Source organism: Rutidosis leptorrhynchoides, chromosome 4 (genome assembly GCF_046630445.1).
Source record: "Rutidosis leptorrhynchoides isolate AG116_Rl617_1_P2 chromosome 4, CSIRO_AGI_Rlap_v1, whole genome shotgun sequence".
Classification (NCBI taxonomy): domain Eukaryota; kingdom Viridiplantae; phylum Streptophyta; class Magnoliopsida; order Asterales; family Asteraceae; genus Rutidosis; species Rutidosis leptorrhynchoides.
In genome coordinates, this window is record NC_092336.1 from 55924340 (window position 1) to 55996428 (window position 72089).

General features: G+C 35.9%; 3 protein-coding genes and 1 non-coding gene across 5 annotated transcripts; 2 read left to right on the top strand and 2 right to left on the bottom strand.

The window, feature by feature from the left end:
• Positions 1-19236: 19236 nt before the first annotated feature.
• Positions 19237-24933, bottom strand: LOC139840645 (uncharacterized). Its single transcript, XM_071830899.1, has 7 exons — positions 24863-24933; positions 23878-24275; positions 20552-20637; positions 20262-20451; positions 19827-19930; positions 19618-19720; positions 19237-19538 (listed from the first exon to the last, which is right to left on the bottom strand). The coding sequence occupies exons 2-7, from the start codon at positions 24257-24259 to the stop codon at positions 19237-19239; spliced, it is 1167 nt and encodes a 388-aa protein (XP_071687000.1). The 5' UTR covers positions 24260-24275; positions 24863-24933.
• A 1139-nt stretch (positions 24934-26072) lies between these two features.
• On the top strand, positions 26073-29743 carry LOC139839573 (uncharacterized). Its single transcript, XM_071829668.1, has 4 exons — positions 26073-26159; positions 26312-29061; positions 29150-29268; positions 29359-29743. The coding sequence occupies exon 2, from the start codon at positions 26368-26370 to the stop codon at positions 29041-29043; it is 2676 nt and encodes an 891-aa protein (XP_071685769.1). The 5' UTR covers positions 26073-26159; positions 26312-26367; the 3' UTR covers positions 29044-29061; positions 29150-29268; positions 29359-29743.
• Positions 29744-30637: 894 nt separating this feature from the next.
• TRNAS-UGA (transfer RNA serine (anticodon UGA)) lies at positions 30638-30719 on the bottom strand. Its single transcript has one exon. It is a non-coding gene; the product is annotated as a tRNA-Ser (tRNA).
• Positions 30720-32759: 2040 nt separating this feature from the next.
• On the top strand, positions 32760-41480 carry LOC139839574 (E3 SUMO-protein ligase SIZ1-like). 2 transcript variants are annotated; one of them, XR_011756985.1, is made up of 18 exons: positions 32760-33146; positions 33731-33811; positions 34283-34325; positions 34512-34587; positions 34794-34941; positions 35045-35175; positions 35950-36021; positions 36310-36397; positions 36488-36563; positions 36770-36843; positions 37111-37218; positions 37368-37529; positions 37773-37877; positions 37975-38055; positions 38162-38681; positions 40543-40681; positions 41137-41198; positions 41291-41480. XR_011756985.1 is itself a non-coding variant. In XM_071829669.1 (17 exons), the coding sequence occupies exons 1-16, from the start codon at positions 33120-33122 to the stop codon at positions 40671-40673; spliced, it is 1923 nt and encodes a 640-aa protein (XP_071685770.1). In that variant the 5' UTR covers positions 32761-33119; the 3' UTR covers positions 40674-40681; positions 41291-41480. The 2 variants fall into 2 exon arrangements, 1 of the variants encoding a protein (XP_071685770.1); XM_071829669.1 differs by lacking the exon at positions 41137-41198 and having other exon boundaries at positions 32761-33146.
• The last annotated feature ends 30609 nt before the right edge of the window (positions 41481-72089 follow it).

Consider the following 72089-nt stretch of genomic DNA (forward strand, 5'->3'; position numbering starts at 1 on the left):
TGGTCCCGGTTCCGGATTTTCGAACGTCCTTGCGAATAATTTAAAATCTTGAACTTTGCGTTTTGAATCTTGTACTCTTGTAATTTTGAGATGTTTCTTATCAATAATTGGAACCTCATTGATTGTATTTTGTACTTTTGAGCTTTTTGGTCGTTTGCGTCTTCAATTCGTCGAATCTATCTTTTGTCTTCACCTTTTATTATTTAAACGAATATCACTTGTAAATAGAACAATTGCAACTAAAAGCTTGTCTTTCTTGAGGAATAATGCTATGAAATATATGTTCGTTTTTAGCACTATCAAATATTCCCACACTTGAGCGTTGCTTGTCCTCAAGCAATATAGTCTTGAAATACAAGAATCACTTCTTTATTCTTCACACTTTGTACATTAGTGATTTCTTTACGGCGGTATAAACAATGGTAGTAACGATGTGGTTTACAGTCCCACATGACTATAAAAATTTAGATCCTTTAAGAAATTGGATCTTTATGAAAACATTTGATCTTTTGAAAATTAAATCTAGTTTTTACCCTAGATAAGTTTTCCGGAATAACCCTTCACCGGTGTTTGCAAATTATTTTTGTGGGTTTGGTGGGTTTCAGATTTGAAAACTTTAGCTCAAAACTTGTGGTTTTGTGTCACCCACTTGCTAACCTTGTATTGGGAAAGCAACACGTCCAGTATATTTGCTCCGAATATTACCTTTTGATAAACTACCGTCCGGTTGTAAAGAAAAGCGTTGAACAAGCAACTGTTAATGCAATGTCCCCTGACATGCTTTTAATTATGGTCTATAACGTGTCGGACGCAATTACCATCCTTTGTAGGAGCAATAGTAAAGCTCACCCTTATAGTTTTCCAGTCTGGCACAAGGTCCTGTTTTCGACCATGCTATGCAACCGCCGTTCTTACGGTTGACACCCGATTTGGTTCAGGTGACCTAATGAATTCCAGGTGAATTCCTAGGATTTTACGTTCAATGGTAATGAACGCATTGAAAATGGGTTTTCAGAAAATAAATCGGTTTATAATTTGATCAAAATATTTTCTCGTTCAAGCTCGAGTTTAGATATCATTGAATTCCATGAGTTTGAATTTCTCAATCTTTAATGTCAATCTCTAGGATTGAGTAATATCAGTCTTAAAAGCTGATTTTTGATCTTTAAGGAGATTATCCTTTCTGGGGATCTGATTCATTAGTCTTATCCAGCTAATTTGCATGGCGCCCTCCCCATTTTACAAGACAGATCCTCTCATGGTTAGGATAAGTCTGACCACTTGGCGACCCTGTTTAATGCTGAGGTCCGTGGATTTCCTGCTGATTTTAGTGATGACTTTTCTAGATTTTTCGTCAACCTACAGCTGGTCTGGACGACAACTTCATGACCTAAATCAAGAAGCGCGTTTCTTTTTCGGAAGACTTTACTTCCTTTTAATGATGGAATTGATTCATCGTGTAGATCCATCTTTCTTACAGTAAATCAGGTAAAACTTTTTAGTTTAGTCCAAAGCAAAAGTATTTTCAGTTATTTGTATAAAAATATGTGACATATGTTTTGAATAACTTGGAGAATTTTCCCACACTTGGCTTTTATTTTTCCTTTTTGTTCTCCTCTATTCAATTCTTAAATGAATTCTAACATTTTGGTTTGTTTCTCAATTTATGTCCTTTCCGAGGTAACAATAATTTCAGTGTTAACACCTAGTTTTATCGTTCATAAATATGTATAAACATGATTTTGAGTTCATTTAGTTGAAAATTTTGAAAATTTTTACTAGAATTAGGTAGTCAGTATATAAGACTAGGGCTGTTCTTTATTATCAGAGAGCACTAGATTCTAATACAACTACTGATTTACTAGTATTTTTAATGGTAACCAAGTGTTTAAGATAAAAATTTTTAAAAATCCGAAAGAATTTAACCCCTTCCCACACTTAAGATCTTGCAATGCCCTCATTTACAAGAAATCAGTAACAATTTAAATTATTGAGGGTGATTAGCGTAGAAATGATTAAATTTTACCAAAGTTTCCAAACATATTTGTGTTTGTGTTGAATGATAAATTGTGCACATCATTTGTTCATTCTGTCTTGTTGTTATTTCACATATATTTTGCATCTTGTCGTCAAAATTAGTTGCTTTTGCTGAACTTAATGTCAGTCTTTGAAAATGCGTTGTTTTACCCTGTTGTGTACATGAGATAAACTACAAACATATATACATATTTTTGAAGTTTGGTATATTACCCCACATTCAAAAATTATTAAAATCTAATAATAAAAGTTAGAAAGTTATAAAAACTATTACAATATTAACATAAGTATTAAATGTATTACAAATAATAAAATAAATAAAACTAAGTAGACTAGGGATGATACTGATACCAGTAGGGGTTCCATGCATAACCGTATGTGTTATAGAATGCTTCGGATGGGTTATACGTAGGATACGGTGGTTGCATCTCTATAGACCAGGGAGGAAATATGGGCGTTGGAGTAGGAATATAGTTTCTACCTATATGTTGGCAATAAGCTATGATTTGGTTTTGATGAACTTGCCAATCTTCAAATGCTCTATGTCTAGCATTTTCATACTCTTTTGAAGCTATAAACCTTTTCATTTCTGTCATTTCATTTCCTCCTCCCACATTACCTGGCTGTTGGTTTCTCTCAACCTGTGGATGTCTACCATTATAACGTACTGCGGCGTTATTTCGCCTCTTCAAAACTTTAGCACCATGGTATAAATTTAAACCAATTGTATCGTGGGGTTCTGGTTCTTCGATTAATAATCCCCCCGACTTATATCCACATCGAGATACTCAGCAATCAAAGTAATAAATATACCACCTCCTATTATGCTATGCGGTCTCATCCCCCTAACCATAGCTGATAAATAATAACCCACACAATAAGGTATACTTACAGCGCTTTGTGGGTCTCGAATACACATGTGGTAAAACAAATCCTGTTCATTTACCTTTTCCTTATTCTTACCTCTTTGTGCAATCGAATTAGCTAAAAACCTATGAATTACTCTTAATTCAGCTCTATCTATATCCAAATAAGAGTACTTTCCCCCTTTGAATCGGTGATGGCTAGTCATTTGACTCCATACACCATGCGTGTCAAAATTTTCGTCTATCTTCCTACCGTTCAATATCAACCCTCTACAATCGGCAGATGCTAGCTCCTCAGGCGTATATATACGTAAGGCCTGAGCCATGTCTAGTAAAGACATGTGGCGCATCGAACCTCCTAACAAAAATCTAATAAAAGATCGATCGGTTAAACTAGCTACCCGATCATTTATTTCTATACTACACAACAATTCTTCACACCATACTTTATATACAGGTCTACGCATGTTGAATAAACGTACCCAATCGTTAAAAGTAGAATTACCATACCTCTGTGTAAGTAATTCCCTAATTGGCTCGGCCAATTCTACAGCTTCTAACGGTCCCCATTCTATGACCCTAGGTACTTCAACAGCTTTAGAATGAAGAGTATGCAAGCCCCTTTGGTATTTTGGATAATCTATCCAACGTCTGTCAAATCTCAAGTTCGGGTGCAAATCTTCCAAGTGCATATCAGAAAATGTCATAACTGGATGAGGTATATCTTGTTTGTAGTAGTTATCCACCTCCTGTTGTTCCGCATTCTCAGCAGGAGCATTGGGAGCTTGGGATGAAGATTCACCCCTTTCAGTCTGCAAAACACATCAAACACAATTTTTGTGCATCCAAATATGCATTAGTGTCAGCAAAATCATCAATCAAAATAATTACAATGACATGATCAATTTATATCAAACTTATGCTCATTTTCATATTTTTATCAAATCTACACTTTTTCAAATAAGCATATACGAAAATGTTCGCCAAGTTCATAAGCATTCAACTCAAATAACATGTCAAAATAATCATTACTAGCAATTAAACAAGTTTCAAATGGCATTATCTCTCAAAAATCAAGTTCATGAATTTTAGACTTGAAAAAGTCCACTTTAATTCTCAAAATCATGTTTAGGCTCAAGGTTTGGATCATTTAACTACCTAAACATATTACACTACTTAATTTAGCAATAATTCATGACAAAAATCGGCCATAACCTGTTAATATCAAAAAGCCCCAAATTTGCTCAAGAACACAAACCCTAGATTACTCAAAATTTGAAGTTTAAGGCTTCTAATCATGTTAAATAGCATCAATCTAGGTTACACAAGCAGAATACACAAGCAATTTAAGCATAATTACACTAAAAAGCATTAAAATCGAATTGGAGAAAAAATTGCTCAAGAACACTAATTTTCGGATTAAATGGTGTTTAGGTGTAGAAATTTACCGTTTTCCTTTAGTAATTCCTTGATAGCATCCTTCTCAACATGATTTTAGTAAAAGATTTGATGAAAAATGGCCAAAAATTGCGAATTTCGTGTGTGTTTTTCGGGTGTTTTTTGCAGTTTGGAGTGTGGTTAGGGGTGGACTGATCAGTTCTTTACGTTTTTATTTTTTTCCTGTAATTTGGTCTCTCCGCGAGTCGCGGCATTTGGCCAATGCAAAATCCGCGAGTCGCGGTGTTTATTTGTTTTTTTTAATAATAAACATTAACTTATAAAACAAATATAAAATAAATTTAAAATTTTGTTTTCCTTTGTTTTAGAATGAGGTCGTTTCGGATCGATGTCCTAGTCCGTCCTTCGACAAAATTTTAAAATTTGTCTTTTTGTAGCGATTGTTTTAAAGGCTAAGATTTTTGGGTTTTTTTTAATATTTTTGGCATACTTTAATTCAATAAGATTAAAAATAATGATAATAAAAGTTCTCGTCCCTCCCTCGGGTAAAGCAATTTCGGTTCAAATACCTAGTCTTCAACTTACGACGAATTTTAAAAATCAAATTTTTAACTTAGCGAAATAAAGTAATTTTTCTGTTTTTAAATTCACACAACTTAAATTTAAAAAAAATGCATAAAATTCAAAATTAATATTAAAAATTCACACCAAACTTAAAATTTAAAATGCATAAAAATAAAATTCACACCAAACTTAAAATTTAAAATGCATAAAAATAAAATTCACACCAAACTTAATTTAAATTTTGTTTTTTTTACATACAAACTTATATTAAAAATATTAATTTTTCAAATATTGACAAACTTAAATATATTGATTTTACAAAGTTTACAATATCAATTTTAGATTTTTATATTAATTTTAAAAACATGGTAAAAATAAAATTAAAAATCTTTTTGGCTTTTATCCCACTTTAATCAATCAAATATTATCAAAAATATGCGCCCCTCTTTTCGGTAAAGTAATTTCGGTTCCATGACCTAATTTAACTCATGACGAATTTTTGAAATATTTTGGGTTGATTGATTAAAAATATTTATACCTTAAGAATAAACGTTAAATTTCGCAGCGATGTAATAAATTTTTGAATAATATCAATAATTTATGTCGCCAAACCTAATTTTATTCAATACCAATTTAATACTTTATAGCGAACAAATTAGCGTTTATTATCAAAAGGTTAAAAAATGAAAAAAAAATAAAATAAATAAAAACTGTACAGACTTACCTGTGAGATAGTATTCTTAGTGATATGATCTATCCCACTCATAAGATAGTCGGTTTAATTGGTTTTCCATAGCTACAAAGGCATAACCTCGAGCATTCAGTGTTTTTTCTTCTAAACATATGAACGGTCCGTCTCTGCATAAAGTAACAAATTCGGTGTTTGAATAGGTTTGATTATTTGAACATTTACCTCCATGTGACCATTTTCCGCATTTGTGACATCTTTCAAGGTGTCGTGCTCTTCTTTTTGCTACGGATTTTGATTTTCCTTTACCAAATTGTAACTTATTACCTTCGCATCTGGATTCTTTTCTTACTCCGTCCAATCTTTCTCTGATTACTGATACTATTTCACTCGGAAGTGTGTCATTATTACATTTAGTGATCAAAGCGTGTAGCATTAGACCATGGTTTAGTTCACAGGCAGTCTTCATTTCGTAAAAACCTAAAAAAATAAAAATTCAGAATGGGAAGAGAAGACTAGTTCTTTAGGGTCTGCTAGGGAAAGACCATTCGGGTTCCATTTTCGAGAACTACATGAAAATAGAAAATCTAACTCTAACAGAAATACATATTATCCTTTAAAAGACTTGATTCTCCCCACACTTAGTTAGCTGTGGTATCGAAATTGTGATTAACTTCATTATCAACTTCCATTGGACTATCTATGTAATGTTTAACTCTGTGACCATTAACCTTAAATTCAATCCCATTTGAATTTATTAATTCTATCGTTCCGTATGGGAAAACTCGTTTGACTATGAATGGTCCAGACCATCTTGATTTCAATTTTCCAGGAAATAGCTTGAATCGTGAATTGAAAAGAAGAACTCTGTCTCCTTCTTTAAATTCTTTTGAACTTCTGATTCTTTTATCATGCCATTTCTTCGTTCTTTCCTTTTAGATTAATGAATTTTCGTATGCTTCATGTCTTAATTCTTCTAATTCGTTTAGTTGACTTAACCGTAGACGTCCAGCTTCATGTAAACCAAGATTACATGTCTTCAAAGCCCAAAATGCGTTGTGTTCAATTTCTACTGGAAGATGACATGCTTTTCCATAAACAAGTCTAAAAGGTGTGGTTCCAATTGGAGTTTTGTAGGCTGTTCTAAAAGCCCAGAGTGCATCCTCCAATTTAATGGACCATTCCTTCGGATTTGATCCTACGGTTTTCTCTAGAATACGTTTTAAAGCTCGGTTGGTATTTTCAACTTGTCCACTTGTTTGTGGATGATATGCGGTGGAGATTTTATGAGTTACTCCATATCTTTTGAGAACTTTCTCAAGTTGATTGTAACAGAAATGAGTTCCCCGATCACTTATTAATGCTTTCGGTGTTCCAAACCTTGCAAAAAGACGTTTTAAAAAGTTGACTACAACTCGTGCATCGTTAGTTGGGAGAGCTTGTGCTTCCGCCCATTTAGATACATAATCAATGGCTACGAGAATATAGAGATTATTATGAGATTTTGGAAATGGACCCATAAAGTCAATACCCCAAATGTCAAATACTTCACATACTTGAATGACATTTTGTGGCATTTCATCACGTTGACTTATTTTTTCGGCCCTTTGACAAGCATCACAGGATTTGCAAAGAAGGTGTGCGTCTTTGTAAATTGTAGGCCAATAGAATCCAACATCATAAACTTTTCTTGCTGTTAGTTGAGGCCCATAATGCCCTCCTGTTGGTCCTGTGTGACAATAGTTTAAAATTTTACTAGCTTCATCTCCGGATACACATCGGCGTATTATTCCATCTGGACAACTTTTAAACAAATGTGGATCTTCCCAGAAATAGTGTTTTATATCACTGAAGAATTTCTTTCGTTTTTGGTACGACAATCCTTTTTCAAGGTATCTACATACTAAGTAGTTTGCATAGTCTACAAACCATGGAATTTCATTATAATCTATCTTCAATAGATATTCATCAGGAAAGTTGTCTTGTATGGCCGATTCATTTAGAACTTTTAATTCGGGATTTTCAAGACGAGGAAGATGATCAGCGGCGAGATTTTCTGCTCCTCTTTTATCTCGGATTTCAATATCGAACTCTTGTAAGAGTAAGATCCAACGGATTAATCTTGGTTTGGCATCTTGTTTTGAAAATAGGTATCTAAGAGCAGAATGGTCAGTATAGACCACCGTTTTTGCTAGAACGAGATATGAATGAAATTTGTCAAAAGCAAAGACAATAGCAAGGAGTTCTTTTTTAGTAGTTGTGTAATTTGTTTGTGCTCCTTGTAACGTCTTACTAGCATAATATATAGGTTGAAATCGTTTTTCAATCCTTTGTCCTAAAACGGCTCCCATTGCAAAATCACTTGCATCGCACATAAGTTCAAACGGTAGATTCCAATTTGGTGTTATCATGATCGGTGCATTAGTAAGTTTCTCTTTAAGAATATTAAAATATTTGATGCATTCATTTGAAAAGATGAATGGAGCATCATTTTCTAGGAGTTTATTCATAGGAGTGGCAATTTTAGAAAAATCTTTTATGAAACGTCGGTAAAAACCGGCATGCCCTAGAAAACTCCTAACTCCTCTAACATTGGTGGGATGTGGAAGTTTAGCAATTACATCTACTTTAGCTCTATCCACTTCAATTCCTTCTTTTGAAATTTTATGACCAAGAACGATGCCTTCTTTAACCATAAAATGGCATTTCTCCCAATTAAGTACTATATTTGATTGTTCGCATCTAATAAGCATTCGTTCCAGATTAGCTAGACATGATTCAAATGTATCACCGAAGACTGAAAAGTCATCCATGAAAACTTCCATGCATTCTTCTATCATGTCGTGAAAAATCGCCATCATACACCTTTGAAAGGTTGCAGGGGCGTTGCAAAGTCCAAATGGCATGCGTTTGTAAGCAAAAGTACCATAAGGGCATGTGAATGTGGTTTTCTCTTGGTCTTCGGGTGCTATTGGAATTTGAAAATATCCGGAAAATCCATCAAGAAAGCAATAGTAACTATTTCCGGCTAATCTTTCCAACATTTGATCAATGAAAGGTAAGGGAAAGTGATCTTTTCTGGTGGCGTCATTTAATTTCCTATAATCAATACAAACACGCCATCCTGTTACAGTCCTAGTAGGAATAAGCTCATTTTTCTCATTTGTAATGACAGTCATGCCACCCTTCTTAGGCACGCATTGAACTGGGCTTACCCATGGACTATCAGAAATTGGATAAATTAAACCTGCGTCTAGTAGTTTAATAATTTCTTTTTTTACTACATCTTGCATATTCGGATTTAGTCTTCGTTGGCGTTGCACATACGTTTTATGACCTTCTTCCATAAGGATTTTATGTGTGCAATATGAAGGACTTATTCCTTTTATATCATGAATCTTCCATGCAATGGCTGGTTTATGAGCTTTCAACACAGAAATGAGTTGTGATTTCTCATTTTCAGTAAGAGAAGACGATATTATTACAGGTAATTCAGATTCACCATGTAAATAAGCGTATTCCAAATGGTTTGGAAGTGGCTTTAACTCTAATGTCGGTGGTTCTTCTATCGATGATTTATATCGATATCTGTCTTCTTCTTTTAGCATTTGAATTTCTTCTGTTGTTGGTTCATATCCATTAGCTATTAGTGTAGCTAACATTTCAGCTTCATCAATTGGTTCAGTTCCTTCTCCTAAAGAACATTATCCTGTTCCTTGTAATTCTGGAAATTCTTCCAACAATTCTGCATGTGAATCTATAGTTTGAATATAATAACATGTATCATCTGCAGATTGCGGTTGTTGCATTGCTCTATCAACTGAAAAGGTAACACTCTCGTCCTCTATACTTAGGGTCAATTTCTTACCAAACAAGTCTATCATTGCTTTAGCCGTGTTTAAGAATGGTCTTCCTAATATGAGAGGAACTTGAGAATCTTCTTCCATGTCCAGAACAACAAAATCTACTGGAAATACTAAAGTACCAACTTTAACTAGCATGTTCTCCATTATCCCTCTAGGATATTTTATTGATCGATCGACTAGTTGTATGCTTATTCTTGTTGGTTTCAATTCTCCAAGGTCTAGTTTAGCGTATAGTGAATACGGCATTAAATTTATACTAGCACCTAAGTCTGCCAATGCTTCTATTGAACTAAGACTACCCAGAAAACATGGAATTGTGAAACTTCCTGGATCAGATAGTTTTTCTGGTATCTTATTCAACAGCACTGCTGAACAATTAGCATTCATAGTAACAGCCGAGAGTTCTTCCATTTTCTTTCTATTTGAGATTAGATCTTTCAAGAATTTAGCATATCTAGGCATTCCTGAAATCACATCAATGAAAGGAAGATTTACATTTATCTGTTTAAACATATCCAAGAATTTGGATTGCTCGGCTTCAAGTTTCTCTTTCTTCATTTTACTTGGGCAAGGAAGTGGTGGTTGGTATGGTTTAACATAAGGTTTAGCCTTAACTGTGTTATCTTCATTAACCTTTTCAACTACCAGTTCTTTTTCCTTATCTTGATCAGGTTGTGGTTCTTGTGGAGTAGGAATAGCTTCATCAGAAGTTACAGGTATTTCAGGTGGTTTAAGTGTTGTACCACTTCTTGTGGTAATGGCTTTAGCTGTTTCATTTCGGGGATTTGCATTTGTATCACTAGGTAAACTTCCCGGTTTTCTTTCACCTATTAACCTTGCTAGGTTACTTACTTCTTGTTCTAAGTTTTGAATAGAAGCTTGTTGATTTCTAAATGCTTGAGCATTTTGTTCATTAGTTTGTTTCTGAGATGTGAAAAACTGCGTTTGAGTTTCAACTAGCTTCGTCATCATATCTTCTAAATTCGGCTTTTTATCATCGGGTTGTGGTTTGTTTTGAAAATTAGGTCTTTGCTGGTTGTAAGTATTATTGGATACTTATTGATTGCTAGGACCTTGTTGGTTGTTGTATGGAATATTTCGGTTATAATTCTGATTTTGATTGTAAATCGGTCTTGGCTGTTGATAATTATTCTGATAATTATTTCCAGGCCTTTGGTTTATATATGAAACATTCTCTCTTTGTTCCATTGTTAATTCAATACTGAGACAATCTTTTGTCAAATGTGGTCGTCTACACTGCTCACAACTAATTCGTATTGAGTGAATATCCTTAGTCATCTTTTCCATTCGTCTCTCGACAGCATCTATCTTTGCGGAAATGGAATCTAAGTCATGGCTAGAATCGGCTCTAGCTACTTTGGATGATCTAACGATATCTTTTTCTTGGTGCCACTCATGTGAGTGGGAAGCAGTGTTATCAATAATTTTGTAAGCATCAGTTTCGGTTTTCTTCATAATAGAACCACCAGCTGCTATATCTATGTCTTTCCTTGTAGTGATGTCGCATCCTTGATAGAATATTTGCACTATTTGACAGGTGTCTAAACCATGTTGCGGACATGCTCTCAATAATTTTACAAATCTTGTCCACGCCTCATATAGAGTTTCATTCAGTTTCTGTGTGAACGTAACAATTTCTGCTTGAAGTCTTACGGCTTTAGATGCCGGAAAGAATTGTTTAAGAAATTTTTCAACTAAAACGTCCCATGTATCGATCGCCCCTTCAGGTAACGATTCCAACCAATCTTTGGCTTCTCCCTTTAAAGTCCAGGGAAATAACATGAGATATATCTGTTCATCTTCCACTTCTCTTATTTTAAATAGTGTGCAGATCCTATTAAAGGTACGTAGATGTTCATTTGGATCTTCCTTCGGCGCACCACTAAATTGGCATTGATTAGTCACCATGTGTAGAATTTTTCCTTTGATTTCATAATCTGGCGCATTAATGTCTGGATGAGTAATTGCGTGACCTTGGCCAGTGCGTTTAGCTCTCATTCGGTCTTCCATACTTAAAGATTCCAGATTCTCCATAATTGAATTTGTTGAATCTGAATCACTGGAGGATTCTAATTTAATGGTTCGTTCCTCAACAATCTCTGTTTGAATGATTGGTGGTTCCGGAGGAAAAATTAATGGTTCAGGATCTATGAATCGTCCCTGATTATTCTCCGGATTCTCAATTGTGAGGTCGGTTTCAAAAAATGGATTATCAACGGCGACAATATTAGCTAGATGTCTTGATCGAGTTACAGGTGGTGAACGTACAAAAGGTGGTGAACGTCTTGCTCGGTGCATTCACTGAATATCCTATTAGTTTTTAAAAGGAAAGAAAAATTATATAAGTTATCCAATTAATAGACTTTTCTGATTTTGCCCACGTTTTGAATAGCCAAAAGATGCAACAGAGGGGCAGGATTCGTTTGGTCTCAATATAATTGAGGACTGTTTGGCTTCAATAACCCGGTCCACGTACAAATCCAACTATTACTACGAATCAGAAAATTTTGATGTCTATCAATTTAACCACTTAAAATAAATTTTCGTAATTTTAAGAAATTTAGATAAGAAGTAGAATAAAAATCTATGTCCTAAAACTAGAATAGCGAGAAATAAGAAAGAAAAAGAGCGCGTCGAAAAAGATCGAAAAAGAGAAGGGTTGAAAAATAAAAGGCGTCGAAAAATAAGAAAGAAAAAAAGAGGTGACTTATAAAACTTAAAAACACTCGACTAACCCAACCTTATTGCTATCACTAACTTAAAATTATAATCGCAAATTGAGATTACTAATTGGAATGATAATTGATACATAGGTAAAAGGCGTCGAAAAATATTAAAGCTTACAAGTAAAACTATATCCCAAATGGCAATAACTTAAAAAGGTACTAAAACTTAAAAAGGCGTCGCAAAATTCTAAAGCACCTAAATCTTAGTCTAAAGAAAAAGCACTTAAGGGATTTTACGGCAAAGCCTAAAAATCTAAAAGTAAAAATAACTATGGCAAAAACTAAGTTTAAAACTAAAAACGAGCGAAAAATACAAAAATTACGCTAAAACAATTAAAAAGGGACAAAATATAAAAATATACTAAAAGTTGTAAAAAGTACAATTTTTATAAAAAATATTATTTTTATATTATTTATTTTATAAAACTATTAATTTTGTAATTTAAATAATCTAAATAAACTAAAATACAAATTAAATAAAAAGTAAAACTAAATAATATTAAAATCTAAACCTATTAAGGGTTTAAAATTAATTATAATTAATAATTATCCGTAATTAATGCGAATTAGGGCTTCTGTGTGGCCCGTGTCAGACGGCTCCGCGAGTCGCGGTGCCTCGTGGCTACAAACGCCGCAAGTCGCGGGGTTTGGAATTTCAGTTGACAGGCTGATTTAAATTCGACGTTTTACTTTTTTTTTTTTTTCTGTTTAAATATTTAAATAAAATATTTATAAAAACTAAATAAAAACTTATGTTTTAAAAACTAAAATAAAAATAGAAATACTTTATAAAAAAAATCTTAAAACTAGATTTATATTTTTTTTTTTTCGGTTTTTAATTTTATGTTCTAAATAAACACAAAATATTTAAATAAAACTTATATTTTTATAAAATAAAAATAAAGAAACTTTATAAAACTTAAATATTTAATAAACTCTTAAAAATATTTATATTTTTGTTTTTCTTTTCTATGTTTTCGAATATTTAAAACGTATTTTTACAAAAACGTATTTTTATAAAAGTAAACTAAAAATAAAAATCCTTTTTTTTATAATTAGCGTTGCACTTCCGGATTTTAAGCTAGATTGTTCCCCGGCAGCGGCGCCAAAAATACTTGATGGTTAAAGCTAAGGGGTATAAAATACTATTAAATTTTAGCACGAAATACTATTAAATATGATACAATTTTACACAAGATATTTATTTATTTATAGAATGGATATACTTAAACCTTGCTACAACACTTATAGGCAGTGTACCTAATCGTACAGTAGTGTAGTTTTTAGTAAGTCCGGTTCGTTCCACAGGGAATCTTTAATTAAAGCTTAACGCTATATTAGTTTAAATTTATAAAAATATAAATATATATATAAGTAATATTATTATTATAAAGGGGGGGTTTTTACCGTTTAATGACCGGTTTGTCGATTTTAAAACTTAGTCGCAGTTAAAACCAAATGTAAAATATGAAATAAATAAAAGACTTAATTTAAAGCGTAAAGTAAATAATGATAATGAAATTGCGATAAATAAAAGTGCGATAAAATAAACTTGCGATAATTAAAAAGTACGATAATTAAAAGTACAATTAAATACAATAACAATAAATAAAAGTGCGATAATTAGAAGTGTAATTAAATATAAAATAAAGGAAATTAAATATGAAATAAAATAATTATGCTTATTTAAACTTCCGTAATCATGATGTTTGACGTTTTGATTTTAGTTTTATGCCCATGGGTTAATTGTTCTTTGTCCTGGATTATTTAATATGTCCGTCTGGTTTTTGTCCATAACAGTCCATCAGTCATAAATATAAAGTGCGAGTATCCTCGTCAAATTATCCTTATACCCGAATTTATATATTCCAACTAATTGGGGACTTAAACTGTAACAAGGTTTTAATACTTTGTTTAATAATTACACCAGGTTATTGACTGCGTGTAACTCAAGGTTTTAATACTTTGTTATCAATTATGCCAAGTGTCGTTGTACATAATTTTGCCCCTGTTTTAATAATTCTAGTGACTATTAATCCATTCCCGTGTCCGGTTAAATGAACGATTATTCGTACATATAAATACCCCGCCCATCGTGTCTGATCGAGTGTATATGGTTATTTATAGGGACGTCCAATTGTAAATCTTTATATTAAAATTAACAAACTATCATTTAGTTAAACAAATATAAAGCCCATTAATAGCCCATAGTCTAATTTCCACAAGTGTCGTTCTTTTTTCCAAACCCCAATTATGGTACAAAGCCCAATTACCCAATTTTAGTAATTAGCCCAACATCATGATTACTTCGTTTTAAATAAGCATAATAATAACTTAGCTACGAGACATTAATGTAAAAAGGTTGAACATAACTTACAATGATTAGAAATAGCGTAGCGTTACACGGACAGAATTTCGACTTACACCCTTACAACATTCGCTAATATACCCTTATTATTAGAATTAAAATTATAATTATAATTAAAATTAATATATATATATATATATATATATATATATATATATATATATATATATATATATATATATATATATATTACGTTTACATATAGAGAAAGAGAGATTTTTTTTGGATCTTTTTACTCGTCGAACTGCGTTGCTTTTATAGGCTGTTTCAAAATTGGGGGCTCCGCGAGTCACGGCCCGTTTGGTCTTCGAACTCCGCAAGTCGCGGAGTTCCATTTTACAGCTCACTCAACTTTGGCTCTTTGTTTGCCGACGATTATATAAATAAATATAATATATAAATAATTTTAGTAATTATTTAAATATTATATTATATTTATGTGCATAGTTGACTTGTAATTTTTAGTCCGTTGCGTCGAGCGTTGAGAGTTGACTCTGGTCCCGGTTCCGGATTTTCGAACGTCCTTGCGAATAATTTAATATCTTGTACTTTGCGTTTTGAATCTTGTACTCTTGTAATTTTGAGACGTTTCTTATCAATAATTGGAACCTCATTGATTGTATTTTGTACTTTTGAGCTTTTTGGTCGTTTGCGTCTTCAATTCGTCGAATCTATCTTTTGTCTTCACCTTTTATTATTTAAACGAATATCACTTGTAAATAGAACAATTGCAACTAAAAGATTGTCTTTCTTGAGGAATAATGCTATGAAATATATGTTCGTTTTTAGCATTATCAGTTCCCGTCGCAAAAGAATTTCCCGATGTATTTCCGAAAGAATTACCGGGATTACCCCCACATCGATCTGTTGAATTTCAAATATATCTTGTATCAGGAGCTGCACCAATAGCTCGTGCTCCTTACAGACTCGCACCCAGCGAGATGAAAGAACTGCAAAGCCAATTACAAGAACTTTTAGAGCGTGGTTTCATTCGACCAAGCACATCGCCGTGGGGAGCTCCTGTTTTGTTTGTCAAGAAGAAAGATGGTACATTCAGGTTGTGTATCGACTACCGAGAGTTGAACAAACTTACCATCAAGAACCGCTACCCACTACCGAGAATCGACGACTTATTTGATCAACTACAAGGCTCGTCTGTTTATTCAAAGATTGACTTACGTTCCGGGTATCATCAAATGCGGGTGAAAGAAGATGATATTCCAAAGACTGCTTTCAGAACACGTTACGGTCATTACGAGTTTATGGTCATGCCGTTTGGTTTAACTAATGCACCAGCTGTGTTCATGGACCTTATGAACCGAGTGTGTGGACCATACCTTGACAAGTTTGTCATTGTTTTCATTGATGACATACTTATTTACTCAAAGAATGACCAAGAACACGGTGAACATTTGAGAAAGGTGTTAGAAGTATTGAGGAAGGAAGAATTGTACGCTAAATTTTCAAAGTGTGCATTTTAGTTGGAAGAAGTTCAATTCCTCGGTCACATAGTGAACAAAAAAGGTATTAAGGTAGATCCGGCAAAGATAGAAACTGTTGAAAAGTGGGAAACCCCGAAAACTCCGAAACACATACGCCAGTTTTTAGGACTAGCTGGTTACTACAGAAGGTTCATCCAAGACTTTTCCATAATAGCAAAACCCTTGACTGCATTAACGCATAAAGGGAAGAAATTTGAATGGAAGGATGAACAAGAGAAAGCGTTTCAGTTATTGAAGAAAAAGCTAACTACGGCACCTATATTGTCATTGCCTGAAGGGAATGATGATTTTGTGATTTATTGTGATGCATCAAAGCAAGGTCTCGGTTGTGTATTAATGCAACGAACGAAGGTGATTGCTTATGCGTCTAGACAATTGAAGATTCACGAACAAAATTATACGACGCATGATTTGGAATTAGGCGCGGTTGTTTTTGCATTAAAGACTTGGAAGCACTACTTATATGGGGTCAAAAGTATTATATATACCGACCACAAAAGTCTTCAGCACATATTTAATCAGAAACAACTGAATATGAGGCAGCGTAGGTGGATTGAATTGTTGAATGATTACAACTTTGAGATTCGTTACCACCCGGGGAAGGCAAATGTGGTAGCCGACGCCTTGAGCAGGAAGGACAGAGAACCATTCGAGTAAAATCTATGAATATAATGATTCACAATAACCTTACTACTCAAATAAAGGAGGCGCAACAAGGAGTTTTAAAAGAGGGAAATTTAAAGGATGAAATACCCAAAGGATCGGAGAAGCATCTTAATATTCGGAAAGACGGAACCCGGTATAGGGCTGAAAGGATTTGGGTACCAAAATTTGGAGATATGAGAGAAATGGTACTTAGAGAAGCTCATAAAACCAGATACTCAATACATCCTGGAACGGGGAAGATGTACAAGGATCTCAAGAAACATTTTTGGTGGCCGGGTATGAAAGCCGATGTTGCTAAATACTTAGGAGAATATTCGACGTGTTCTAAGGTCAAAGCTGAGCATCAGAAACCATCAGGTCTACTTCAACAACCCGAAATCCCGGAATGGAAATGGGAAAACATTACCATGGATTTCATCACTAAATTTCCAAGGACTGCAAGTGGTTTTGATACTATTTGGGTAATAGTTGATTGTCTCACCAAATCAGCGCACTTCCTGCCAATAAGAGAAGATGACAAGATGGAGAAGTTAGCACGACTGTATTTGAAGGAAGTCATCTCCAGACATGGAATACCAATCTCTATTATCTCTGATAAGGATGGCAGATTTATTTCAAGATTCTGGCAGACATTACAGCAAGCATTAGGAACTCGTCTAGACATGAGTACTGCCTATCATCCACAAACTGATGGCCAGAGCGAAAGGACGATACAAACGCTTGAAGACATGCTACGAGCATGTGTTATTGATTTCGGAAACAGTTGGGATCGACATCTACTGTTAGCAGAATTTTCCTACAACAACAGCTACCATTCAAGCATTGAGATGGCGCCGTTTGAAGCACTTTATGGTAGAAAGTGCAGGTCTCCGATTTGTTGGAGTGAAGTGGGGGATAAACAGATTACGGGTCCGGAGATAATACAAGAAACTACTGAGAAGATCATCCAAATTCAACAACGGTTGAAAACCGCCCAAAGTCGACAAAAGAGCTACGCCGACATTAAAAGAAAAGATATAGAATTTAAAATTGGAGAGATGGTCATGCTTAAGGTTGCACCTTGGAAAGGTGTTGTTCGATTTGGTAAACGAGGAAAATTAAATCCAAGGTATATTGGACCATTCAAGATTATTGATCGTGTCAGACCAGTAGCTTACCGACTTGAGTTACCTCAATAACTCGCGGCTGTACATAACACTTTCCACGTCTCGAATTTGATGAAATGTTTTGCTAAAGAAGATCTCACTATTCCGTTGGACGAAATACAAATCAATGAAAAACTTCAATTCATTGAAGAAACCGTTGAAATAATGGATCGTGAGGTTAAGAGACTTAAACAAAACAAGATACTAATTGTTAAGGTTCGATGGAATGCTCGTAGAGGACTCGAGTTCACCTGGGAACGAGAAGATCAGATGAAGAAGAAATACCCGCATTTATTTCCAGAAGATACGTCAACACCTCCAACTGCTTAAAATTTCGGGACGAAATTTATTTAACAGGTAGGTACTGTAGTGACCCGAACTTTTCCATGTTTATATATATATTAAATGAAATTGTTATTTACATGATTAAGTGTTTCCAACATGTTAAGCAATCAAACTTGTTAAGACTTGATTAATTGAAATAGGTTTCATATAGACAATTGACCACCCAAGTTGACCGGTGATTCACGAACGTTAAAACTTGTAAAAACTATATGATGACATATATATGGATATATATATATAGTTAACATGGTATTATGATAAGTAAACATATCATTAAGTATATTAACAATGAACTACATATGTAAAAACAAGACTACTAACTTAATGATTTTGAAACGAGACATATATGTAACGATTATCGTTGTAACGACATTTAATGTATATATATCATATTAAGAGATATTTGTACATCATAATATCATGATAATATAATAATTTAAAATCTCATTTGATATTATAAACATTGGATTAACAACATTCAACAAGATCGTTAACCTAAAGGTTTCAAAACAACATTTACATGTAACGACTAACGATGACTTAACGACTCAATTAAAATGTATATACATGTAGTGTTTTAATATGTATTCATACACTTTTGAAAGACTTCAAGACACTTATCAAAATACTTCTACTTAACAAAAATTGCTTACAATTACATCCTCGTTCAGTTTCATCAACAATTATACTCGTATGCACCCGTATTCGTACTCGTACAATACACAGCTTTTAGATGTATGTACTATTGGTATATACACTCCAATGATCAGCTCTTAGCAGCCCATGTGAGTCACCTAATACATGTGGGAACCATCATTTGGCAACTAGCATGAAATATCTCATAAAATTACAAAAATATGAGTAATCATTCATGACTTATTTACATGAAAACAAAATTACATATCCTTTATATCTAATCCATACACCAACGACTAAAAACACCTACAAACACTTTCATTCTTCAATTTTCTTCATCTAATTGATCTCTCTCAAGTTCTATCTTCAAGTTCTAAGTGTTCTTCATAAATTCCAAAAGTTCTAGTTTCATAAAATCAAGAATACTTCCAAGATTGCAAGTTTATGGTCCGCTTCTTCAAAATCCAGACTATTCATAATCGTCAGGTATATGGTCCGCCTGAGATTAACTATATTTGTTTCCGTTTCATCTCGAATCCTCATTTTCTCCTCATCATCTCCTTCTTCTTGCGATGACTCATCGTCCACATCATCGGAATCGTCACTACCCTTTTCTTCATCTTCTGAAGATTCATCACCGAGAATGGTTTTCTTCACATCTTCATAGCGTTTTTCGTTCTTAATGAAATTGGAATCCAACTTGAAAATATCTGAGATACAAATTAACAATAGTTATACTCACGTATTAAAGAACAAACTATTTAAAGCATTATAGGAATTTTTATATACCTAGGGTAATCTCTGGATCGAACTTATCAAGAAGAGAAACTTCGTGGGTTAACTGGTCTTCTGGCTTAACGAGATCCAAATCCGGATGAACAGCCGGATATCCATGTATAATAAAGACAGTAATAAGCAAAATAAATAAATACTGTAAATTAATAAAAATAGAAGTTCAAATATTAGGTAACATGACTACACAATAATAAGATTTTAACCTGGAACTTGGCCTTTCTTAGCGCAAAGAGACCTTCAATCAAAAACTGCACCCTTTTGTCGATTTCTCCATCGTGAAGAATCCCACGAAAACGCTCAAAGATACCTGAATAAGGTTAGGGCAAGAATCTTCAGATAACATCGATTGGAGAATGATATTAAACGATAGAAAGCATGATACTTTATAAGAATTTATAAAGCTAAATAGTCATAAAAGTGAAGCCAGAGCTTTAATGCAAAAGGAATAGGCAACATTTTAGAAACAAAACCCCCCCAACACATTTAAAATGCATATTTCAATACACTAAATTGTTAACTGTGCCTGTTTCACTACATACGTCACTACATTAACGTCATACAGTCCTTAATAGATGTTAATCACATCTAAAACAAAATTATAGTCAACTGAAAAGTAGAATTCAATAAGTTTTACTCACCATGCAAGCCTTTGGGAGACAGATCTTGAAGTATCGAGCCACATTCGGTCACAAAACCAACCGCAACTTCCACACTATCATCAGTTAGATTCTCTAAAAGAGTTGTCAGTATTTCAAGAGCAATTAACTCATAAACTACCTGCTGGTTCACCAAATGGGCGATAAACTTTACAGCAGCTAGCAATTGATGCTGTAAAACACACAGTAATAAACTAATCACGACCAAGTTCCATAATATATGTCGATTACAAAATGGATATGTTACACTGTTACAGATATGTTATATGTACCTTGTCATTTCGCTTATAAGCTCTTTGTAGTTGTAGAATAATCCTTCTCAGCAAAAGGCCTCCCACTCCAGGGAACTTCGTATTCACTGTAGTGACCCGAACTTTTCCATGTTTATAAATATTAATTGAGATTGATATTTACATGATTAAATGTTTCCAACATGTTAAGCAATCAAACTTATTAAGACTTGATTAATTGAAATATGTTTCATATAGACAATTGACCACCCAAGTTGACCGGTGATTCACGAACGTTAAAACTTGTAAAAACTATATGATGACATATATATGGATATATATATAGTTAACATGATATTATGATAAGTAAACATATCATTAAGTATATTAACAATGAACTACATATGTAAAAACAAGACTACTAACTTAATGATTTTTAAACGAGACATATATGTAACGATTATCGTTGTAAAGACATTTAATGTATATATATCATATTAAGAGATATTCATACATGATAATATCATGATAATATAATAATTTAAAATCTCATTTGACATTATAAACATTGGGTTAACAACATTTAACAAGATCGTTAACCTAAAGGTTTCAAAACAACACTTACATGTAACGACTAACGATGACTTAACGACTCAGTTAAAATGTATATACATGTAGTGTTTTAATATGTATTTATACAATTTTGAAAGACTTCAATACACTTATCAAAATACTTCTACTTAACAAAAATGCTTACAATTACATCCTCGTTCAGTTTCATCAACAATTCTACTCGTATGCACCCGTATTCATACTCGTACAATACACAACTTTTAGATGTATGTACTATTGGTATATACACTCCAATGATCAGCTCTTAGCAGCCCATGTGAGTCACCTAACACATGTGGGAACCATCATTTGGAAACTAGCATGAAATATCTCATAAAATTACAAAAATATGAGTAATCATTCATGACTTATTTACATGAAAACAAAATTACATATCCTTTATATCTAATCCATACACCAACGACCAAAAACACCTACAAACACTTTCATTCTTCAATTTTCTTCATCTAATTGATCTCTCTCAAGTTCTATCTTCAAGTTCTAAGTGTTCTTCATATATTCTACAAGTTCTAGTTACATAAAATCAAGAATACTTTCAAGTTTGCTAGCTCACTTCCAATCTTGTAAGGTGATCATCCAACCTCAAGAAATCTTTGCTTCTTACAGTAGGTTATCATTCTAATACAAGGTAATAATCATATTCAAACTTTGGTTCAATTTCTATAACTATAACTATCTTATTTCAAGTGATGATCTTACTTGAACTTGTTTTCGTGTCATGATTCTGCTTCAAGAACTTCGAGCCATCCAAGGATCCGTTGAAGCTAGATCCATTTTTCTATTTTCCAGTAGGTTTATCTAAGGAACTTAAGGTAGTAATGATGTTCATAACATCATTCGATTCATACATATAAAGCTATCTTATTCGAAGGTTTAAACTTGTAATCACTAGAACATAGTTTAGTTAATTCTAAACTTGTTCGCAAACAAAAGTTAATCCTTCTAACTTGACTTTTAAAATCAACTAAACACATGTTCTATATCTATATGATATGCTAACTTAACGATTTAAAACCTGGAGACACGAAAAACACCGTAAAACCGGATTTACGCCGCCGTAGTAACACCGCGGGCTGTTTTGGGTTAGTTAATTAAAAACTATGATAAACTTTGATTTAAAAGTTGTTATTCTGAGAAAATGATTTTTATTATGAACATGAAACTATATCCAAAAATTATGGTTAAACTCAAAGTGGAAGTATGTTTTCTAAAATGGTCATCTAGACGTCGTTCTTTCGACTGAAATGGCTACCTTTACAAAAACGACTTGTAACTTATTTTTCCGACTATAAACCTATACTTTTTCTGTTTAGATTCATAAAATAGAGTTCAATATGAAACCATAGCAATTTGATTCACTCAAAACGGATTTAAAATGAAGAAGTTATGGGTAAAACAAGATTGGATAATTTTTCTCATTTTAGCTACGTGAAAATTGGTAACAAATCTATTCCAACCATAACTTAATCAACTTGTATTGTATATTATGTAATCTTGAGATACCATAGACACGTATACAATGTTTCGACCTATCATGTCGACACATCTATATATATTTCGGAACAACCATAGACACTATATATGTGAATGTTGGAGTTAGCTATACAGGGTTGAGGTTGATTCCAAAATATATATAGTTTGAGTTGTGATCAATACTGAGATACGTATACACTGGGTCGTGGATTGATTCAAGATAATATTTATCAATTTATTTCTGTACATCTAACTGTGGACAACTAGTTGTAGGTTACTAACGAGGACAACTGACTTAATAAACTTAAAACATCAAAATATATTAAAAGTGTTGTAAATATATTTTGAACATACTTTGATATATATGTATATATTGTTATAGGTTCGTGAATCAACCAGTGGCCAAGTCTTACTTTCCGACGAAGTAAAAATCTGTGAAAGTGAGTTATAGTCCCACTTTTAAAATCTAATATTTTTGGGATGAGAATACATGCAGGTTTTATAAATGATTTACAAAATAGACACAAGTACGTGAAACTACATTCTATGGTTGAATTATCGAAATCGAATATGCCTCTTTTTATTAAGTCTGGTAATCTAAGAATTAGGGAACAGACACCCTAATTGACGCGAATCCTAAAGATAGATCTATTGGGCTTAACAAACCCCATCCAAAGTACCGGATGCTTTAGTACTTCGAAATTTATATCATATCCGAAGGGTGTCCCGGAATGATGGGGATATTCTTATATATGCATCTTGTTAATGTCGGTTACCAGGTGTTCACCATATGAATGATTTTTATCTCTATGTATGAGATGTGTATTGAAATATGAAATCTTGTGGTTTATTATTATGATTTGATATATATAGGTTAAACCTATAACTCACCAACATTTTTGTTGACGTTTTAAGCATGTTTATTCTCAGGTGATTATTAAGAGCTTCCGCTGTCGCATACTTAAATAAAGACGAGATTTGGAGTCCATGCTTGTATGATATTGTGTAAAAACTGCATTCAAGAAACTTATTTTGTTGTAACATATTTGTATTGTAAACCATTATGTAATGGTCGTGTGTAAGCAGGATATTTTAGATTATCATTATTTGATAATCTACGTAAAGCTTTTTAAACCTTTATTGATGAAATAAAGGTTATGGTTTGTTTTAAAATGAATGCAGTCTTTGAAAAACGTCTCATATAGAGGTCAAAACCTCGCAACGAAATCAATTAATATGGAACGTTTTTAATCAATAAGAACGGGACATTTCATTCACTACAGCAACGAGCGCTGCAAAAACGTTCGTAAAACCAGGAGAGGCCATTTGTGACTTCATACAAGATCGACAAAATAGTCCTCTTCCTCTGATTAAATTTTCAGCAACCAATTCTGGGATAATGTTCTTGATATTTGTGGAATTGACCTTGTTGACTAACCCATTTATACTCTTCCTTAATGCGTCCCATGTCATCCTTTGATATTCCATGCTGTTTTTATCTTGAACCTCGCTCATCAAACGAGATAACGTAAACGGTGGAATATAAACACCTCCGCTCTTCCCTAAATTAGTCATTCCTTCTTGCATTTCAGCCAACTTTTTGAACCTTGGACCTTCATCTACGTTCTTCCTTTGTCGTTTCATTATTTTTTCAATGTCCCTGCACTCGAATAAGTGAACAACCATATAATTTCAATCAATAAAAAAACTCAATTCATTCATGTACTTTACACTATAACTAAAAGCAAGTCCCAAAAATAGAGCATTGTAAAGCTGTTTATGCTCACAATTCCAAACCCTAACTTCATTATATTACAAATACAGAAAGCATACATTCTTAATCATGAATATATACATATACATATATAAACTTAAACTATATTAATCAATTAAATTTAATCGAAGAAAATATTGAAACAATAATACTAAAATCTTGTAGCTGATCCATAAAAAGGAATAACAAAACCCTAGAATCAGATACATTGTATCAAGTCCCGAAAATAGAGCATTGTAAAGCTGAATATGCTCATAATTCCAAAACCTAACTTCATTATATTAAAAATACAGAAAGCATACATTCTTTATCATGAATTATATACATATACATATACATATACATATAGACAATATTAATCAATTAAAATAAAATCGAATAAAATACTGAAACAATAGTCCTATAACTACAGCAATAACAAAATTATAATGATAAACAGAACCACGATAGAGTTGAGGTTTCGAAAAACTTACCAGCGAAGGGTTGAAATTCAAGCGTGGGGATATATATACGATTTGATTACTGAGCGAAAAAACAATAAAATTAAAGATATTGAGAACGAGGGAATACAGGTATTACGAATTTTTATCCTGTTCTGGTGGTTTCGAGTTTCGACTATCGCGAGATCTGTATGAAGGAATTCGGCCCAATTCCAAAACAATTTGAAGATGAAAGAAGTTTCTAAACCGGCCCAATTCCAAAACAATTTGAAGATAAAAAAGTGGAAGTATCGTTAATTTTTTTGACGGTGTTCTAACTTAAAAGTAACGATACTTCTCTTTTTGATTAACATTTAATAAACAAAATTTAAACGTCAAAATAAATATATATTACCTAAAATAGAAAATTGAGGTAAAAAGATTACCTTTTAATGAAATTTGTCCTAATCTTAAATCCAACTAGTTAATTGAACTTAAATTTTAAAATTGACTTTTTTAAATTCGCTTCCTATATATAATAAAAAATTATTGGTGTCAATTACTGAATAAAAAAAACCCCAAAAGCTCATCGTCTCTCTCTCTCTCTCTCTCTCTCTCTCTCTCTCTCTGAGACTCATTCCAGCTCAAATAAAAGGACTTCATCTTTGAGTTGATCTTGGCGAAGCCAACATTCCAAATCGTTGATGTCACAAAACAGTTATGTTTTTGAGCTTCACCTTTTTTTAAAAGTAAATTACCACGTAACCTGCAAGACGTTCTTTATAAATAAAGTTTCCACATATTCACTTTAATCAGATTAATAGTCCAATATTTTCTTACATAAATTTTGCTAACGTTTGAGATGTCGTTAATACGCTTTAATTAATGTATTATACACACCGGTTACTTATTATTTTTAAAAGGCGGTTATCAAATTGTACAACACATTAATAGATGTTAACAACAACTCTTAAGACTACCGTTAAAAAAAAAATTATTTGTGAAATGATTTATATAAATAGGTCATCTAAAAGCATTTAAATATTAACATCCTTTCACGATAAATATTCTTTCTACAAATTTTCAAAAATATTCATAATAATGTTGAGAATTTAGTTGTTAAATTAAATTAAATAAATCTTGCTAGTGCTTGTTATTGCTGTAAATAAACACCAAAAACAGATTATATACTCACGTGACCTACAAACTCCTACTGTAATAAATAGTCAGGTGACCTGGAAGCATACACATTTTACAACTTCATTTCAAGAATTCATATTATCAGTGAAAGTTGGTTGGGGTCAATTGCCCCCATAAACCTAAACGTTGCTCCGCCACTTAACAAAATACGGTACGCAATATCGTAGCTATTACTCCGCTATTAATTATTATCGTTCTCAATTTCATCCTTTTCGTTTTGTTCGTATTCACTGTACATGCTTCACTTCTGCTACAAAATTAGGGTTTTGAATTTATTTGATTTTTATAATAATTCTGCATCAGGTATAGTTAATTAAAGATTCAATTGTGTCCTTAGTTGATCCGCTAACTGTAAAAACATGAAAAAAGGTAGAAAACATGTTGTGTTGTTGAAAGCTGATAAAAAAGGTAAAATTGTAAGTAAGAAAGCTGAAAGTGAGGATATGGTGGTCGATTTAGGGTTTAATGGTGTTGTGAAACAGAGTTCCGATACTTGCGATCAGGTTATGGAAGATGTAACTTTAGACAAATCTGGGAATGGTCCAGTAGTGGAAGGTTCTAGAAAACCGTCCAACGAGGCGACTAAAGCTGAGGTGGTGGGACCAAATGTAGAGCGAAGAACCCCAAAGTGGTCAAAGTCGTTAATCAGGAAAGAGAGAGATAAATTGAAAAAACTGGTCAAAGTGGGAACAGGTGAAGGTAATGTTGATGAGAGCATTAAATATGAGGAACATGGAAACACGAGGAACAAGAGTTTTCAGTCAATAATCGAGGTTACAATGAATGATGCTCAAAATTCAAAAAGAAGTTCGACTGTGGAGACAGTTAAACGGGCTACAGATTCTGTTAAAGAAGGTACTGATGCAGGTTTGGATTCCACAAAGGTTTTAGACTCTGTGATAAAAGTTGATGAATTGGTTGCAGTGGAGAATTTAGCTGCTAAAGATGAAGCTCACGAGGATGAGAACTCTGAAATTGGCAAAGAAGAAAGATCAGAGTCAACAATAGAAGCTGATACAGATATTGTTCGCAAGATAAATGATGAATTAAAGAAAGAACCTCAAATTATTGAAGAGGAAATTGATGTAGCAGATAAAAAAAAAGAACTTGAAATAGGTTTGACCAAAGAAGTGGCTGATGCAGACCATGTGATAGATGAAACAACTGAAAAAAAAGATGAAGTTTCAGAGTCATTAACTGTGGCCAATGTTGGCTCAGAAGAAGATGATGTGGAGGTTGTTGAAGAAGGTTTAGAAGAAAAAGATGAAGTTCATGAGGTTGTTAATTCAGGAACAGAGGAAATTTTGACAACTGAAAGATCTGAACTTGGCATCACTGAACTTGATGACGTGGCAGCTACTGATGATGATGATGCTGGAATGGACATTGATGAAGTACTCGGTTGGAAAGATGAATTAGATGAGCAAAAAGTGGACCCCACAAATCTCTCAACGATGGACGAGAATGTAGAGGTTGAAGAGAAAGAAATAGATACGTTGGAGGCTAAACAGTTGTACGAAACAGCAGTTTCGTTTCACCAATCACGTTATTTTCTCGCACCAGAAAACGAAGGTGAATTCTCGGTTTTTGATTTAGTTTGGGGTAAAATTAGGAGCTATCCGTGGTGGCCGGGTCAAATATTTGACCCGTCTGATGCATCAGAAAAAGCAATGAAACATCACAAAAAGGATTGCTTTTTAGTAGCATATTTTGGTGACCGAACGTGTGCGTGGAACGAGTCAACTGCCTTGAAACCTTTTCGGTCAACTTTTTCCCAAATAGCAAACCGTACAAATTCGGAAGCTTTTAATAATGCCGTCCACTGTGCTTTACAAGAAGTGTCTAGACGGGTTGAATTAGGGCTTGCATGCTCATGCATTCCTCGTGAAATTTACGAGAACATTAAATGTCAAATTGTAGAAAATGCAGGAATTAAACAAGAATCGAGTAAAAGACAAGGTATAGATAAATCTGCTAGTGTTAACTCATTTGAACCTGATAAACTCGTTGACTATGTGAGACTACTTGCGAAATTCCCGTACGGTGAAAGTGATAAAATGGAGCTCACAATGGCAATAGCTCAACTATCGTCCTATGGTCGTTATAAAAGGTATTGCCAGCTGGCAGAGTTTCAGTTATGTGGTGACATATCGGAAGCTGATCAAGTTATGAACGATGCAACATTTATTGATGATGGTTCTAAAAAACGAAAGGCTCTCGATTCCATTTCTGATGAACCAGTAGAAACGGCTAAACCCTCTTTTAAAGTTGGTGCATGCAGTCAAAAAGTAGAAAGTCAACAGACTGGACCACTTTTAAAGGGTAAACCGGTTGACCAAGTAGTTTCAGATCAAGCTCAGTTGTTATCACAACTTTACTTGGCTGCTCGGGACCCGATTAAAGGACACGACTTTTTGAATACCATCGTCCCGTTTTTCAATTCCCACCGAGCAGCTATTTTGAACAAGATTAGACAAGATTCAGTTAATACTAAAAAGAGAAAAGCATCAAATGAAAATGATCTAGAAGAGTTTGGATTTGATGATTATTGGACGGATAGGATCGTTCAGAACAATCCAAATGAACAACTATCGCAAGAACATCAAAATGGTGACAGAGTACATCAAACTGTAAAACCGACCCGCAGATCGAATAAAAAGCGTTTTTTTAGTAGCAATTATGAAATAGAGGCCAAGGAACAATTGGAGCTTATAGAAAGGAGACGGTTGAATTTGGAAACTGAACTTTTGATGAAGTTTACTGAAGGTATTTATTTCCCTTCAGAAGTTCATCTGAATAAAATTTTTAAACGGTTCGGGCCTTTAATGGAATCAGAAACTAAAGTAGATAGACAAAATGGGCGAGCTCGAGTGGTATTTAAAAAATGTTCAGACGCCGAAGTTGCTCATAATAGCGCTGGAAAGTTCAACATCTTTGGCTCCATTTTAGTAAACTTTGAACTGAATTATACACCGTTGATCTCGTACAAGCCTTGTCCTCTTCCACCGGCTCAAGATACAACAGATGCATGCTAAGTTGTATCTTTTCTGCTGGTAATTTACTGTTTTTAGTTTAATTGATATGATTTCTTGTGTTAATGATGTGCAAATTATGTATAACATGAATTGATTTTAATTTCAGTTGTATTCAAAGAGACATGTTCGTGAACTTGGACTGTAATTGTGCATTAGGCGCTAATCGTATCTAAAAATATCTAATTTTCGAGGAGAGTTATCATGTCTATGTGTTGTTTTTGGCTTGTGAGTAACTGCTACTTTTTCGAAACTTCTCTGATTTTTAGAGTTTTATGTATAAGGTATCTGACAAGTCTGGATCACTAAATGTTGCAGGTAATATGGATTAGTGGTAAGGATGGTTTGAAGCTTCTGGAGCCACAGTTAGCTTTGTACCAATGTAACCCCTGTTGTCTATTGTCCATTTTGAAAGATAAGTAAGAATGCAGGCTTATTTGTTTTCAGTTAAAATAGGTAGCCAAAACTTTTTCTAGATTAGTTCTTAGCATGAGTTATATTTATTACTATTTCGAGTGCAAGTCTGTTACATTTAATGCGATCATTGTTAAATTGTATCATCTGCAAGACTGCAATAGTAGCTTTGTTTGTGTTGGCTTCTAGTCTAGGAAATAAACCTTGAACATAAAAACAATGGCACAGGTCAAAATAGGTAAATACAGTCTGAGTATTAAAGACCATATTATGGAAGTAAGAATCTAATCCTTCAACAAGTTTTTTAGGATTTTGGTCTGTATCGATAAGAGTATCCATTGTTTAGGTATCTTTTTACTTATAAACATCTATAGTCCTATAGATGATACATACTTAATTATACTTGTATTTTGATCTGGATTACTAATACATTCTAAATATCTATACTCAATGCATTACAGATACTAAAATGTTGTGAACAACGTACGCATCAAGAAATAAGGTCGAGTGAAACCGTCTAGTTTGATTTAAAAATATTTGCTCTTTCACAGTTGTGTATCAAATTGGTTTCATCGTAATCATGACGACGACAACAACAACAACAACAACAAAAAAAAAGGACCTTGTAAAGGATGTATATTTCAGACTTCATCTATGTTAAAATGATTCATTCTAAGTCATGGAGATTTGCAGCATAATTTGTACTCTGTGAAACGATAATATATACAATTTGCGTTATTAATTCTATTCAACTTATATGTTTATCTTTTATTGTCCTGTATCTACAATGATAAATTATAATTTGTGAGTAGTAATATTCTATTTATAATTGTCCTGTATCTACAATGATAAATTATAATTTGTGAGTAGTAATATTCTATTTATAATTAGTTAATTACCTCCATTTTGAAAAGTGAAAAAATCCACAGATGCGGGTGATGGATGTACGCGACTCGTGTGTGACATCCCTTATTTGAAAAGTGATACCATGATAAATACGTAGTTCAGGTTTTGGCCTTTAATTCATAAATGAAAATGATAATTAGTACTGGTAAGTTTTACAAACCTCATGTAATGTGTAATGTGTTAAATAAAATAAATTATGAAGATAGTTCATCATTTGCTGTAAAATAGATACAAGCAAGTTTTATACTTGAGGTAATATATTGAACAAAAAAAGTTTCGTCGACAGCAGGGTTCGAACCTGCGCGGGCGAAGCCCAACAGATTTCAAGTCTGTCTCCTTAACCACTCGGACATATCGACTTTATTGATAGTTTACTAGTTTTGAAATATAAGATGTTTCCTGCTATTAGCATATACATCACAAATGAGACTTTATTTAAGTTTGAAAATAATAAATCAGTTACTTTAACAGCATTATCACTTTTACACTATCACTAATGATACGACCATAACAACACCATTAAAACCACTAAAATCACGTATTCGCCATTACAACCCAAGCACAACCACCTCATTAGCAAACTTAATGAAAACCATTGACGCTTCAAATTCGAATACCAACCAGCCGCGACCACCCCTAACACTAATGTTACCATAAAAAGCTAAACAAAGACTCATGACTTCCCTTAATCAACCTTTAACCCAATATAAATTGTAAAATCGAACACACTACCACAAAACCACTTACCAACCCGAACATGGAATCGCCCGTATTACTCTCAAACAACAAGATAACATCCACCGACTAGCCAATAACCGAAACAAAATGTCCAGCGGGAAGACCCGACTCTACTTAATGCCGCCACCAGGGAAAATGAAACATACATCCTTGAACCCTCACGAAATAAGAAAAGTATCAGGAAAAGGGCACAAGTAGTAGAAACAGGCCTAAAACTTAGCGACATATATGGTGGTCCAGCGAAGGCCGAAAATGACAGTGAAGGTTGAAGCTTGAAACTCTTGTGAAACCTACAATAAAAGAGATTATAGAAATGTGAAACGTCTTGAAAACGGGAGAACCAAACCCCTCTATCCTTGAAGACCCGACCAAACTCCTTTTTCGATTGAAGAATTAAATTCTTGCGAGCACAGAAATCGATGGTTGACACACTAGATGCTAACTCTAACTCGATCAAGCCCCAAACCGCCCAAACAAACATCTCACCACTAGATCTACAAACTACCGGAGTAACCACAATAGTCGCCACATGTGAAAGTCGACGAGAAAGAAAAAAGGTTCATCGAGAAACTAAACAAAGTTGGAGAAAAGATCACGATAATAGTTATCGGCGATGTTAATGATTTATAAAACCTTGATTAGATCCCATGAAACCTTAGAGCAAGGGGAGTGGTACCCCGTCTCCACCTCGTCCCACTCAAGGTGACTAAGCCACCCACTCTCCACCCTAGTCACTTGTGCCTTTTTCCCCCTTGTCAGTCGCAATGGCGACGGAAGTATACCCCATTTTTTTTTCTTTTTGCTTTTTTTTTCTAAAGGAATAAATTATTAAATATAATAAAATATTATTTTAACACACTAACTAACACACTAACTGACATAGGTCACCACTCCCCACTTTTTTGACTCAGCAAATCACGTCTGACATGTTATAAACATAAAGGTTAATCACGTTATACCCCTTACCTATTCACCTATATGATTTGGAGTCTAGTCACATATAATATAATATATATAAATACATACATATGACCTTTATTTGAATTTTGAAATTGCATAAGATTAGTACTCATCAATAAACAATGACCCACATGATCTCGAACTTATAAATTCCACTAACATGTAGGTGACCGACCCACTTTGAAATGACTTATCTCAAGGCTACCTTCTGCTTTGTGGATCAAGCTAGATTCAGATATATGTGTTTGTCGTTATAACGCTCCCTTCTCGAATTTTATTATAAGGCTTGTTCCCGAATTATATTTTGGGATTGAAAGAAAACGGGAAAGAAATGTAAATGAAACGGTGTTCTAAAGTTTTTATTTCGGAAGAAAGAAAAGGAAGAAGATTGAGAATTTGATCTAATTTTCTCTGAGAACTCTCACTTCATTTTGAAAGAATTTCATTTCTTTACACTCCATTCCTCTTTTATCTCTTTCATTTAAAAAAAAAAAAAACTCTAAAGGAAAGGAGGGAGAAGAATAAAAAATGTAATTGATAGAGAAGTAAATGAAATCTTTCTAATTCGGAAGAAAAATTGTATGAAAAATTAGATAAATTCTCTCATCCTTTTTTTTTTTCCTTCTTCAAAATAAAGATCTGAATATTCCTTTTCTATCATTTACTTTTTTTTTTCAAAGTTTTAAACACGGTAACAATGTGTAAAATAAAATATACGGAGTAATAAATATATAAAATAATTAAAAAATAAGAAAAATAAATAAAAGATCTTGTTTCCGCAAAACCCTCATTTGACATGCGGCCCTTTCCCGCGAGCTGCCGTAGCGTTGCCCTCACCAGTCATGTTCTACTATATATATACTACTTACGCTCACTATAACGCATTATGATTTTTACTATACAATTCTCTTAAACCCTTAATAATACGCTATTTGCGATCCCTAATTTAATTTCGCCTTATTCCAAATCAAATTTTCCAATCACAATCAAGTTACTGTTCGATTGAATCGTTCAGTTACGTGCATTTGTATTGTTTGTTTGAAACTGAAATCGGCGAGAGAATGGGTGATTTGGTGCTTGAATGCAAGGTAATTGTTCAATCGCTTATAAAATTCTACGATGTTTGTGATTTTTGTATGATCGTTGCTGTTCTAATCACTGTTTTTACTGGTTAATTTTAATTTTGATTATGAATGTTGTGCCCTATTGTTTGTTAACGAGTAATTTATATCTTTCCTAGTTAGTTCAATTACAACACAAACGTGTCACAGTAATTTACATTCAGTGACATGATTTGGTTTTGCCTTACTCTCGGTATTTGTGAATATTTTGAAGCGAATAGGATATTTTGTCTATAATATATTATCCGATGGCGTATCAATATATATTATGAAGTACTGGTATTAATTTTTTTATGGGGCTTCAGGTACTATAAAAGCCTGGCTATGCTTGTAAAAAAACCATGGTTAAATATTTTTGAAAAATTGAAAATGTTTATACATATATATGTACCTCTGTTCATTTGTTATCTATGTTTTCACATGAATACGTGATTCTATACTTCTTGATTCCTATCTTTGCATCATCACCACTTTGTTATTGATTCCTATCTTTACATTATGTGGTACTGTATGCAACTGTGATCCTAATAATCGTGTTTCAAAACATTTAGAGAAAAATGGCACGTTTTAGAGTTCAAGAGCTTAAAGATGTTCTCAGCCAGCTTGGCCTTTCAAAGACCGGGAGAAAGCAGGTATGTTCTGTTTTTGCATAAATACAATTCTCCCAATAGGGAATATGCATCTTGGTATTTGCCTTTTGTGGACATTCGAATTTTTGAATTTGTTTTATACATGTTTTCCTCAAATCTTCATTTGGCTCTGTAATTGGAAGACCAAATGATGAACATGTTTAATGATACTAAGCTAAAACGTTGAGAACTACTACTATTAACGTCACAACCTCATTAATATCCAGTATAATGTAGTTACCTGTTATAAGGATAGTAGACGAGAGAAAGTGAATCTGTGCTTTTTACTAGACATAAATTTCCTTGAAAATGTTTCATAATGTTTATCCGTTTGTATCATATACTCTTTATTCTGCTAAAGTACAATTTTATTTGTATATGAATCATTATTGATGGCCTTTCCCCACATGTATTTGAGTGTATGAATTTCACTTTAATGTTTATCTTTGAATCCTTGATCCTTAATTTGTATAGGAACTGATGGAGCGGATACTGGCATTGTTTTCCGTGGAAGAAGGTAAGCCATTGGCATCACATACCTTTTTTAGGTCTACTGTCTTCAACAAACCATCGAATACATATATGTAATATGTAATCTTTTTCAGTATCCATGTTTTTCTTATGTTGGTTGAGTCGACTACATGTGAATTTTTATATCTAATTCTTTCTCATTAATATAGTTTCCACCTAATCTTGTTTGTAGCATCAGATACACATATTTCACTAAAAAGATTTATTCCGAAGGAAGATGTGGCAATGATAATCGATGAAACTTACAGGTACTTGTTTATTAGTTTACCTTCAGATGGACATGGTGGTAAATCATGTTTTCTTTAATAACCTATGTAATCATTTAAATTGAGTTCACATAACAAATTAATGAAAATAATATATTTTTTTATTTTTAATTCTATGTCATACTGTCATCTAAACTTTCCTCTCATATCACCCATTTTTGCATTTATCTAAATACATGTTGTTTCAGCAAACTACAGATTATAGGGGCAAATGATACAGTAGCTGGTGGTCATAATGTGTTTGACCGTAGCAGGATTACACTGAAAGAGGAGAATGTGGATCAAAAAATTCGTTGTCTATGTGGCAGTCCACTGAAAACAGAATCAATGATTCAGGTTCTTATAAACATTGCATTATTGCTCTTCAAATTCAAGGACAAAATTAATACTTTCTATTTGGAATCATGCCTTTGCTAATGTAGACAGTCTTTGTCTTCAGTGTGTAGATCCACAATGTCATGTTTTGCAGCACATTTCATGTGTCAAAATCCCAATGAAGTACACTGAGGAAGCTCTTCCTGCATCTTCTCAACATTATTGTGAAACTTGTCGAATCGATCGCTGTGACCCGTATGTATTGTTTGTCCACTTATTTATCTGAAGCGTATGGTGATATTATTATTTATGTTATTTATGGAAGATTTAACTTCATTAATGCACCTTAAGTGGCGCCCTCATGGCACAAGTTAGATCATCCTATATACTCGTATATACGCATATATGTATGTATGTTTGTTTATGCTATGAAGTTCTGGTATTCATTCAGACCTTTTTAGTATGAAGTCCTAGTAAAATATAATTCTATATATATAATTGTATATATTATGAAGTTCTGATAAAAGAAGCATGCAAATTTTATATAATTGTAATTGTTCTATTTATATTGAAGTCCTGGTATAATAATGACATCTCTGTATAGGGTTTCCTTCAGACCTATTCTAGTATGAATGAACTCTTCTTGAACATGTTAATATTTTATCATATATTAAATGGCAGGATTCACTTTTTCAATCTTTCTTATAATTAAGATTAGTTCATTATACAAAATAATCCCTAAGTTTCAAATCTCTTCATTCGAATGTGTATCTTTTGTGGAATTTAGGCGAAAATCCTTTAAACTTTTGACGATAGATGTAGAGGTATGTATGAAGAGGGGTTTCTTAATAGACTTATTTGGTGAAGTGATTGGTTTGACCTAATTTCTTTTTCATTACCTTTCAATAGTTGCCTATTTATTTATTTATTTTAAATATGCAAGTGCTAGCTCTGCAGTTTCTTTATTGCTTTTTTATGTTAAGGTGGACCAGCTGATGTGGTTTTTATTTTGCAACTTAATTTGGTCAGTTTTTGGAAGACTCTGTCATACCCTCTATCTCCAGTAAAGCTCAATCGTGGGTCAAGTATCACGGATGATGGGTAAGTTGAATGGTTTTGATCTTCATTATGTAACTACTAATCACGTTTTCATTCATCTAACTTACGTTTATAATATATATAATGCTAAAATCTTATCTCGTGTGTGTGGTACTTGCAATGATAACTTGATTATATGATATTTCCTCAACACCACGCTACATTATGCAAGTTGTTTTCTATTATACTATAGTTATTGTTATAGTTATAGTTATGCTTGATTTTATATTTTAAACATAAAGTTTGAATTTTTACACCATACTACTGTAATTTCAAATTTGTGTTTCTTAGTTTACAGCCAATACAAACTGTGGAAACAAGCTTTCAAATTACCAAACCAATTGTAAATATGCTGGAGAATGCAGGATACGGTGTACAGGTGGGGTGTTATTTTATTACCATTTAAAAATTAAGGTTTACTTATTGGTTGGATGGATCGTTTTTAGTTTTTATTCCTTCTCTCGAGCAGGCGTGGTGCATTCTTCTTAATGATAACGTTCCATTCAGGATGCATTGGCCACAATATCCAGATCTAAAAGTTAATGGTATGTTATCTTTGTCATTATCGACTAAACTTTTCTCGATTCTTGTCTTCTTGGTCGAGTTTCATGATGACAATGTCACATAATTTTTTTATGATTACTTTATTCAAACCCTAAATGCAATACATTAACATACACCTTTAGGACTGTATGAAGTATGAACTTTAGTTTCTATATATTAACTTTCTATGAAACCAATTATTTTCCAGGCATCCCTGTTAAAACAATTGATAGACCGGTATCGAAGATGCTTGGAGCTAATGGTCGTGATGATGGTCCATCAGTACGTTATCTTATTCTGAACTTAATTTTGGATGAAAATTAAAATCTGCGCTGTTTTTCTACTCTAGAAGACAAATTCTCACCTCATTTTTGATCTATTTATTCCGAAGCTCTTCTTGGATCCTCGACTTCCTTAAAATTCCATATAAGAAATTATCTGTAAACAGGAATATCTGGAACTCGAGGAAACTTATAACTCCATACGGAGTTCATATCAATGACTTAGTTTTATAAATCACTGCATGTAAATTTTTTTTTTTCATTTCAGATCTCAATGTATCTAGTGGATGGAATTAACAAGGTCTCTTTATGTGGTTCTGATGCTCGAACTTTTTGTTTGGGTGTCAGGCTAGTGAGACAACGGACCTTTCAACAGGTACATTCATTTCTTCTGATGTCAGTTCATATTGTTCTTTGTTGAAAACCGTGGAATTACATAATTGAAACCTTACTTTATAATTTTTTTTAATATCCTAATGTCCATATATCTCACCCTGTTAGTGTTTTTTTTCACTTGCTTTCTAGGTTATCAGCATGATCCCTAGTGAAAAGGAAGGTGAATCTTTTAATGAAGCTGTTGCTCGTGTTTGTCGTTGCATTGGTGGTGGAGTAGTTGCTGCTAATGATGATAGTGACAGTGATTTGGAAGTTATTGCTGATAATGTCACAATTAATCTCCGTTGCCCTGTAAGTTTCCTGATTTTGATGATAGTTTTTGCACTTACGCATAACGATATGTGTATTGAAGTAATCTCTTCATATTTATAGTTTTTTTTTTTAAATCATTTTTTTATATATTACCATATGTTTATAGCTTTCATCATTATCTTGTTTTAGTGCTGTTAGTATACTGATAAAACCAAGAAGTAATTGATGTAAGTTGAATGTGTGTGGTTTATAATATTATTGTCTTGTTTATAACAATGATAGATGAGCGGGCGTAGAATGAACACTGCTGCTAGATTTAGACGATGCATTCACCTGGGATGTTTTGATCTCGATACTTTTGTTCAAATCAACCAAAGATCTAAAAAGGTAAAGTACTATACATTCCTTGAATGGTTGACTCTCGTATTTTTACAACTCATTTTCCTTGCATTTGCGTAAGATTTTTTTTACTTTACTAATGCAGTGGCAATGCCCAATTTGTCTAAAGAATTATGCGCTTGAGGATATTATTATTGATCCCTATTTAAATCGTATTGTGAAGATGGTATTTGCATTCTTCTTTATATATTTCTGAATGTTTTTATTTTAAAGTTGAATCCACCTGACTCTCTTATGTATTTATTAATTAATAATTAATTACTCGTTGAAAGATGCAATCATGTGATGAAGATGTTACTGAGATCGAAGTGAAGTTTAACGGTTCATGGCGAGCCAAAATTGGACATCCGTTTAAGGATCTTGAACGATGGCATCTTTCAGATGGATCATTATCTGTTTCAGAAGCTCTGGATGATTCAAATTGGGAAGTTTCTGGTGTAGAAAGTGCAAATGGCAACGCGAATCAATCAGAAGAATATATTACCAACAACAACAACAACAACCAGGAAGTTATATTAATGAGTAGTGGCTCTTCAGAAAACATGAATGAAGATGAGTTACAAAGTATCAATCATCATAATATGATGGATTATAAGCCGCCATACAGCCATAAGCAGTCATCTGGAATCACCAACAAAAGTTGTTCCTCATCAGTGGCTAATCCTAGTGTCATTGTTATAAGTGATTCGGAAGATGAGGATTGCGATACCGTTTCTGTGACAGGCGTCTCAATAATTGGACCACCTAATACTAGTTTTCGCCCGCTCACTGCTAATCATGAAATTCCAGCTGGTACGCATTTATTTAGGCCTCTTTAAACATCATCAACAACAACAACAACAACAATACCCAATCCCACAGAAGTAGGGTATGGGGAAGGTAGGGTGTAGACAATCATTCCTCGTACCCTAGATTAGAAGGAAGTCACTACTCCACCCTCGGGTATAGAACCCGCGACTAGATCAGGTCTTCCTAACTAGATCAGGTCTTCCCTCCCTCTACTCTAGAAGCAAAAGAGATTGCTTCCTAAAGGACCTCCGGCCAGAAATGCTCATACAAACAAAAAGTGAGGGCAAATGATACGTACCTGTAAGAGTTAAGTGCGCCTAGGAAGATGCAACCATACAAAGTAGCCATAAAAAGAGGACACATATAGCAAGTAAAGCATAACAATAGGACAAATAGCATGGATGATATAGTGCGCAGAGCCATGTAATTTTAAACATCATGACCTAAAAAAATAAAAAAATAAAAAAAAAACCTAATTTGGATTGCAGCCTTTGTTGATAGCATCTTTTAAGACTGGTAATGGGCATACAATCGATATTGTTCAAAGTTTGACGGTTTCTTTGGATGGAAACAACCTAAAATTAGGAATTTAGACCCAAGGTAGTTACTTATTTATGCAAATAACCCTATAGTAATGCAATATGCAATCATAAAATTCTTCTTTTGGGGTAGTCCCACTAAGTTTCACGTGTAGAATGCATCTGTGCAGTAAAAATTTACACGTCCCACGACTTAAGCTACGCTGGTCAGGATCCTTTCGAACGCATTGAAATATTTTAAACATATGGGCCAGTGTCATAGTGGTAAATGAAAGAAACCATAAGTTTTTTTGTGGCTTTAAGCCCTTTGGTTCTTTTAATTCTTGCTGAACATAAACTGCTTTTAATTTTTTTTTTTTTTAATTTTTTTTTTTTTTTTCAATGTGTAGTATATATTTTTTTTACCACCACTTATATATTTATGTCTATATATTATATAGCTTCAATATATATTATGTATAAGTGTATATGCCTCTGTATCTATATGTTTTTATTCAGGTTATATATAGGTTCTATGTATATGTTTGTATCCGTATATGTATGAATGTATGTATCTAAGTGCATGTATCTAAGTTTATATTTGTATGCTTGTACCTGTACCTAGGTATATATACCTATGAATGGCTCTATATGTATACATGTTTAGGTATAGTTATTTATACATGCTTATGTGTGGGTGGGAAAATGGGTTGGGTGGCTGTGTATTTTGATTGTTTGCATGTCTACTTGGTTTTACATATTTTTGCGCATTATATTATCCATGCTTTTTGTCCTACTGTTGTGCATGACTGCTATATGTGTTTTCTTTTATGGATACTTTGTATGGTTGCTATTTCTGCACATAACTCTTACAGGTACGTATGCCCGCACTATTCCGTTTGGAGGAGCATTCATGGCCGGAGGTCCTTTAGGAAGCGATCTCTTGGCTCTTCGAGAAGAGGGAGGGACGATCTTATCTAGCCACGGGTTCTATACCCGCGGGTGGAGTAGGGACTTTCTTCTAATCTAGGGTTCGAGGAATGATTGTTTACACCCCACCTCCCCCATACCCTACATTCGTGGGATTGGGTATTGTTGTTGTTGTTGCTCTTGTTTTATTTTAAAGTGGTAACCCGTCTCTCCTATTGAGGCGCGATAAACCCATACTAGATAGTACGTCAAGCATAGTAATCCCTACTTTAAAATCTGTATTTATAGTGCTATCTAATTATGCGATTGTTGTTGTCCTGTGCGGGATTAACATCAGGGTGTTGCAGTGACTAAACTTCACTTAAAATAGGAACGTCTTTCAGATAATCAATATGAATTTGATTACTGTCTTGCAGCTTCACCCCATCCTAACGAGGAAGCTGAATCTAGTCAGACGGGTAATGGCAAACAGTTTGCTCTCCCATTCAGATTCCCTCGTCAGCCGAGGACAGTAAGGAAGCATCATGGAACAAAGGTTATCAAGTGACTAAATTGGTACGAGTGTTAACCTTTTTAAATTAGGTTGTTGTATTTATTTATGTACCATTCAAAATAAGCAATTTTATACACAACAACAACAATATCCAATTCCACCAATCTAACTATTTTAGATAAGCAATTTCTTAAATATATGGACTATAAGGTTATATAAGCAACAAGCCACGGCCAACGCTATTACTTGACTACCATGTTGCTTAATTCGCTGAGGAATTTTAATCGAACTCCCACCAAAGAATTTGTTGCAAATGAGGCGTGATATAGATTCCCTCTAGGTTTAGATTATGGGCAGTCTTAACTTATACACTCAACAGTTTGTAGAAGCCTTCTAATATTTTACACATCTCCATTTCTATATTATAATCAAATATTATAAAGGTTCTCTTAGAGAAACTGCATTTACATCCTACAACATTTCATGGCTGAGGTTTGACTTATTTTTTTTTTTGTAGTGATCTACTATTTGTGCTCCTTTATCATTTCTTTTAAAGCTTCTATCTGATGATGTTTGAAGGTCATTAACCTTTAAATTATCAACTTGATTTCATGTTGCGTTCTGTTTTCTATAAATGGGTTTGCGTTCATCTAATTATGTTCCATTTGCAGGTGTCTCCTGTTCAAGTAAATGCGGTGCAATGTAATTTTAGTCGAGCTGCAGTGTCTGGAGGATATGATAGCATGTTATACATGGATTACAATATGTATAGATTTGCCTTTTTTTTTTGTGTACATCGAAGATGCCCTTCTTGAACAAATTTTTTTTATTTTATTCTTATGATCGCGTGGGTGGTTTGGTCCTGGGTGATCTCAAACTGTTATTCAGAAAGAAAAAAAAAAAAAAAAAAAAAAAAAAAAAAAAAAAAAAAAAAAAAGATCAAATATATTGTACATTGAGTTTAGTCTACCTTGCTGGCTTATTATTTTTGATTGGCTGCTTGCATGCATGCACATTTACATCACTTCCCTTGATGTTCTTCAGGGGTCTCCATTAGGTTTTTTAGAGGTTTTATGTTTTTATTTCCATCCTTAAATTCAATTCAATAAATTATTATTTAACAGTATGGGAGGGAACAGAGGGTAGTTTCGGATCTGTGGGCTGGAATTGAGTGTGGTGTTAGGGTTAGGAATGTGAAATATTTGTATGATGACGGAAAATATGAGGAGGTAGGGGGTGAGATTAGTTGTTAAAATGGCACAAATATAAAAAAAATGATTTTACCCTCACGTACATAGTACATAGCATGTGAGGGGATTAAGTAACAAAGTTGTTCACACAAGATCTGTAAAATAACTTTATTTGCTACTCCGTAGTTAATATTTTGAAATTCGTATCTACGTTAAATATGTCATAATTTGTACATTCACATAGAAAACCACTCGTGCATATTATAATTGATTGTTTGCATTGGAACACTTTATTTGCTAGTTCATAGATATTTTTCAAAAGCTTAGGATTACTTTGTATCTGTGATGATCCATGCACCACTAATATTATTCGTACATTACTAAACATGCATTATACTCCATAATGTTTTACTGTACAATTGACATGAATACAGACATGAATACAGCTGTCACAACAACAACTAATACTTGCTTATACGCTCAATCAACAGACAATCTTAAGTGGTTATGACACAAGAGACTCTTACATTTCAACTTTAAAGATCTTCATAAACTTTAAAGAAGAAGTTTAGTCTGAGATCCTCTAAAGAATTTTTGATAGTGTACGGATCAATGCCTAAATTGTACATCAAAACAAGAACTTTTTTCTCTCAAGCAAGCGTAACACATATGTTTAAAGTTAATATTAAATCAGAATCTGATTTTAAAGATTACTCTTATATTGTATAATGTGTTTAATGATACCGCAACCCGCATGCGCACCTAATATGCATGCGAGCGCTTAATAGTGTGCGTATGCGTGTGCTTGTGTGCGCTATGCGGTATGCGGATTGTATCTGATTCCTTTGTTCCCGGTACGGCGGTTGCTTAGCTGTCAAGTAAATATCTTTTCCATAATTATATCCGTGATTCGGGGGAGGCAGTTATGGATGAGATTAACGTGATCTGGGACGGTTCTAGAATTAGGGTTTGCCTATAAATACAAACCCTAATCATCATTTACCGGACACAGCACATTACGTAACCATCGCATACGATACACATTACGCAAAACAGCATCATTCAGCATCTTTTCAAGGTTAACAGGTTAGTCTTTTGTAAGCTAGTACCTACGACCTTATTTGGGGCTTCCGATCAGCGACCGCTATCGAAGGTGGACTTAATCACTTGGCCACCCCGCCGACATCATCATGTCGGCCAGGGTTATTCACGGTAGCCGGACCGGAGAGCCACGTTCTAAGATCCTTAAACCCCTCTTTACGTATTGAGCAGGCATATTAAACCCCTCGGTTAAAATATGCATGATCAAGTGGTGCTTTCATTGAGAGTCGAATTAATTCAAGACTGTTTAATTGCTTTTTCTTTTAAGGTTTTGAATTGTATGACTCGTTATTTACAAAATTTTTGAATTTTTTCTTTAACAGTATCATGACTTCCGAGGAATCATCGGAACATACCCAAACAGATGTTCAGAACGCACCGTCTGGTAGTCAACATACACCGGTTATGACTACGGAGGCCGCTACTCAGGCGGGATACACGATTTACCCTCCACCTATATCCGGCGAACCCTTTCAGAGGTACAAGCCGATATATTCAGACGGGGTCACACCGCCAAGAGCAAACTCACCAGTCACAACCACGCGGCTGGACTTTTCGTCGGTGGATCCAAGGGTCATCTTTGCAGGCGTTGGCGGTGGAACAACGGGGCCGCATGTGGTTTGCTGCGGCCAGGTACCTATTTACAGTACCACTGTTTCAATACCTCTGCATACGCAGAGCATTCAGCAGAATTCGTCATTTACACCGTTGCAACCTTGGCAACCACCGCGCCCAGTTTCACAATTTTTAACTCCTGCGGATGCGCAGGCGTTACTTAATAGTTGGGGATTTGGGGTCATCCCAGATGCGAACTCTCATTGGGCGCCGATAACAGCGCAGCAGCAAAGCACAGCGCATACAGTTGGGCTTTTAAGTGTGTATCCTCAAGTTTCGCAGATATCTGCGCCACAGGTTTCGCTTCCTTTACAGCCACCTGTGTACTCTGCGTCTTCAAGTTATCCCTCTTTTCCAGCGCAGCAGCCTTGGTCATATCCGCGGACGCAGGGTCAACCTTGGCAAAATGTTCAAGGGCAGGCAAATCTTGCAAGTCAATTCATGCAGGCCGCACCTCCCGATATGGTTCACTTATTTTCACAACCTGACTTTGTTCAGGACATGATGAAGCGTTTCTTTGCAAATTTGAAAGGGGATCCTGTTAAACCACCCTTCGAGCTACCGACTACCTTTGACAAGTTTCCTCCGCATATATCCGCGTACCCGTTTCCATCAGCACCAAAGATACCTAGCACGTTGGGTACTTACAATGGCCTGACCGATCCAGATGATTTTTTACAGCGCTTCGAAGGCGCAATGCGCACTCAAGGCTGGGTGGATCCGGTTGCGTGTCAGATATTTCATATGACACTACAGGGTATTGCTCGTGAGTGGTTTAATAAGTTGCCGGCGGGTAGTATTGCCGGGTTTATGGATCTGCGGACGAAGTTTTTACTGCAATATCAGAATCAGAGACCACGCAAGCGCACTCACATTGAATGCCATGACATCGTGCAGAAGCCCAAGGAATCTTTGGGCGAATTTCTCACAAGGTATACTAATGAGTGCCTGCGTATACCAGATCTCAAACCAGAGCAACAGATTTCCGGACTCATACATGGTATAAACTCAGAACGTCATCCAACACTGGTAAGGCGTCTGCGCCATACAGTCCCAACAACTTATGCCGAGGCGCTTAATGAATGCCACGACTATATGCGGAGTGGCGAAGATAATGACATTCCAACAGCTAGCTCACGCAACGAGAGGAAGGACGATGATGATCGTTCGCGCGATCAAAATCGTGGTAACAACTCTCGTGGAAGGTATCCTAGCGGTGGTCCCATCAGGAATGATAAAGGGAAATCAAGTGGCAATTATCGAAACAATAATCAGCGCGGCATCAATAATCAGAACTATGCGCTGCTTAAAAGTTTGTCCAAAACGCCAAAAGAAATTTTGGCAACCGAACCGGTGTGCGCGACCTTTGCGGTCCCAACTCCGCTCACGGAATTTGGTAAGCGGGACAAAACAAAGTATTGTGAATTTCATGACGATTATGGTCACGACACCAATCGGTGTAAAAACTTGATGGAACGGGTTCTGGAGGCGCTTCGCGCGGGCAAATTGGATCATCTAAAACCACCTAAAAAGGACAAGGGAAAGGCCGCAGAAGAGGCTCCGAAGTCTAAGACTTTCGCGTGGCAGAAAGTTGACAAAGCGAAAAATGCCGACTTAACCATTAACATGGTTGACGCAGAGAAAATCAGCCAGCAGAGAAAGTACAACGATCATCAGGATTGGGAGCTTCTCCCGATCACTTTCCCTCCTGTAATGTCAATTGATTCTATTAATGAGCCCATTATCATCAAGTGTCGCATCCCCGATTGCGGAATCCAGGTTAAGCGCATGCATGTTGACACTGGCAGCGGTGTCGATATTATGTATGAGCATTGTTATCGTTTCCTTCCGGCAGAAGTCAAAGCGCAGTTACGTCAGCCTGATATTACGCTATCAGGGTTCTCTGGAGAAAACTCGTGGCCGCTAGGCCGAATAGAATTAATGGTAGAGCTTGCGGATGACAGGAACCCGCAGATGATCAGGCATGAATTGGTCGATTTTTATGTGGTTCGTTCAACTTCACGATATAACGCACTGCTAGGGAGAAACTTCATACGGCGTTTCAACATCATACCATCGGTAGTGCATGGTTTGATCAAGTTTCCCACAGTAGGAGGCGTTGCCACGGTGGCGTCACATCACACAACCGAGTTGTGTGGCTCAGTTGCGCCCATAAGCACTCCTAGCGTGGGAGAGCAACTGGCAAATTGTGCAGTCATAGCAAATCGCTTGTATCCGGATAAGCGAATTAAAATCGGCGCAGGCTTGTCAGCCGAAACAAAGGCCAAATTGCATGGAATTTTGTCCGCAAACGCAGATGTTTTCGCGTGGCGTGAGTCAGACATGACTGGGGTTCCGCGTGATATTGTGGAATATAAGTTAAATGTTAATCCATCATTGACACCAGTTAGGCAAAAGAAGCGGCATATGGCTCTAGACCGCAGTGATTGGTTGTGCGCAGAGGTGGACAACCTTGTCAAAGCAGGCATTCTGCGGGAAGTGCGTTATCAGACATGGGTTGCAAATCCTGTATTGGTAAAAAAGGCTGACGGTAACTGGAGGATGTGCGTTGATTTCAAAGATATTAATAAAGCATGTCCCAAGGACAATTACCCTCTCCCGGAGATAGACTGGAAGGTAGAATCACTATCGGGATTTAGGTACAAGTGTTTTCTGGACGCATACAAGGGTTATCACCAAATCTTAATGGCTGCGGAAGATGAGGAGAAGACTGCTTTTCATACGCCGCAGGGTATTTATTGTTACACGAAGATGCCATTCGGTTTAAAGAATGCTGGCGCGACCTATCAGCGTGTAATTGACGCAGCATTCAAGCACCAAATCGGTAGAAATCTTGAAGCGTACGTCGACGACTTGGTAATTAAAAGTAACACCGAAGAAGACATGCTCACCGACACCCTAGAAACGTTTGCATCTCTGCGCAGGATCAACATGAAGCTTAACCCGCTTAAATGTAGTTTTGGGGAAGAGGAAGGCAAGTTTTTAGGTCATGTGGTGACAGCGCGGGGTATCAAGGCCAATCCCAAAAAGATTGAAGCCATTGATAATTTGCCATCTCCGAAGACAAAGAAAGATGTGCAGAGTCTAACGGGGAAGCTTGCGGCTATCACGCGGTTTCTGTCGAAAGCCGCAGAACGACAGTTACCATTCTTCAATACTTTGAAAAATTGTTTGAAGAAAAAAAGACTTCGTATGGACTCAGGAAGCAGAATCAGCCTTTCAGGAGATGAAAAAGGTGCTTGCAGAATTACCAACACTTACTGCGCCAGTATCAGGAGAAACGCTAACACTGTACCTCGCGGCATCGAAGGAAGCTGTCAGCTCAGTCCTCATCGCGGATCGCGGAAAGGTAATCCATTAATTTACATGCTTTATTTATATCGCAGAAACTTAACAACTGAGGTTTTTCTCAGACGCAAATGCCGGTCTACTTCGTAAGCAAGACGCTGACATCAAGCGAAGTAAACTACTCACCAATAGAAAAGCTTGTATATGCGCTGGTCCATACGGCGCGGCGTTTGCGCCGATATTTTCAAGCACATCCAATCGTGGTTCTAACTGATCGACCAATCAAACAGGTTGGTAAACGCCTACTTTGAGCAATGATCGGGGTTACCGCATTGACTAACGCAATCATTTTTCTTTCAGGTGTTGTACAAGCCTGAGATTTCTGGCCGAATGGCTAAGTGGGCAGTTGAATTAGGTGAACATGAAATAAATTTTTCTTCGCGCAGTGCGGTTAAGGGTCAAATACTTGCTGATTACCTAGCAGAATTACCTGCGGAGGTCGAGGCATCAGTAGAACATCAGGATCCACCTGCACCAACTTTGTCACCATGGGAATTGTACACCGATGGTGCATGCAGCGCATCTGGTGCAGGTGCCGGTGTAATTTTAACAGGCCCGGATGGCGAAGAGCATACATACGCACTGCGGTTTAATTTTGCTGTTACAAACAACGAAGCAGAGTATGAGGCTCTGTTAGCAGGTATGCGCATTGCGCATAGGTTAAATGTTAAAATTTTGCACGCTTATGTGGATTCAAAGCTAGTATGCAGTCAAGTCAGCGGAGATTTCGAAGCGCATGACATAGCCATGCAGCAATATCTATCGCTTGTTCACAACCTCGCTGACCAGTTTGAAGCTTTTCAAATCTCCCACGTAATGCGGGGGCAAAATAAGAAAGCGGATGCGTTAAGCAAACTGCCTGCCTTGGCTTTTGATCATATGGGGAAGAAAGTTCTAATAGAAGAACTCAATGCGAAATCCATTGTTATGATGCCTTTAGTGGCACCAGTCGAGGAATCAAGCTCAACATGGATGACGCCCATCGTGGCTTTTCTGCGGGATGGCACTTCTCCTGCAGATTCCGCTGATGCAAAGAAAGTCCGCGTTAAGGCACCGCTGTATGCCCTTGAGGGTAACATCCTATATCGAAAGAATTATTTGGGACCGCACTTAAGGTGCATTGGCCCGAAAGAGGCGGAGGAAGTTGTACGCGAGGTGCATGAGGGTGCATGCGCACTCCATTCGGGGCACAGGTCCATTGTGTCAAAAATAATGCGGCTAGGATATTATTGGCCCACCATGTACGCGGATACTGCGCGCATAGTTAAGCAATGTGAATCATGCCAAATACATGCACCTATTAGCAGAGCACCTGCGCATCCAATGATACCAGTCTCCTCACCGTGGCCATTCTGCAAATGGGCAATCGACATAGTCGGACCATTCCCAAAAGGCCGAGGAAACATCAAATTCTTGATTGTTGCAATCGACTACTTCACAAAGTGGGTCGAAGCGAGACCGCTGGCAGCAATCTCAGGAAAAAGGGTTCGAAATTTTGTATGGGAAGACATCGTCTGTCGATTTGGTATACCAAACGAAATTGTTAGCGATAACGGTACGCAGTTCGCGGGTGACCCTTTCCGCAGTTGGTGCGCGGAGCTTAATATTAAGCAAACTTTTACATCTGTCGCGCATCCGCAGGCGAATGGCCAGTGCGAAGTCACCAACCAGGATATAGTAGCTGGAATCAAAGCTAGGTTGGGTCATGGTCGCGTTGGTTGGGTGGATGAACTACCGAAGGTTTTATGGGCGCATAGAACAACACCCAAAGCAAGCACTGGTGAGACCCCGTTCAGTTTGGTCTATGGATCAGAAGCTGTTGTACCCGCAGAAATTGGGGTACCAACGTTCCGCATACAAAATTTTGATGAGCAAAATAACTCTGAAGCTTTGCGGGAAAATCTTAATTTACTGGAGGAGCGCAGACTCTCTGCGGCTGTCAACGAAGCAAATAACAAGCAAAAAATCGCAAAGTACTATAATCAGCGTGTGCGTTCGCGCTCTTACAAGTGCGGTGACTTGGTTTGGCATCAAAACGACGCAAGTCATGCGGAGGATACTGGGAAGCTGGGCCCCCGTTGGGAAGGTCCATACAGGGTAGCGAAGGCAAACAATACCGGGGCGTACCATCTCGAGACACTAGATGGAAAACCTGTTAAACGCACTTGGCATGCGACGTTATTGAAAAAATGTTATATGTAGCTAGGTGGACCTGATCACTCCAGTTTATTGTAGCACATTATTTTTTCTATGTATTTTTCGTCCGTTTGGATGTGTCGCGGTTGTAATTGTGATTAATGCCAATTAAATATTTACTCGCTCATACTTTTGTTGTTTAAATCTTTTTTGTATGCGGTTCCTGCCTACTTAAGGGGTGTCCTCTAGCCCCCGTGCGGCAGAAGCCTGTTTGGTTACAAGGCTAGACGTTAACGGCAGGCAAAGGGAATTGGTTTTCCCCTAGCCAAGCGCCACGCAGACTAGATGGCTGCAAAGTCGACTTAAAAAATTACAAGCATTGGTTTGCTTGTGTGTAATTACTCTCGCATTGGTTTGCTTGAGGAACTCTTAAGCATAAAGACATTGGCTTGTTTTTAGTTGCGTTGCTTACCATACAGCTACCGTGCACCTCTAGTACATGACAAAGCAAAAACGCAGTAGCTTCTGAGTCTAAATTGTTAAAGGTAAATTGTTAAAATATTGGTTTATTTTACGCAGTACCATCCGCATACGCATTAGTTTTGATTAACTATGTGCATGGGCATGCGGTTCACCTTTTGTTTTGATTCGCGATATATAAACAAATAAACACACTACGCATGCATAACAGAAATATGTATACATCAAATTTTGTTACACAAATGGTAATTGTTTTAAACGCCTGCCCATCACGGGACCTATGGCTCAAAAATTGTATTTACAATTGCCTGCCTAAGCATAGGACTTACGGCGCAAACTATTGCAACAAACTAAAATTCCTCCTTGAGGAACCCATCAATCGACATATTAGGGTCCGTGGAAAACGCATTAATTAGGGGGATCGGGATGGCAGTAATGGCTTCTTCCGCTTCCATGAGCACCGCAGCCGTACCCTCCTTCAATTTTTTCTGCACGACGTCGGGGTACGGCGGTGTGATTCCGCAGGCTTGGATCACTTCTAGCACTGCCTTGTTGATTTCGTGGTCTTTAACCGCGTCAACATAGGCGTTAAACTTGTCGGACACAGGCTCGGAATCCATTACTTTCTGCGCAATGGTGGGAAGAGCGGTGCGGAGTTTTGTCAAGTCCGCCTCCGCTAGCTCGCGACCTGTAACTGCGTCATCCTTTTCCCTCGTCACCCTTTCCAGCTCCACCCGCAGACGCTCCGCCTCCCCCTTGGACTGGTCAACCGCACCAACCAGCTCGCGGTTTTTCTTTCTCTCTTCAATCAGTGCAGTTTTGGTTTCTGCTGCGGTTAACTCCACCGCCTTGCGCGCTTCTTCTGCGGCGTCCCTGTCTTTCTTCACCTGATCAACCCCCGCTTGCAGCAGCCCTAGCTCTGTTTCTTTCCGCAAGGCCACTTGATACAAGTTAGTCGAACGGCGGGCTTGATCTGCAACCATGCCAAAAAAGACAAGGCCGTTTTGGACGAAGGCGTTGAGCGCCTGATTAAAAGGCAGTGCGGCTAGTTGGTTGCGGAACTCAGCCGGGAAGATTTGTTGGAGGAAGGCGTACTGCTCTGCGGCGTTTTCCGCCGATAACTGGGTGAGCTGCGCCAGGTTTGCCATTCGGAAGTTACCGTGTGGCGGGGTTGGTGTGGACTCGGAGTCCAGGTGTATCGTCTTATCCTTTGACTCGGCAGTAGCTTCGAGGTCCGGATTGACCCGCGGTGGGGTGTGATGAGTTTCTTCCGCATGCCCTGCGTGTTAATAAGTTGTTATATAAATGCAAATGTGCGGTATGCGCGAAAGCTGAACTCTTACCAGCGGATGGGGGAGGTAGATCCGCAGAACGGGGTTCGATGAGAACGAAGTTATCGTTCCGCTTGTCCTCCCTCTGTTTGGGAGTGAGTTTCTTCTTCTTCTGTTGGGATTGGGAGGCTTCGGCGGCCTTGCGCTTATTACCGGAGGTGGCAGGTGCATTCTCGCCAGTCTTCTCCTGCTCTAACGGCTGGTTCACATTCTGTTTGCGGAAGGCGATGCCCGCAATCTCCTCCGCAGTCAGTACTCTCTTCATCTTCATCTCTGCAAACATGCACGCATGCGTTAGAACACATAAATAGCAAACTGTTAGTACGTGATTATACTATTCCTACCCTTTCCATCCGGTCCGACTATGGCTGGACGCACATCCTCCCATGGCCAGTGTGCGGATATCTTCCCTAGCCGCAACATCACGTTCCCGTATGACCGGTGCACCAGCTGTGCGTTAGCGCACTCCGCTAACAGCTTTGTTTCCTCGTCATCAAGGACCGGGGTTTTGTTCACATTCTTTTCCACCTTCTCGCACCATATAAGCGTTTGCGGAAAAGCGGTACCAACTACAGTTTGGTCAATGAAAAAGAAAGTTTCTTTCCAGTTACCCGCATTCGACTTTGGGGTTTTGGTGAAATTTTGTCGGGCGAAGAAGGTGAACCAGGATTTGTGGTGATTGGCTAGGCGGTATAGATGACAGAAAACTTTAACCAACGGTACCCTGTCGATTGCGGCGCACCACATTTCAAACAGAACTATTTTTCATATGGCGTACGGGTGTAGTTGCCCTAATCCCACTCTGAAGTGATCTAATACGCCTAAGAAGAAGTCAGATGGAGGAACCCTAAAGTTACCATGCTTGAACGCATGTTCATAGATGGCCACTTTCTTCTCCGGTGGCTCGTGAGCACGCTGATGGGGTAGGGGTGGCACCGGATTGTACTTGGCTAAGGGAGGATACTGTTTCACTAAGTAATCTATGTGCTTCTGCTCTATAACAGACTCTACGCTATCTACATATGTCTCGTTAGCTTTAGTCATTTTCTAGGAGTAATCGGATGAATACTAACCTTTAAATGGTGGCCGGAATGTTTGATTTTTGATCGGAATTCAAATTGGCAGCGTAACGAGGAAGCTTGAGGCAGGAAAGTGGAAATGAGCTGCAAAATGGGGTATTTATAGGGAAGATTGGGAGTCATGGGATGGAGTGGTGTGATTGTGGCTGTACACGTGTTACGCAATCGACGGCCAGCACTTTATTGATGCGCGTGGATGCCAGTTGGGTATGATTACATGTACGCGCGTGGTTGGCACGCGCCTGACACACTGCCACTTTATGTCATGTCCGCCGAATGGGCTTCTGCGATTGTGACAGGCATTTAATGGCATCGAGGCGCACGCGGAATATTAAATGCTAGCCGTTTTCTTGTTTTTTCCGCTTAATAGTTTGATGTCATGTGTCTTGCGTCATATAACATCAAACTGGGGGGACATAATGATACCGCAACCCGCATGCGCACCTAATATGCATGCGAGCGCTTAATAGTGTGCGTATGCGTGTGCTTGTGTGCGCTATGCGGTATGCGGATTGTATCTGATTCCTTTGTTCCCGGTACGGCGGTTGCTTAGCTGTCAAGTAAATATCTTTTCCATAATTATATCCGTGATTCGGGGGAGGCAGTTATGGATGAGATTAACGTGATCTGGGACGGTTCTAGAATTAGGGTTTGCCTATAAATACAAACCCTAATCATCATTTACCGGACACAGCACATTACGTAACCATCGCATACGATACACATTACGTAAAACAGCATCATTCAGCATCTTTTCAAGGTTAACAGGTTAGTCTTTTGTAAGCTAGTACCTACGACCTTATTTGGGGCCTTCCGATCAGCGACCGCTATCGAAGGTGGACTTAATCACTTGGCCACCCCGCCGACATCATCATGTCGGCCAGAGTTATTCACGGTAGCCGGACCGGAGAGCCACGTTCTAAGATTCTTAAACCCCTCTTTACGTATTGAGCAGGCATATTAAACCCCTCGGTTAAAATATGCATGATCAGTGTTGACGTTCGTTTTAAACAATAGATGGCAGCACATTATCAATAAGAATACACCAAATAAATCGCCCTTTTATATTCTTACATATGGAATATGGATGGACGAATGGATACACAAATTTTAATCCGATCGATCAAGCATATTTCTCTAGATCTTTATTTGTTTAATTGTTGTCTTTATTATCGAGAAGTACATGGACTAGGTTTAAAGACATATTCCATGATCCTTATAACTTTTAATGAGTTACAAGTGTCATTATGTAATTATCATGGTGTTTAAGAGATTAAGCAACCAACCTCTCAATTAATCGCAAACATTTTGAGATCGGTCATATTTGATATTTAAACCTGATGATCTTTGTGATGGATTTAATTAATATCGTGTTGCTTATAATTTAATCAAAGTAATTGTAGTTGTAGCTATTTATAACTAGTTAGCACATATTAACTTCCATACGTACCTTGATTATATGAGTGAAATGAAAGTAACTATAACTGAATATTATCTATACCAGTTAAGCACAAACCTATCATATTTCTTTGTTTGCTAATGTATACTGAGTATTACGATATTCATTTAGACTATTTAAACAAATGCGTGTAATAATTAATAAATTTAAGTAATTAATAGGAGTAATTAAATAATGAAATTTGAATATGATTCCCAGTGAAAGCAACATTAATTTAAGTAATTAATAGGAGTAATTAAATAATGAAATTTGAATATGATTCCCAGTGAAAGCAACATTAGTGGAGCCGAAGGGCATCAAGAAAGGCAAGCATATTGATCACAAGATAAGAAGTAATATATTCCACATTCCATATTGTACGTACTTCCATAATCTACCAACTTCTTTATCTTTATGTTAAATATTCGTAAAACCTTAATCAAATATCAAATATATTTTTCAAATAAAGCATACGGGTCAAATGGATGGACACGGGTATGGGTCGGATCTAGATGTTCGGTACAACTCATATCTCACATCAGACAGACAAAAGAACCAAACTTATATAATATGAGTTCATGAACTGCTACAATTATTATCAACTGATTTTTAGAGTGAATCCCATCATATTTGGGCTTATATGACGAGTTGTGGACGAGTTGAGCTGATAAAAAGTTAGTTAAAAATTTTTGATATCAGTGAAACTGTATCAAAATTTTTTTTCAAAATATACTACTCGTAGTATATACACCGGAGAAAATAATTAAACAGTTAAAATTGCATTTAACTTAAACATAATACAGAGTAGTTAGTTATTAGACTAGTTATTATTAAAGAAAAATAATAGGTCGTATTAGTGGAAAAAAGAACAGTTATTTGACAACCCTTTATCGCCAAAGTTTAAATGGGCTTCGAAATATTCGTTTCTTGAGGTATTCAACTTTGAACTTATACCATTGTAGATTAATTATTGGTTTGATGATGAGAGCTAGGTGGGGTATGTATGTAAAGAATATATATTATCAGCATATAAGAAGGGCCAATAGCCTAGTTGGTGAATGACTCACTCTCCCTTAGGGGAGGTGAGGGTTCGATTCCCACTAGGTGAGGATTTTCCAAATAATTGGATCAAAAACCATTCTTACCGGGCCATATGATCCCTTCGTTTCACGCATGCGAAGATTGCAACAATAACAATGGAGGTTCGAATTTCGGGCCTGGCATGCTGTGGGGTAATTGGTGATGGTGTTTCGCCAGGCTCCAGTGGGCTACCGGGGACCGCTGGATGGGTTGACAAAGTCAACACAGGGCTAACATGTCCCTGCCGATACACATGTTTTTTGCAACAATCAGCATATATGCTTGTTAGTACGATTTTCCGTATAGCGGCTGTAAGGTACTAGTACAGAAAAGTAGCTGCTCAGCGTGTGGCGTATAATGTTGATTGTTGTTTGCCCTCGAGAAATTATCTCTGCAGACCCGGAACACGGATGGATGATCCGTGGGGTGGCCTCAATCAATCTGGGGATCAATCTGGAATTGATCCGTATAGCGTATTGCTGCTAAGCGGCTAATGTATGTTTAGAGTGAGAAAGAACTGTGTGAGAGAGAAAGTGTACTTCTGATGTATGTACGGATGATGGGCCTAACCCAATAACTATTGCAACTTGTTTAGATGATGTGGGCTTTGGATCAAAGAAACGGACTATGTTGTTGGGTCGAGGGAAACACATGATTTTTGATACGGGCTAGCATGTTACCGTATTCATGAAGTAACAACATGTGCATTTGGAAGTCTTTGGTTCCACGCAAGTGGATATAATTTGTTGAGTTATTTTAATTTCATGTTTTCTTTTAAACAAGAAAAAGAAAGAGTCAAACGAATGGGAAAATACAAAGGCGATAGTCACGTGAATTGGATGAAGACTAGATGTGCATGTGCATTCAATTTAAATATTTTATGTTTATCTTAATGTTATCCGTATCCACATATCTTATTAGTTAGCTACTAGTATTTAAAGAGTTTATTTGTATTGGAAAAGTTAGTTTTTGTTTATTGATATTTAGTGAAATTAAAAGAATAGACGTGAAGTCTTCTTTGATTCATGCGCAAAGCAAAGGCGTAAAGCTTTTGGCTTATCTTTTCGCATTCATAAATTGTTAGTTTCTGTTTGGCCAAGATTTCTACGCATTATTTGGTATCCAGAGCTCAGGTTTTGGCCAAACAATGTTTCGTGGAGGTTATCGAGGAGACTATTGCAGAACCGCCGATCGAGGCAGCGATGGGGATAATCGTAGACTCGCCGAAAGAGGCAACGAAGACCCTCGAGACGCAGAAATTGAACGATTATATAAGCGAATCGCCGAGTTGGAACTGAACCAACAACGATTCCCTGCGCGCTACGATTCGGAAAGAATCGATTCAGAATCCATTTATGATATTGAACCCATCTATGATACAGATGGTGAAGATGGAGAATCCATCTATGATACCGAACCCATCTATGATACTGAAGGTGAGGTATCTTTTTCTTTTTTTGAATCTGATTATGAAAGTGAGTTTGAAGTAGTTACTAATAAAAACACCAACATGTACAATGTTGATGTTGATTTGAAGAACAATTTCGTTAAAGATTTTGATTTTGGTGTCAAAGACCATCTTTATGCTCTTGTTGCAATATTTGATACATCCAATGATGAAAATATTATTCGTGTAGTTCTTGAGGATCAATTACATGTTTCAGTCCTTGAAGTTGTAGACTCGAGGACGAGTCTTTTCGAAGAAAGGGAGGATGATGTATGTACGGATGATGGGCCTAACCCAATAACTATTGCAACTTTTTTGGATGATGTGGGCTTTGGATCAAAGAAACGGACTATGTTGTTGGGTCGAGGGAAACACATGATTTTTGATACGGGCTAGCATGTTACCGTATTCATGAAGTAACAACATGTGCATTTGGAAGTCTTTGGTTCCACGCAAGTGGATATAATTTGTTGAGTTATTTTAATTTCATGTTTTCTTTTAAACAAGAAAAAGAAAGAGTCAAACGAATGGGAAAATACAAAGGCGATAGTCACGTGAATTGGATGAAGACTAGATGTGCATGTGCATTCAATTTAAATATTTTATGTTTATCTTAATGTTATCCGTATCCACATATCTTATTAGTTAACTACTAGTATTTAAAGAGTTTATTTGTATTGGAAAAGTTATTTTTGTTTATTGATATTTAGTGAAATTAAAAGAATAGACGTGAAGTCTTCTTTGATTCATGCGCAAAGCAAAGGCGTGAAGCTTTTGGCTTATCTTTTCGCATTCATAAATTGTTAGTTTCTGTTTGGCCACGATTTCTACGCATTAACTTCTCTCTGACTGAAGTTCAAATCAGAATGATGATGAAATGTGGTGACCCAGGGGGTCTATTTATAGGCGCAGAATGTCTGAAATTCACGGGATACACGTGTCAATCACTGAGTGGTTCTGTTACGTGAAGCATCTGGAATGTCGATGGCGTGTGCTGACGTGGCTGCGTGCCGTTCACGCGCTGAGTTAAAGGGCTTATGCATAGAAGCTGCCCGCAGGGCTTACGCGTGACGCTGAGCGGCCTGCTGAACGCTGGACGGCAAACACTTAGAACTGCCAAATTTCGTTATGTTTTGTGTTGCTTGATCCATTTTCTGTATAAAAAGACAAAATTTCATTCCTCGTCCCTGAACTTTACATCAATTTTGACTCCCTGTCCTTTTTCTTTTTTTTGTGCATCCGTCGTCCCTAATGTATCAGAAATCTACATCTCTCGTCCTCCCGTCTACTTTCTGTCTATTTCAACCGTTAAGTCAAACATGTGCAAAAACATGTGAGGGTATTTTAGTCTTTCTTCCTCTTTCATCTCTTTACCCCTTCATCATCAACCTAAGTACTCCCTAATTCACCCTAGATTTCTCTATCTAACTTTCTCACTCTTATTTTCTCACTCTGAAAATCAACAACGATTCACCAACGACAATACGGTTCTCCTTCCATCTCTTCCCCAATTTTAGTTTCCGTTTTCTTTCTTTAAATTTCACACACTCAATACACATTCAAAAACACACGCATAATTTTTTCACAACTTCTTTCATAATCATCATATTAAATTCAGCATACTCATCATATTAAATTAACAATAACACCTTCTTTTTCTTTCTGTTTCTCTTGCTTCAATTGATTAAGAGCTTGTTGTTCACGATCTTTTCTACCTTGCAATATTTCAGTATAGTGATCTCGATTAGCTTCCATACACTTCATATAAGCTAATGTAGCTTCATAACATTTATCCACGTGATCTTCATTATTATTTTCAAAATCTTCAGCACATTTCTCCAAATTAACAAATGCTTTTTTACACGCATCCATTTTTATAAACAAACAAAGCCCAAATTCGCCTTCCTCTTCTTCCTCTTCTTTAATCTGTGTTTCTTGTTCTTGATTTTGGGTTTCTGTTCTTGATTTTGGGTTTTCATCTTGATTTTGGGTTTCTTGTTCCTGATAGAGGTTTTGGGTTTCTTGTTCTTGATTAAGGATTTGAGTTTCTAGGGTTTCAGGGGCTGATGACGTGATGGCGGTTGAGGTGGTTTTAGGGTTTTGTTGTTGGGGTGAAGTTAGGGGAGATGGTGATTATAAAAGTATAAATTTAGGGTTTTTAATTTGGGGATGATTATCATGAGATGATAAGGAAAAGGGTGAAAGGATATAAATAATAAAGAATAGAAATAAAATAAAAAGACTAAAGTACCCTCACATGCTTTGCACATGACTGAACAAACGGCTGGTTTTGATAGAAAGTAGACGGGAGGACGAGGGATGTAGATTTCTGATACATTAGGGACGAGGGATGCACAAAAAAAAAGAAAAAGGACAGGGAGTCAAATTGATGTAAAGCTCAGGGACGAGGAATGAAATTTTGTAGTATAAAAATGATATTTTTATGCGTGTATCTCCTAGGATACACCATTAAGTCCCCCCAGTTTAATGTCTTTATTTTTGTAAAAAAATAAAGTCATTAAACTAAAAATAAAAGATGCCTTTTTCCTCGAAGACACAAAACTGCTGTAGTCGTCTGATTTTCTGTTCTGACGTCACATTTCCAATTATGAAATTGCCCCCGAAATCTTTTTGATTTATTTTCAAAATTTAAATTATTTGCTCTATTGATCTGCCCCATACACGTGTCACAATCTCATCCCTTTATTATCCATTTGCTTGACTATAAATAGCCCGACCTTTTACCTTTTTTCTTTTCCGAAAACTGATTATTTGCCGTGAAGATATCTTGCAATTTATTCAATTTAGCAATCCGTGAAGTGCAAGGTCAGTGATTGTTCATCTTTTCTTCTGTTTGAATTTTCATTTTTCGTACTACCATGGCCGAATCCAGCAGCACGTCTTCTCAGAGAAACAATCGTGACGTCAGCACCATCCCTTCCAGTATCACTGAAGCCGATATAGAACAGTTATGTAAGAAGCACATACATCTTAGATTGTTGAATCCTATTGTGCCTTTGCCTAGCGATAGGGCCAATAAACCTCCAAAGAAGATGATTACCCTCTATAAATTGCAATTAACTGTAGGAAACCTCTGTATTCCTCTTTCTTCCTTTCTTCAACAAATTCTTGCCCATTATGGGATAGGGCTTAGTAAAATTCATCCATTAGGTTTACAAAAAATTATTCTTTTTGAAATGTACTGTAATGCTGTAGAAGAAATCCCCAATGTGAATATTTTCCATGAATTATTTAGAACTAGATTAGTTAGTAAATGTTGGTATACATTCGACTGTAAGCCGAATAAGGCTTTTACTGGGGTGAAGGAAAGTTCTTTAAAGAACTGGAAAGATCCCTATTTCTTTGTCAATGAAAGGGTTGTTCAGGATGCCTGGGCATGCGTTCGTGGTTGGAGAAAAACTACCATAGGAGTTAGCAAGTCCACCACATTATCTGAGGATGAAAGTTTTATTCTTGATACCTTGAAGACATTCAAATTTCCACAACGGTCATATAATGATTATGAAGCCATCTTGGTTCTCTGTAAAATGAGTAATAATTGGCGGTCTGAATTTACACCGGTGCTGCGCTGGGAAGGTCGTGGTAGGCACCTTTATTGACATATTATGTTCTTTCTTATGTTGTCATGAGTTATATATGTTTTCTTATATATGTTTCTGTTTGCTTGGTATGTTGCTTGTTTGCAGAAGGAGAGATGCAGGTTTACAGGACCTTTAAGAAGACCAATCTAGATCCCCTAATTGTTTATGAACGGCCCAAAAATCCTGCTGAAATTGAGGCTGATAAAGCCAAAGATGCTGCCTTTGAGCAACAACTGAAGAGCCCAAAGCGGCATGTTGAGGGTGGAGATGGTGGTACTGCTCAACCATCTCCTGATGTGGAGATTATTGAAAGTACTCCTGAACCGTCCAGCACCAAGAGTTCAAAACGTGTTGGGAAGCGCCCAATGAGTGAGGCTACTGAAAATCCAAAGAAGAGAAGTATGCTTCATATTTATATTGTTTGTTTATTTCACTTTTAAAGTTCACAGTATACTTATTTGTCTTTATTTATCACAAGATTGATTCTTCAGAGGGAGCATGATGATGAAACCACTGCTGGTGGTAATATTACTGAGTTTGCTGAGATTGAAGAAGATGATAATGATGATGACAATGATGAAACTGATGATATTGATTCTTTTGAGACTCCTCCTTTTAACACTCAGCGTACCCTCAGAGGTACTGACACAACATAATCTTCTGCATCTACCCAACCACCATCTGTACCGCTGGGCGGTTTGCAGGCTTTTCTTGACGATCCTGCTAATAAATTTGATAGTTTTGCTGAGTTTTTGAAGGTAATCCTTATAAGATTTATAATCTAAGAGCACCATTTCACTAATAATTATTTTCTTATCAGAATTACTGTATTCATTGTAGGCAAGCACCATTACTGATTTGTCTTCCTCCCTGTCTACCATGACTCATAAACAAAGCTATCAATCTACTGTTGCAGCATTAGTGCTTCTGAATCAACACGTGATTCATGGCCTTAAGATGCAAAAAGCTCAAGACACTATTGTTGCCAATGCTGTACATACTGCCAACAAGGTAAAAAGGCTTGAAGTTGACTTGAGAGATGCGAATTTAAAGTTGAAGGCTGCAGAGGATGCTGTAAAGAAGAAGGAGGAGTTGTTGCATGTGACGACCCGCCCAAATCCATCTGGACGAACACGTCATTCATTGATTTCATTGCGATTTATTTGACCTCTATATGATACGTTTTGTAAACATTGCATTCTTTTCAAAAGGTACACAATAAATGAATATCAATTTCTAATGTTTTCAATGTTTGATGATTTCTACATATAGACAATCACCATAAATAATAGTTTACCATAATACATCCGTTGACAATGAAGTCAAAATAAGATACACGGTGATGATTTTGTGAATGCAAAGTTTTCTTGAATAAAGCATGTATGACTCCATGCACATAGCTTGTATCATATATAAGCAAACAGCGGAAGACTTCCAGAAACCTGAGAATAAACATGCTTAAAAGTGTCAACACAAAGGTTGGTGAGTTCATAGTTTTAATGTTACGCATAATCTGTATATAAAGGTGGATCACAAGATTTTAGTTGTTTCATCCGAAACGTTTATCAAAATATTCTATGAAATTGAGCACCCTGGTAACTAAACTTAACGTATATATAATTTATACCCTTTGTATAATCATCTTAATAATACACGCAAACCAACGTGTACGCTTCTCAAATAGCATACGTCCGTTAAAAGGCTAGTGCTCTAGCTCGGACGGGGATATCAAGCCCTATGGATCCATATACTACTACTCGCGCCCACCAGTTCTTATAACCGGCAGTTACTAGTTACCAAAGCTAAGGGATTTTCGGTTCAAACTCAATGTAAAATTTAGTATGTACTTGTATCCATTGTGTTTAAAATAAAGTGCATGTATTCTCAGTCCAAAAATATAGATTGCAAAAGCAATTAAAAAGGGTGCAAATGAAACTCACCTTAGCAGCATATAAAGTCGTTCACCAAAATGTGACCGAAACTCGGATTACCAAATAACCGTAGATCTCAACCTAGAGATCATATGTTGGTCAATAAATGTCTATCAAGCTAGGTCATGTCATAGTGTATCACAATCCTAATGCTCGAGATCGACATACAAAAGTTATCCAAAGTCGTTTCAAAAAGTCAATTTTGACAATAGTTTAACAAAACGAAACGTGCCTTATATAAGGATTCATTTACTCGGTTGGTAATATTCAAAAATCTAATTTATCAATCTTACAAACAAGTTGTTTAAATATTAATTGCAGATTCAAAAGCAATTCCAATTAACGTCAATCATAATTCAGTTGATCATATCTTTTGATTCGTTCACCGAAATTACGCGATTTCTAAATGAAAAATTATTGATTTTTCGTCAGCTTTCCAAAAACATGCATATCATATACCTTTTATCAGTAATATATGTATTTAATTCGTGATTCACCATAAACTGTTTAACGATGAAATTTAGCATACAAGCATGCATAAACATATATACTCAAGCACTAGACATGGATACATTATTAATATATAAAAGATAAGATATGAGTGCTTACGTATCAATATTGAGATTCAATATTGTAGGAAAGTACGTAGACGTAACAGAGATGATAAACACTAGTTTGACTCACGAGCAAAACCCTCAAATCATACCCATAACCTCCATGGCTATAACCTATAATTTCCTTAGCTTTATCCCTCTCGAAAACCCATTTTGAAATTGTTTGGCCATAACCTCGTCGTAATATTTTATGTAAAATACTAATAATAACGGTAACGATATCTGATAATACTAATACTAATAATAATAAGATTAATATTATTAATCTTAATAATAATAATAATAATAATAATAATAATAATAATAATAATAATAATAATAATAATAATAATAATAATACACAGAGAGTAGATGGAAAGATATATGTTCGATCAAAATAGAAAACGAATTAATTTATAGGACCTGGCCTGAAAAAGTACCCCATGCGATCGCATGGGGTTTGCACTGGTTTGCCATGCGATCGCATGGCTGAAAAATCCAGCTCACATCTGTTTTGTCCTACGCTTGTCGACATATTTATTAATTATATTTATAATATATAATTTATATAATTAATTATATATTATATTAAATTCACGTGCATAGTTGACTTGTAATTTTTGTTCCGATAAGTCGTACGTCATCACGCGACTTATGTCCCGGTTCCGATTTTTCGAGTGTCCCTTCGTATGCTGTGAAAACTTGTAATTTACATTTTGGGACACGTACCTTTGTTAAAATATAGCCTTAAATTATCCCTAAATTAGATCACTCAAAATATAATTTATACATTTGAGTGTTTTGGTCATTTACTTCTTTAAATCATCGTCTCGCTATTTGTTAATATATATTTAATATCAAATCGTTTTTAAGATTAAGTTAATATTTTATTTTATCACCTTGTAAAATATATATATACATTTTCATTTTGAAATAGTGTTTTGTCCTAGCAAATAGTGATTTTCGAAAATACTGTAGCATTTTTGGGTACTGTAGCAATTCGAAAATACTGTAGCAAATTAGTGTTTTATTTGTTCATCTTAAACGTTTTAGTTCACTTATCTAAATATCAATCGAATTAACAAATGAATGTTACTATCGTTTACTAAATAACTTGTAATCATATATATATATATATATATATATATATATATATATATATATATATATATATATATATATATATATATATATATATATATATATATTGTTCGTGAATCATCGAGAACAGTCAAAGAATAATTGATTATATGAATATAGTTCCAAAACTTTCGTGACTCAACATTACAGACTTTGCTTATCGTGTCGGAAACGTTAATCATACAAAGATTAAGTTTAAATTTGGTCAGAAATTTCCGGGTCATCACATTGCAGGAGGTGGAAACAAAATGTGTTGCAGAAAGGGTGAAGAAGGAGAATTTTATGAAGGAGAAAGATAAGCTAGTGAAGAGTAATGAAGAGCTAAATAAGGTGTTGGAGGAGAAGAATCAGTTGTTGGAGGAAAAGATTGTTGCTGCTGCTAATGCTGAAAAGAATTTTACTGATTTAAAAGTTGGTGTCCCTGGTCTTGTGCATAGGGTGTTGGGCTCTTCACTTGTGGGTCAGACTTTTGATAGGTATCTGGTGGCATCTACAGAAAGTGACCTTTCAGATGCAATGGAGGAGGTTTCAAATGCTTTACCTGTGAGGCCTGATCCTTTACCAGTTGAAATAGAAAAACATATGAAACCAGATGCTGGTGCTAAACTGCAGGTGGCCATAGGTGAAGTAACTTCTTTGAAAATTAACTCCTTGGAAGAAATATGTGCTAAGGATGATGTGTCTGTTAAAGACATTCTAGAGGTACCTATTTGAAGAGACCACTAATCTGTAATAACAATTTGTAACATCTTTATACTGATAGTATATATATATATGTATTCAGTTCTTTTGGTTAATGTTGGTATTTTTTGCTACTTTCCATGATTGACGTATCACTGCCATATGTGTTTAACCATTACAAGCTTGTTAAAAAGCTTAGATTTGCATATATCACATCATATGAAATGATTTTTGTCTTAAACTGATTTTTAAATTTGTACATGAATTGAACTGTCATCCGTCATCCGCTGTCCGTAATGCATAATTCCTCTTTATGAATCAGAGGTGTACTGCTACATAAATGATATTATGTATATAGGCTATTAAAATTGTATGTCTGTTTTGTATTTCCATTTAGTCAAAACAAGTTATGTATAACTTTGTTATTGCTGTAATGAATATATCGAACAATTTATCCATTCTCCATTCTGTATCAGATCATATGTTTTGTAAAGAAGTTTTTGAGAATTCTCAAACTACTTGTGAAGTAGGATATGAATGAATCATAAAGCTGTTATGCTATGTTATAAAAATTGATAAATCTGTTAAAAAAATTTCTGTTTATGAAATTAACTGTGTTCCGTTTAGCGTGTTGCGCTTAGGTGTTGTGCGACTTACAAAATACACTCGTATTTCAATTTTTTCTGTTTTCAAGATATAAATGGATTTATGCAGTTGTGATAAACCATTATGTATGTCATGACATTATGAGATCTTTAGTTTTGCCTCGGTGCCCTCTAGCGAAGTAAACACTTTACGCTAGCCGATCCCTTGCGTCTATAATATTGACACAAGAGCCTCTACCATCGGGGGCATAAAAATACCTTGACTTATGTGGGTAGGAATGAATGCTATGCTTTACATACGTAAGCGTAACGCTGTGCGTAAGAAAATTTTAAAATTTCATTGATAATACTGTCACACATACAACATTTTTGTGTAATATCTTCGTATGGGGTGATCAAGTCCCAATCATAAAATTACAAAAAGTGTATTGTGTGATTGTCTGAACTGAGAAAAATTAAAAACGTGATAAAGACTGCTCTGCTGGATTTATGTTATTGTATTGTCTTTCATTCAGCATTCTGCGTCTTGCTGATAGTGTTCCCACATTTTGGGTGGTTTGAAATACCCATTCACATCATTTCTACTGAACAACTTCCTCGATGATTCTCTCCTGACAAAATTCTCTGGAGCGTGATAAACAACTGATCTTTCCCTTGCCGGTCCCACATATTCAGAGTGTATCACTGCAACACCATTTGGCGCTGGGAACCGCAATTCTGCATGCGGTGTAGAAGTAATTGCTCCAAATTTGCGAAGGGTCTGCCTACCAAACAATGCACTGAATCGTGATCTGCCATGAAGAACTGTAAAGTCCACAATTTCTGTTTGGACTAGAGGGTGTGTTCCCAATGTTACATCCAGTTTCACCTTACCAACTGCCTTCATTGACTCGCCCGTGATGCAAGCGATCTTCAAGTTCGTGTAGCGTAGCCTATCCTTCACGCTGAACGGATAATTTTTGAAATAATGCAAATATAAAGTAGCTGCCTCACTACCTGTATCAGTATAAATTCGATTGATGTTTCTGTTTGCAATTACAGCTGAGATGACCACATGCTCTTCTGACAGACGCCAATTTGGAATGGTATGAAATATGTGATGGAATTCAACTTAACAACAAGTTTAAATGTCAACATAATCACAAACCATTTTTATGATAGTGAAATAAAGCGGAAGCAAGATTAACAAGAAAACAAGTTTATAAGTATAACCATTTTAGATTGAATTCCATGTAAATATCAAGTCTTGAAATAATGCTTACATATAATAACAAGGAAGTGAGATTATACCTCCTCAAAATCAATTGAGGGCTGAATTGGATGAGTAAGAAGATGATGACGTTGATGGATTTATAACCTCTAACTTGAAGCCTCAAGTGTGTAATACCCACAAGCCTTTTGTGCACCAACACTACCTTTAATTTGGTTAGGATTTTAACACTTAATGAACTAGATTAGCAAGCTCAAAACCCACTCCTTTTTCTTTCTAAACTTCAGCCAGCAGCCTCCATAAAGGGATGAGAGAGTTTTTTAAAATTGCATATGGAATACTAGAGACATTCACTTGATTAAAGAGATACTTGCATGCTCTTAAGGAATGTGCCATTGAAAGTAACAAAACAAAGTGGGTTGGTCTTCCTTGGTCTCAACAAAACGCCACCCATGCCCTTTTTTATAACAATTTGTTAATTTTATAAAACTTGTTATAAAGGCTCTTATTTTGTTAAGTTACTTGTATATTTTATAAACCCTTTTATAAAATATTACACATTATAATTATTTAAACCTATAAATAATTAAATATAAATTATCCAAATAATTTATCTCAAGTGATAGTATTTTAGAAAACCAATTTTCTAAAGTTCAAGTGTCGCGTATTTATTTAACGATCCAATCGTTAAGATTAAATACATATAAAGTGTCGGCAAGCTTGTTATTGGGTATGACCCGACTTGGATCATAACATATTAGCCACATTAATTAAATATGTCTCTCGGGCATACGAAATACCTTCAATCTCCCACTTGCACGAGAAACATAAGAAATTAATGCAAGTGATGGATACAGCCTAACACACCGTCCATCACCCCTAACATGTTATGACTTTGTGCCATTCAATAACATCATCCCTTTCGAGTACCCAACTCGAATATGAATAGGTGAATCTTTCATTTTATCCTTTCGTCTTAGATGTCATGTCAAATCCAAGAGATACAGAGTGACCACTCTCTTATAGATTTAACTTTATCAGGCCTTAGACATCTGACTCTCAACGAATAAGAGGGACAAATTCCATCTTGACTACATACGTCCTAGATACACACTTTGTATTATACCTGAGCTCTTCCTTATGTACTACCATATTTCAGAATAGCGAAGGAAAGAATCAAGGCATAATACTCAGTGAATATCAGGACCCAATATGTATCTCAGGTCAGAGGATACGATGATATTCGCCTTTACTCAAGATTACATGTGATCAACCACAAAGGCTCCATACAGTAAATCTTGAGAGCGGGTCTTCCAATATTTGTATCCCACAAATATCTATGAACCTTGGTAGCAACCCTGCCCCACATTCAACCTATGAATGTATACCAATCCAAGTTCATAATAGTCTAAACCTCACACTCATTCTCACAAATGTGATCGACTACGGAATTTAGAATAATAATTTATTCATGGATAAAATATGCAAAATAGGAACTTAACTCAAAATAAATTAAACCATAATTATATTAATGAGTTTGAACCACTTCGTCCCGTTACAATACTTAAAACAGATCATGACCAATCACTAGAATATCGAAGCCCTAATGCACAAACATGTCCTTCATGTTTTGCTCCATATAAGAGTTTCGTGAGTGGATCCGCTATGTTATGATCTGTGTGAACTTTGCGAATACATATCTTTCCCTTTTCAACTTCATCCCTAATGTAGTTGAATCTCCGCTCAATGTGACGGGTCTTTTGATGAGCACGAGGTTCCTTGATTTGAACAATCACACCTTCGTTATCACAAAAGATCTCAAGAGTGTCCTGAATGGTAGGGACCACTCCTAAGTCGTCGATGAATTTCTTCATCCTTGCAGCTTCCTTAGCTGCCAATGAGGCGGTGATGTACTCTGATTCTGTAGTGGATAAAGCAACAACATCCTGGTTTTAACTCTTCCAAGAGACCGCACCTTCATTTAAAATGAAGACATAACCGGATTGTGACCGAGATCCATCTCAATCAGTTTGGAAGCTCGCATCCACGTAACCTTTTACAGCGAGTTCCTCCTCACCAGACCCGTATATATGAAACATATCCTTAGTCCTTCTAAGGTGTTTCAATATACTTTTAACCGCAGTCCCATGACTATTTCCCGGGTTATTCTGGTATCTACTTGTCATGCTAAGAGCGCATGACACATCCGTTCTAGTGCATATCATCGCATACATGATTGACCCAATAGCAGACGCATATGGGACATTCTTATGCTTTCTTGTTCATCTTTCGTGGTGGGGCACTGAGATGAACTGAGAAACGCCCCTCTTTGAAAAGGTACCAAACCTTTCTTAGAGTTTTCCTTCTTGAACCTTTTCAAGCCTTTTTAATGTATGCACTTTGATTCAAACCTATCAATTTCTTGGATCTATCCCTGTAGATCCCAATCCCCAAAACGTATTGTGCTTCTCCAAGATCCTTAATGGAGAAGCATTTACTTAACCAAGTTTTAACACCTTGCTTTGCCGGAGTATCGTTCCCAAATAACAATATATCCTCCACATATAATACAAGGAACATGATAGTGCTCCCACTAGCCTTCTTGTATACATAAGCTTCATCACCATTTTTAATGAAGCCAAATTTCTCGGCTTCCTCATTAAAACGATGATTCCACATTCTCGATGCTTGTTTCAATCCGTAGATTGATTTCTTTAACTTGTATACTTTATTCGAATATTTTAGATCAACAAAACCTTTAGGCTGAACCATATAGACATCTTCCTTAAGATATCCATTTAGTAAAGCAGTTTTGACATCTATTTGCCATATCATAAAATCATAATGAGAAGCAATGGCAAATAATATCCTAATAGACTTTAGCATCACCACGGGTTTAAAAGGTTTCATCATAGTCAATTCCTTGAGTTTGAGTGAAACCTCTTGCTATAAGTCTAGCCTTGTATGTATCCAAGTTTCCATGTATGTTGGTTTTCTCCTTGAAAAGCCATTTACAATCAACTAACTTAGAGTTAGTAGGTTGTGTAACCAATTTCCAAACTTGGTTGTCATACATGGATTGCATCTCAACGTTCATGGCTTCCTGCCATTTATCTTTATCAATCCGTGATAAAGTATCTTGGTAGTTCGCTGGTTCATCCAAATGAATCACATAGCAACCATCCATGAGAATCCAAATCTCTCAGGAGGATTACTAACCCTACCAGATCTATGAACGTTTTGTATACTTTGATCATCCATTTGATCATTCTCAACATTTTCATGTTGAGTGCTAGTGTCAACCAATTTTGTATCATTTCCTTTATCCTGAACCTATTCAAAATCTATCTTCCTTTCACTATTACCTTTCAGAAGGAACTTAGTTTCAAGGAACTTATCCCTTCGAGCAACAAATACCTTTTGCTCGGATGAATCATAGAAATAATATCCCATATCATCCTTGGGATATCCTATGAAGATACATTTCGTGGATCGAGCATTCAACTTATTAGGGACGTAACGCTTAGGATAAGCTTCACATCCCATACCTTTAAGTATGATAGAGATGGAGGTTTTCCAAACCATATCTCATGAGGAGTTCGTTCCACTTTCTTGGTTGGGGCCATATTTAGAATACGAGCCGTGGAGCATAGACTATAACCCCAAAATGATAGAGGTAGCGAGCTTCTAGCCATCATAGATCGAACCATATCCATTAGGGTTCGGTTCCTCCTTTTGGACACTCCATTAAGTTTGGGGTGTTCCTGGTGGAGTAAGTTGTGAGATAATCCCACAACTCCTAAGATGATCTTGGAAGGCATCGCTTAGGTATTCACCTCCTCTATCGGTACGAAGTACCTTAATTGTCTTGTTGAGTTGATTTTGTACTTCGTTTTGATATTCTTTGAATGCTTCAAAAGTTTCATCCTTGTGTCTTAATAAGTAGACATATCCGAAACGAATGAAGTCATCAATGAAAGTAACGAAGTATCTTTCACCATTCCTAGTCATGGGCTTAAAAGGTCCACATACATCTGAATGTATTAATCCTAATAAGTCTTTAGCCCTTTCATAGGTCCCTTTGAAAGGTGCTTTAGTCATTTTGCCTTGTAAACAAGATTCACATACATCAAACGAATCCAGCTCACTTGATTTTAAAAGACCATTCTTTTGAAGTGTATGCATTCGATTCTTGTTTATGTGACCAAGGCGACAATGCCATAAGTAGGAATCACTCAAATCCATTTTGAGCTTCTTGGTGCTTGCTTGGTATATTGAGCTATCGAATGATGTGTTATCATGAACCAATTCATAAATACCATTCAAAGGCGAAGCCTTAAAATAGAACATATCATTCAAGAAAACATGGATATCATCATTAATAAAATTAAGATTAAAACCACATTGTCTTAAACGGGAAACAGAAATAATGTTTCGTGTTAAATCAGGTGCATACAAAACATTTTTCAATATAAGCTCCAAACCACTTGGTAGCTTTAAAACAAAGTCTCCTTGAGCCTTTACGTGCACCTTTGCACCATTTCCCATGTAGAGACTTGTTGTTCCCGCATTTAGTTTACTTCTTATGAACCCTTGCAATGAATTGCAAATATGAGTTCCACATCCTGTGTCTAATACCCATGTATTAGAAGAAGTAATACTAAGCTCAACGTATATCATGTATACATTACCTGAGGTTTGCCCTGGATCCCTCTTTGCATTCAACTCCTTTAGGTAGACCGGGCAGTTGCGTTTCCAGTGACCTATCACACCGCAACCAAAGCACGGATCTTCCTTGGGGTCTGCTTGTCTGGCAACCTTTTGCTATTTAGTGTTGTTGGTTGGGGCAACCATCTTCCCTTTTCTTTTGCCCTTGTAGGTGGGACCTTTCTTCTTAGCCACCTTTGGCTTAGAAGAGGATTCATCCTTGGATCCACCTTCTTTGATCATGAGCATGGGTGAAGCCTTTTACCCATGCTTGATTCATCCGCCCTTAGCATGACATGTAATTTGCCAATGCTCTTATCCCAATCATTCATGCTGTAATTTCAACACGCATGTGTCAAACCCTTTTGACAAAGAGTTGAGGATAAGGTCCGTGGTTAATTCATTAGACACGGGACTGTTGAGACGGTACAATCGATCAATGAGGCTTTTCATCTTTAGTACATTAGATGAAACGGATTAGGAGTTATTTTCTTTTCCGAGGATGGACCTCAATGATAGGTTATTAAAGTTGATTGGTGCGTTTGGAATGTTGTTGTTATTGGCGGCCATCTACAAAATTTAACAAAGTATTAATTTTAATTTAACATTCAATACCCTTTTAATCCAATTGATATATTAAATTTTAGAATCCAACGGTAAACCAAATTTCGGTTAGGTGACCTTTATCCCGTTATTTGATTTAGCTAGGTAGTCATTATAAGACAATTGCAATCCTTTTGCAACTTCTAATGTATGGGAGCATGCAATCCTTTTGCATGGCATATTTATCCCATCAACGCCTATTTGTTCCTCATGCTTCGGTGACCCTAAGTTCATGATTCCCAAATCAAGTCGTCCTACTCGTGTAAACGTGTAAACTTAACATACAAGTGGTTAGGTGACCTTTATCCCACAAGCATGCGAAATTCACCTTAATCATATTAGTTTGCTCATAATGGTTAGGTGACCTTTATCCCATCATGAGTTCCCTAATATGCCTAAGTGTCACACAAAAGGATGGCGTTAAACTTGTTATCCTTATTTGTAAAAGGGATTTTAAGTTTTCGTTTATTCTAGTTTGAGAAAACTTTTATGCCATACACCAACATGCATTTAATGTATGGTACTTATGAAAAACCATTTTCATGTCTTGTAATTTTAGCCAATTACATGATATAAACCATTTTATACATTATGATCCTTATCATGTTCTTAATAACCACTTATTAATGTCCTTTTAGCCATTTCAATTTAACCGATTAAATTGTGGTTTGGTAAATTTCATGTTTGTTAATAATTTAACCAACTAAATTTGCCGTTTTGCATATTGTTAACTATTTGTAATTTAACCAATTAAATGTAGTTTTGCTTGTTGTAAACTTGTGTGATAACTTGTAGTAACCAAACATACAAACCACAATCAAACAACACAACATGCATGCAAAACAATTTTGTTCACAATCAAGCCTTTTGGTAAGCATTTTGTTTAGACGAAAACAAAATGCCACCGGGTAATGGGTCATAACACAAAGTAGGAGATTTTACCACTCCCACTTAATCTTGCATCCAAGTAGATTCTTCTTGTGTTCTTCCTTTGACACCATCTTTTAATCTTCATTTTTACAAAAAATATATCCTAATACATTTTTTTTCTAAAAAGATGAAAATACAACCTAATCTATTTTACATACCAAATATAAAATAAATTACATAGCCAAAATTAATATTACATACC

Bases quoted from the DNA above. Each gene is read 5' to 3' on its own strand.
- LOC139840645 (XM_071830899.1), bottom strand. From the start codon at position 24,259: ATGAAACGACAAAGGAAGAACGTAGATGAAGGTCCAAGGTTCAAAAAG. The intron at 19,721-19,826 runs GTTAAAATCTTA...TTTATTATACAT, and splicing joins TAAGAAAGGCCAAGTTCCAG to GGATATCCGGCTGTTCATCC. The intron at 19,539-19,617 runs GTATATAAAAAT...TTTGTATCTCAG, and splicing joins CGATCCAGAGATTACCCTAG to ATATTTTCAAGTTGGATTCC.
- LOC139839573 (XM_071829668.1), top strand. From the start codon at position 26,368: ATGAAAAAAGGTAGAAAACATGTTGTGTTGTTGAAAGCTGATAAAAAA.
- LOC139839574 (XM_071829669.1), top strand. From the start codon at position 33,120: ATGGGTGATTTGGTGCTTGAATGCAAG. The intron at 33,812-34,282 runs GTATGTTCTGTT...TAATTTGTATAG, and splicing joins CAAAGACCGGGAGAAAGCAG to GAACTGATGGAGCGGATACT. The intron at 34,326-34,511 runs GTAAGCCATTGG...TCTTGTTTGTAG, and splicing joins ATTGTTTTCCGTGGAAGAAG to CATCAGATACACATATTTCA.